Raw genomic sequence first — 72,089 nt, 5'->3', positions numbered from 1 at the left:
AAAATCAAGTTGCATTGCTTCATATCCACACGCTCTTGTGAAAGCTCTAAATATGGCTTAAAAGCAGTTATTTCTGAGTGCGGAAAGCATCCTTTACCAGTCAGGTTTTGCATCTCTGGTTGTATTCTGCTCTGGCTCTGTTAATGAAACAGCAGGAGGTGTTCTACATACAGTTCATGCTGAGATGAGGCAGTAAGAGGAAAAGGAAATTGCAGGAGGTTTTGCAGATCGTATGGATATCCCAGCAGTGGAAATCCAGCCCAGCAGTAGTCTTACTCTCATCCCCAAATATGATTTTTCAGAACTGTGCAGAGTCACAAATGAATTGGAGCAGCAGGAAGTTGACAGTGATCTGCCCTGGGACAGAGTTATGGCTGTGGTCATTGCCAGCTTCATACTGTGGTTGTTATAGTGATGAAGTATCTCTCTCTCAGGAGAGCTGTATAATGTATGTGGTGCTACAAATTTTTGTTTTGTTGCTCTTTGTGTTACATGTATTATGCACCAGGCAACCTTAGCCTAGATCTACTGTGATGTTTTTGCATAGGAAGCAATCCAGAGACCTAATATTTTGATTGTGTGATGACCCGTTTACACAAATTGACTGGGTAATGAGCTCTAATCTGCATTTCAGGAATACCCAAGACACAGGAATATCTGACCGATACACTGAAAACCTATCACAGAGAATACTTTTTTTTTCACAGACACAGAACTCTATGAATTCAAATAGGAATCTGGCATTAATATAGGCTTTTAAAAGAATAGTTTATATATGACTCCATTGCTTCGGGGCACAAAGTAATCACTAACTGATATAGAATGGGCTTCCCATTATGCATTATTATTATGCATTATTTCTCAGCTTTCCTTAAACTATCTGATCACTGCAGTACACAGGGTAAATGCTGTGAACCAAAAAGATTACTCAAAAAAGCTAGTTTCTTTCTCTATTTTATTATTATTATTCTCCTCCTGAGTAATGCGTATATATCTCACTCTACATGGTAAAAGTCATAACATCCCTCACTAGGAAGAATCAGCCTTCCTACTTGCTTTTCCTATTTATAGCTGTAGAGCTTCTTTGATGCTAACCCAGCATCCACATCCAGGCTTAAGAATTAAACCTGTTTCAAGTCAGTTGGGTAACATTATTGACTTCAGTGTAATTACTCTTGCTGGGAGGAAGAAGTAAAACCCCAGACAAATTAACGTTCCTTAGTTTTGCCTTTGACATGGGATACCAGTGGTCAGACAGTTCAGCTGGTGGTTTTTCCTCACCTTTAAAAATGTTAAATATCCACTTATTTAAAAATTTACTCTTTTTTTGAATCTGAAGATTTCCTCAGACTAACTGTTAGAGTGAATTTTCTTTCAATTGCAAGGAGTGAAACAACTGAACAAGGGTCTGAATTTCAGGCCACTTGTCAGAAAGCATTAAACAAAACTCCCACCGGAGACCAGATCCAGCAACTGTCCAAGACAGCTGCAGAAGACTGAAGAAGCAACTGAATTTTGCAGGCCAGGTTGTGCTCTCCACGTCAGCAACATAAATCCCCAAAACTGTTTCAACTGGTAATATTTAGCGGTTTCGTAAGCTCTATGCCTTCCAGAAGTGCTGAGTCCTTTTAGCACGTACTCCACAGGCCAGCAAAGCGCATGAGGCACTGGCTTCTCTTCTGGTTGCAGCAGTACTACTTATGTAACTAAAGATTTGTGATCAAAAGCTCTTGACTGTGCAGATAGGAACCTAGATGTGCTTTGTTAAGTAAATCAAAATAGAAGTGATGAGTGCTATTGCATGCCACTTTTACTCTCAGTCAGCTCCATCAGTTTCATGGAGTGAGTGTGGATAAAAATAGCATTCAGCACTGTGCAAAAATTAGGTAATAGGATATGTGATTTTTTCTTAATTCTCTTTGATTAACAGTGTACCAAATATTCTGCAGCATCAATTTCTTTATGTCAATTCAATTTTAAAAATCTCTGTTAGAAAAATTGGCTAAATAATTTCTCACAATTAGAGAAGACTCTAATTTCTCTGCAATTTACATGTGGCTGGATATCATTAGCTTGGCTTGTGCTTATGTGCGCCTCAAGAGTCTTATGGGAAAACTCATTGCTGGGTACTTTTCACCTGTTCTGTTCCATCTCTATATCAGACTGACTGCACTGCAAGTGTGGGATTTTATCTGTGAGTTCAAAAAAGGTGCTTCTCCCTTTTTTTGCGCGTTTTGGACCTTTTCAAACCAGAAAAGAACATTAGAAAATACCTCTTGTAAACAAGAAGTAGTTAAGTATTTTGCCTGGAGACAGAGTTCCTACGTCTTTGGAAACAATGTTACTTGAAACGTTTGTTATCACTTCCTCTTTTAAACAGTTAAATAAAGAGAACTTAAACCAAAGGGTCACAGTGATATTAGCAAAAGGTTAAGATAATATTTTTAGATTATTTTTTTCATCAATGATTTCAAAGGGGAAAAGCAGCATAATTTAATTTTAATTGCTGGTCCCTTTTCCACAGAATGGTGTGTATTGATAAAACAGATGTAATCACACCCTTTCTCAACACTCTCACACACCATAGTGGTGGACGGGGTAAATGAACCAGAACAGAATAGGAGGAAGTATGGGTTACATGAAAACACTACAAAATGGTGTGTAAATACTTTATCAGGAACGTGCTTTTGCACAATGCTGTTTGAATCATTTGGAGGTGAATTCTCCAGAGACTAATTTCAGTCACTCCCAGTCCCTCACAGTTGCAGTGAGACAGCGCTTCAGGTGTGCTGGAGCTTTGCAAGGAAGTGACAAGCTCAGCTGCATCAGCATACTCTCTCCATCTTCTCTCACCGAGGCCTGGAGTGGAGGCACCCTGAAGGATCTTGCAGGGCTTCAAGGTTATTTCCAGTTGCAACGGCCCCCTCGTGCCATTTCTTAGGCAGGGACTGCTAGAGTATAGCAAAGCTTTGGCCACCCTCTTTCTGCCGTGATACATGTCTTACCTGGGAATGCAGCCCCATCTCAGCGCTGAGCAGGCCTCCTGCAATGGTGTCTGCAATCAGCTGCAATGTTCTCTTGGCATTCAGAAAAGACTGGGGTTTTGCTTTGTCTTTCAAAAAATGATTTGTATCTGTGGCTTTAACAGCATAAAGAAAAGGTTATAAAGGATGGAAAAAAGAAGAAGTGAAGATGAAAGAGTAAGAGAGTATTAGGGGAAGTCTGGAAGGCACTGGTGAGGAAAAAAGATAAAAGATCCAAGCCAAGTAATCCATGCAGCCAAATAAACTATAATCCTGGTACAAAGCGTAAAGTAATGTACCGAGCTACATTTTTATAGTACTGGAGGTTCCTGAATAATTTCTAGTGAAAGGACTTGATTTTTTCCCCCAGAAAAAAATGGGAACATCTCAAGATATTTAATGAAAGAATGGGATTAAATAATACTGTAATATACAGACCAGCTCATGCTCTTGTTTTATTAGTGGTTATTTAAATAAACTGAAAACTCAAGAGAGAGAGCAGCTGATTCAGACTGAACTGAAATGAAAACAGGGGTTTTTTCCCCAGCAAAAGATCAAAATCAAAAACTCCAACATGTTTCAGGTTATCCTGAAATGTACTGGTTAACACAAGATTAAATGTTTCATTTGCTGGTTAGTTTATTCATTTTTTCCCCACTTTTCAGTTGGAAAGTGTTTGGTCCAGCTGCATAGCTGATACAGGCATTTGACCTACAAGGTGAGCAGTACATTTAGAAATAAATCCAAGAAAAAAGCCAGGAAAAATGCTGAGTTACTTTCTGTCCCTTCCATTTGTGCTCCCCTCAGATAACAAACCCAAAGCTTTAGGAATTCTACCTAGAAATTCAAAGAGAAAGCTATCTAGTCCAAAGAACTAACCTCACATCTTTTTCAGTATTTCAAATCACTGCTAAAGCAAGTGTGAAAAAGAAAAGCAAGTATTTGAAAGTGCATTTAAAAATGGCATAGTGGATCTATTCTCACAAATGAATGAATTAGGACATAGAACTGGTCTGAAAAATTCCTTACGGATTTACAAGTTGGCGAGTAAACTCTGGGGAGTTAGATTTTGAGCTATAAACCTGTCCAAAGTACACAGATCTATGCAGTATAGACAACGTTTGGGAACTGACAACTTTCCACAACAGAGATGCCTCTGATACTGGAAACCAGGTCTCTCTGGCTTTCTATCTCCTGTGTTAAATCACTCTTAGTATAGGCTTAAATGTAAGTTAATAATGATAATGTTAGGGAGAAGGAGAATTCCAGATAATAGTACAAAACTAAAAATAAGTGGAGTTGTTCTCAATTTAACAAACTCAGGAGGGTTTCTTCCTTGTTTCCTTTGATTTGGAAACTCCTGTAGAAATGATTTAATGTTCATTAGTATTTAAGATGTATTTTTCAAAAATATTTATCCTTCCCTTTCCTTGTCCTTTTCCTCTGTTTATTTCAGTGCCAAATGAAAAATAATGGCTCCAACTTGTACTACCATTCAGAATTGTTATTGTGAAATGGGCATAGGGCAGCGTTCCTGATCACTAGCACAGTGCATGGGTGTATACTGGCTAGCATCAGGCCAACAGAGCAGGTAAATGCTGAACCCACCTTTGATTTTTTCCATCAGTAGAGACCTTCAGCTGTGTCATCTCTTGCTCACTCTCTCTCGAGTTCTCTCCTATTTAGTCCTTCATTTGCATGAAATTTCTGGGCCCGAGTATCTTTCAGCCCCCTCCACCCCTCTGTCAAATGTTACTGAAATTAGCCAGCTGATTCAAAACTTGCCACAGATGAATAAAATGTTGGAGTGCAATAATCCCATTCCTTTAGCAAACCACGCAAATACTGGAGAGGGCATAATGAGGCCCTTATTACAGAAATCCTTCCTTTAAGTTTTGCCTTGCTACAGAATCCTCGGTTGAAGCTTTGAGTGTTTTTCGGCAGAAAATGCCTGATGAGGGTAATCCTATCTAATATATTTACCTTGCCTCTAAGTAATTTGTGTTGCATGTTTGGAAACAAGTTGTTCAAAACAAAAAGGGCTATCTTTCATGCAGAAAATGCTGGGTTTTTTTTTAAAGACTAACAGAAAACAAAATTATCAGTTCAAGATGATGTAACAGTCCTTCAAGGGTTTTGAAGTAGAGTATTGTGAGCAGGGCTGGCCAGACTTCTTTCTCTCATGATGCTCAATTTTTCCCTCTGTAAAGCACAATGTGCAGTTTATAAACCCTAGGAAAATCTTTCAGATGCCATCTAGTCTGAGAGGCTAATATTGAGAAGAAAATATTATAAGGTAGCATCATAACATACATGAAAATCTCCAGCTAAAACTGTTGAGACTACTTCAAACTAAAGTAATGTTTTTCAGGTATTTAGTAAAATACTTTATTTCTCCTCACAAAATAGGTTCTTTTCAAACAACATTTAGCCAATATTTTTCCACTGAAAAATAGTACTGATGAACATTTTTCAATCCACACCATTTACAAAGCTTTTCTTATGTGGTCACCAAATTAGGAGGATGAATGGCGACAAATAGGAAGTATATTAAGGATTTTAATAACTTGGAATAGGCCTTGGAAAGATGCTTTTCATTCCGATAACATTACATGCAAGTGTTTGTGAGAAGTCTTACATGGGTGTTATATCTCAGTATATCTTAATATAATCTTATATCTCAATACATGTGGTATATGCTATATCACATGTGTTATATCTTACATGTAGTATATCCATATACCATGGTGGTACAGTTGAGATAATTCTATTGAGTTTATGTTGGCAGATCATATCTTGAATAATTTATAAAGCTTTTCCTTCATTCCAAGAGCTTTATTTTCCCTGCCTGAATACTACAAACCCTAAAGTGGGTTATGAAAAGGATAGTCATGGAAGAGAAAAGAAAAAAGAGCCATCACTTCCATTAAAAAATTTTGCTTCTCAACTACTAATTTTCTCTGCAAACAGTGAAGATTGCAGATCTACACAGGAGGCATGATTCGTAGGCCAGAGAAAAGCGTTTAACCCTGAGCCTTTGTAAATGACACACAGATGCACAACCTAGCTTTCCTTCCACTATACAGTTAATGCATGTTTTTAGTGTTTCCAATTATATGGTATAAGCTAACAGAAGACAACGTGTTGAGCATAAGAATGCATTGATACAATCTGACTAGGTTTATTAAGTCAGTTAATGCAGTATTTAGCTGGTATAGCATTACCCCCTTGATTTTGACACTAATCTCGATAGCGAACTGTTGGCCCTGTTAGCAAAGTGAGGCTTTCTGCCTCCCAGCTACGAAACCAACCTTTCCTGGGAAGCTTGAATTAATCCAGTTAGCTCTGCAACCACAAGGGAGCCTAAGCAACATGTGAAACCTGCTGCACTGCAGCAGTGTAAATGTAAAGTAAACGTGTGGGCATGTAAATTTACCATAGCTGCAGAACTGAGAGGTGATGTTTTGAGTGAACGCCCTGCTTCAAATTGCTTTTTGAGTACAGGAATTAGTCAGATAATGACTTCAAGTTCATTACCTCTGCAACAGGGTTCATAGGCTTTGGAACTGCAGGGTATAATTATAGCAGTACACAACAGCATCAAGGAAAAGAATTAGGATCATTCTTGACTTTTTGATGAAAGTTGCACATGGCTTTCTCTACCAGTATTTAATTTGGGTAAAAAAAAATCATGTCTCTGTTTTCTTTTTTTCCAATATTTCAAACTTTCCTATACAGTTTCCTTGCTGTTTCCATATGATTCCTCTTATGGAACTGATGTGCACTTGCAAAACAACTAGTGAAAAGAAACTGGTTACCAGTAACAGGAGACAATAGTCAAATTTTTAGGGTGGGGAAGGAAGAGGGTTGATGAAGAGGGTTTGGGGACTGACTTTTTTTTTGCACTTCTATTTTCCAAATGACTAGTGATTTTGGATGCCTTATTTGTAGGTGGGCCTGCTTGAGCCAATCTACAGCAGGTCAGATTTTCTGAGAGCAAGGTTTTATCACTTCCCAAAGTCAAATTGCTTCAAAGTATTCCAAATTAGGCACCCGTGAACTGAGAGGTTTAAAATCACCAGTCTTTTCAAAGTCTTGACTGCAATATCTGGAAGTGTCTTAACCCAACAAGATCGTTTTAATGTAAGTTATGGGGATTGTCCCATAGCCAGGTTCGTATTTAGCCAAATCAACAGGAGAATGAAAAGGCTTTATCAGAAATCTAATCTGTCATGGGACGTATCCCACTACATTGAGTTTTAGTCAAAGAACTTACTCTATAAGGAAAATTGAGCTGGCGCTTGGTCAAAACATTAAACATTCTTTGAGAGGCAGCACTGTTCATCGTCAATGCTGTGCTGCACGTTAATGTTCGTGCAGGACTTCTTACTTTTGTGACGTCTTATGTAAGACGTCGTTATTATCAATGTTCACAGACTTTCTCCAACAACATACCTCTCACTGTCACCTGAACACAGGGCTACAGGTCTAAAGATAATATAGCCAGCTTCAAGTGTTCCAGACCTGGAAGAATAGCAAAAACTGTGCTGGTGTGACATATGTAAGGGGGGGACTTTGCCTCCTCCTGCTAAAATGGTACTATCCTGTTAACATTAGTCAGCCAAGTTAGACACATTATTAGGAGTCTGTGTTCTGCCAGAACATAACATTTGTTTGACAGACAATAAACTCTCTTTTCAACAGGTGGTCTATACATGGTTGAAGGCTGCAATATTACAGTGATGTGGATTTCAGTCATTCTTCCAGGCTGGGAGAGGTAAGCAGTGAGAGTTCAGAGAGAAGCCAGCTATTTCTACAAAAATATGTTGAAAATGTTCTAAAGAAAGTTGTGTTACCTTTTATGAAAAAAAAAAAAAGACACTGTGGAATTCACTGATAGGTGGCATAAGGAATGTCCTCTGGAGGAATGCAGTTGATTTGTGATTATTTTTATCACCGCTGTGAGCCAGAAATAAAATCAAGGCCCTATAGTATGAGGCACTTTCTTCCCAGATAACAGTCTAAGCATCTGATGGGACAGAGAAGGAGAGAAGCATAGAGGTGCAGTGACACAAGAGCAGGTCAAGGACAAAACAATGGAAGCAGCACTCCTCAGCACAGCCTGCAGCACCCATAGGAAAGGCCCCCCGCGCCAGAGGTTGGTTGCCTCAGGCTGCAGGGGTGGCTGAGGCTTCTTCTCCGGGGCTGGATAATCCAGGTGGACTCTTTAAAAAAAGACCAAAAAAAGTTTTTAAAAAACTTTAAAGAAAGCAGTTAGGAAAACTGGCTGGCAAGTAGAAGGAAAGGAGGTTAGGTATGGAGTAGAGACACTAGAGAGGACTGTGGAGGAAAAAAATGACCTCAAAGTGAAAACAAATGATGAAAGGAGGGACTGTGGAAAGGACTGACAATGTAAAGGGGTGAAATAAAGCACGTTCTCTTGTACAGACGTTCATGATTATGAAAGGTTATTTCTCCTTCATTTTTATTTCCTTGGCAGAGAAAGGGGAGCTGTAGGGAGGAGGAAATTAAGTGTTTGGTGCTGGTGCTGATGGAAATTTTGTTTCAGCTGCAACTCTGGCAGAGGAAGAATTTCAGACTGGTCAGGCCCAGGTGAAGGGTTAGAGAGCAGTGGTGTCTGCGTTGGAGGCAGGAGTCCTTAATATCTATCTTAATTTGTCAGGCTCTGACTAAGGAAAGCAAAGTTAATGAGGCCTTAACATACTTGCCACTGCTATGTGACAGGTATCTACAAATATTTAAGGAATGATGGGATCACTTCACTCTTTCTTTGTTTCAACCTCAGCTCCCATCCCAAAGTGAACTGGAAAATTTTTTATAGACCTTGGCTTGTCTCAGTTAAATTAAGCCCCCGCCCCCCTTTCTATACCTCCTTTCCCGTCTCCTCTTTCTGAATCACTCTCTAGAGCTGTGTCCAGGCTGCTTTCAGCTCTGGCGTTGAGCTGGAGCTTGTCACTAAAGGCATCCTGGCATGTACATTAAAGGGATTTGGAGATGAAAATGACCACCAGTTAAATCACCTCATTCTCCCTCTAGTCAGTGCGGGTTTGTTCCTGCAGCACACTCCCAAGGGCTTTGGGTTTTAACGCCTTGAGCAACAGAAATTCAACCCCCACCCCCTTTGGGAGGGGTGTCTGAGAGCTAACAGATCACACTCTTACACAATTTTTCCTGATTCGTAGCCTACATTTTCCTTTGTTTGATGTCTTTACTCTGTTATTCCTATTTATAACTAGTGCTGGGTGAATCCCAGGTGGTACTGAGGCTTACTTCTGTTTAAGTAGGCCTGCAAAAAGGCAGGGACTAGTCCACATTCATTAAGCCTTCTGGTGCCTTCCTGACAGGCTCCATTATTTCTTCCTTAAAACTGCCCAAGTCCCAGTAGAAAGTCTTGTTTCCCTCTATCCTAGGAGGGTAGGAGGTTGGATACTGGCCAGTTCTCTGCTCTGGCAAATCTCTTCTGAGAACAGAGACCAAAGTGCTGATCTCCTCTGTCTATAATATACCTTTTTCTAATCATTACCCAGTAGCCTAATTCCTCCAGCTTAATTTCCTGTACTCATCAGGCTGTTGCCATGTTTTTTGTTCTCCCTGAACTAGTTGAGGAGGTTTCTTAATACCTTTTCACTGAACCTGTTCCTTTGATGCCCAAGGAATACACAGGTACTTCTTAAGCTGTTATTCCAGTTGATATCCCATAAAACACTATGGTAATCAAATGGGAGCAAGTGGGATCCTCTCCCCTCTTATCCCGAAGAGATTTTGCATCAAAGGATTCAGTCAGGGGCTGTGAACATTTCCTTTTGGCTTTCAAGGAGAAATGTACTGCAGAAGATTCCCAATAAAATCCACACTCTAAGGCTGTCCAAGCAATAGTTCAACATAATTGTTTCTTACTGGCAATCTTTCCTTTTAAGCAGAGGCATATTATACACCTATGCGAGTTCAACAGCGGGCAGTGCTGTTGGGGCTCTGCCTCTCTAGCTGATTCTTCATTGCGAGACTAACTTTCTCTTTCTTCAGGTTTCACAGCCATTAGTCCATTCCTGGGTTCAGGCATCTAATTTGGCCGGGACATGTAAATCACACTGAGGGGGACTGTTCTCACTGATGTCCTTTTAATTAGTAATACCTACCACAGTTTTAAGAAGCCTCAGATCAGATCTTTCTTCTGCTTGATTTGAACAGCAGTTTAAGTCCAGAAATCCACATTCCTGGCAGAAAGGCCCCTGAGCTATGGCATATAGTCTGTCTTCTCACTCTTTCCCTTTGAAGGCTAAATAATAAAGAAATGTTCTGCTGCAGAAAGAGAAATAAGAAGTGAGACATCCCTGCTGTGGTCTGGTAGTCTAGGCATATGTTTAGGTTATGGGAAAATTATTTTAAAATGCTTTCACTGAGGCATTTTCATTTTTTTATGCAACAGTATATGAGTTCAGCAAGACACTAGTTCACAAATAGCATTCATGTTTAGGGCATTTCCTTAGGAAGCAGAAGAACTGGTGTCCTGTCCCTGAACCAAGTCCAGTAGAAGAGGAAACTGACACTGGTTTTCCCTAGTCATGCCACTACTAATCTAACACTAGGCAACAGGCAGGAGGAAGAGGGACCAGCACAGCTTCTGTCATATGTTTTGCATGGTCTAGATGTGCTGTTAGTGTACTAGATTCCAGAAGGGCAATGCAGAAATAACCAGCTGTGAAGCCTGTTGGCTCATAGAAAATGCAGTAGCATTAGATCTTTGGTGGTTCACAGAGCAAGTGCTATGAATAGAGCAGGCTGAGGAAAGTGGCTGCTTTGGTACTATGGGAATGTAGGTGGGAGAAGAATAGGGCTTCCAAGGATGTGAGTTTCCTATGTCTTCTTGTAAATCTAGCAGCTGAGCCTGGACACACACATTCCCCATTGTGACAGTTTTCACCATCAGCCGGTACCTAAACATAGACATTTTATATATATATATATATATAAATGTATGAAAAAAATAAAATTTGAAAGCAGACGCATATTGTGTAAATTGAATGGCAGTGTCAAGAAGCAGTGGAAAATGGTAATAAAGCAGTATACAGCTAGAACAAATAGCTGTAGTGGACAGCATAATTAACTTATAGAAAGGGAAATGTAAAATATTTTTTTCTGAGACAGATGACTGAAGGCCATCAAATCAGCCCTAAAATGACTCAGGAAAATTTACCAAAAGTAGCATATATACACAGGGAGACCCTTTTGGCATTACAGGCTGTAAGTTACAGTTATTCCTAGGAGGTAACAAAAGAAGTTCTGTCAGCTGTACAATTACTTTTTATTGGCAGTGCTCTTTCAAGTCAAGAAAACATTGGCTGAAGTTCAAGACCAAGATTTGGCTCAACTGCCACTATAATTTTTGAGAAATGTGATGAATATTCCTCAAGAAATAGTTTCCTCAGAAAGCCACAAAAATCCATCCAGCCAGGTTACAGGATATCTACAATGATATCCAGAAGTTGCTTCCCTTGAAGGTCAATTACCATAGCTAATTTCACCAAGTGAAATTTTTACTTGGCAGACTGGCTGATATGCTCTGACAAAAAGATTCTTAACACATAGGAGTGAACTGTTGCATAAATAGTGATGTATGTATATGCACATGCAATTTATCACACAACTCTCAATCAAGCGTTCATTTTGAAGGATAAGCTATTAAAAAGATAAAAAAAGAAACTATAGCAGTTGAAGAGTCTTTCTAGTATAGAGGTGATTACATGTTGGGCATTCAGTAACAGCCTGAGGGTTATACACTGAACATAAATTTGGTGAATAGTCTTTCTTGCTATAAATTCAGTCAGTAATGTCTCATGCCACACTCCCAAGCCTGAGTGAAAATCGGATGTCATTGAAGACAAGCAGTTTTTTTTCATTGCCATCAATGAAGGCAAGATGTCAAAAGTTCAGTTTCTGCTGTCATCCCTGACAATGTATCCCTGGAATATAACAGCAGTAAAGCATGCGTGGTCACTAATCTCAGTTCTAGCAAACTGTATTAGTAAATATTAATAAACTAATCTTTAGTTTACCCTAACTAGGGTCTTAAATTGTTAGAAGAGACTGCAGATGAGTCATGTAAAATGTGCACTTTTAAAGGGATCACTGAAGATCTTTGCAGCAGTTATTGGGAACACAAAACCATACTTCCAAAATTTTTTCACAGTTCTTCATAAAGAAACGTTGGAAAATCCCTAGGTAGTTCCAGAGAATTCCTGTTTATAATGAGATAAAGATATATGACCACTAAAAAAAACAACAAACAAACAAAACCAGGAGAAATAGTAATTTGTGTCTATACAATGTCCATACAATTAGAAGTGCATCTCTGAGGCTGCAGACTTAAAATTATCTATCAGGAATGTTAAGCAAATTTAGGAAAGGTAATCTTTTTGCATCTTATGGTTTGATCAGCTGTACAAACTGGCAATATTAATTTACTTGCTGGTAATATGGAGTTAATTAATTTAGTGACATATCTGGAAACTTAACCAATGAAAGGGACTGCAGCTAGAAAAGTAGTTCAACCCTCTGAAAACTGAATGGGCCTCTGCAAGGTTGTATTTCTACCCTTTGCTTTATCCTTCCCTTGGCTGCAGAGAGATTTTAGGTTGGTAGATAAATCAGAAGATGTTTCCGTCTCTGCATCAACTCTCTAGTGAATTCTTAGTACTTTTAGTTTTGATATAAGTCTGATCAGATATTTCTTCCTCATACTCATTTCCAAGTTATTTTAGATTTTAAAGGCCTGGCATACTCTCAAGCACAATTCTTAAATTTGGCAACATCGCTATAACAGACACATGCCTAAAGAAAGCAGAAGGCTAGACAAAACAGGATAATAAAGACTGTATTTAAAAGAGCAGGAAAGAAACAGAATGAATTGTCCCAAATTTGATAAGATTGTTGCAAAGAAATGAACTTGTAGGTTGGTAAAATGTGTGAGTTTTGCATCTATACAGCCTGTAAGAATTAATGCTTACTAGTTAAGGTTCCAGTGTATTTAAATAACTCTGTTCCTATTTAATTGTATTTCTGGAGGACTCTGAATAAACATAAAAATATTCTAAGTGTGTTTATACTGAATAACACCTTTCTCAGACCCTGAAACATTAGGTTAAGTTGATTCTGATTTAATTAATTGCTAGTCATATTTACAATCAGGGTGTTATATGGTGTCTTAGATCCAGATGAATCCTCCTGTTATTAACTCTTTGCAATCTGGTAGTACCCTCTATACAAAACATACATCACAGACCAAGAATACAGTGAACAGGTGACAAAAGACACGAGGAAAACGGGAGATATCAGATTCCTATTTCTTTAATGGGAACATTTTGTTACAATTTGGGTATGTGATATTCTTGCCTTTTTAAAATGTTTAAAAGAAAATGCACATAACAATAAGTCAAAGGACACCAATGAATGTAGATATTTTAAATGACCAAGTCATAAAGGAAATAAAATATATTACACAAATAAACAAAGGTTATATCCACAGTCATGAATACTCACGCTCCTCTACACAAAAACAACAATAAATAAAATCACATTATATGCAGATAGTTCTACTTACATCAGTACAATATACTGTGCAGCTTTTCATTTGTTTCTACTAGACGGATACTAGGTTTTTCTGCTGTCCAGTATTTTTACATTAATAATGGACAGTATCACCCAAAAAAGGGGACAAAGTTAACGTCCACAGTGTCTATCCTGAGTCCTTTTAGTTTTGTGATAATTACAGCCTATGCACAAGAAACACAGCAAATTCCAGCCCTTGCCTTCATTCTGCCACTGTACCCAAGTGTCCTCAGCACTTTTAGATCTGCGCAGTCAAGGAGACATTGTTACTAGATAATACCACAACCTAGGGTCTAGCACACCCTGGCCAGGTTCTATGCACCACTTAAATCCCATTTAAACTTTATGTAAGGGGACTATGTGGGATTTAAAAGGTGAACTGGCTTTGTGCCGAGCCTTTAAGAAATTAGGTATGGAACAATAAAGACAGTGTACTGTACAGAAAGAGTTTGATCCCAGCCTCACCAGAGTCAACAGTATCTTCATGGGAGTATAATCAGTCCCTGAGTATTTTCCCTCTTCCTTTTCCCTAGCTCAACTGCACAGATACTTTCCCCATATTTTCAACAGATCTTTTCCTTTCTTGCATCCTTTGCTGCAGAAGTCATTGCAACATCTGCCACAAAGCTACAATGGGGAGGGTACTAAATATGGGAAGAAACATTGATCAACTCACATTGCACCAAAATAACTGTCCACAGATTAGTAACTGTGATATTGGCTTTTCAGTGGTGCCTCGCTCCTATGTCACCCTGCATATGCAGTTCACAGAGAAAGAAACATCCAGACCATCAGCTGGTATGAATCAGCATAGCTGTGCTGATTACATCAGCTGAAGGTTTAGTATAACATTAGCGAAACCTCTGATCAGAGTTTAGGGAGAGAATTGTATATTCCTTGTGCATACCAGTTAAAATTACAAAAGAAACCTTAAAATGATTATTTTTATAAAACTTTTTGGTACATTTCCTTTGCTTGCTCAAGTGTCTTCTAGAAACGTTCACATGACAAAAACACCAAGCAACAGTTCACAGAGTGGATTTTTAACCTTTCAAAGATTTAACACCTAACGAATCCACATAAGATTTCTGAACTATAGCTTAACATACAAACTTTAACAGTATCAGATTATTTAGAGTGTTTTGGCTTTGATGTAGAATATTAACTTAGTGGTTAGTGAGAGACTTTGAATGAACTCTAAGCCCTCTCCTTTTGAAAAAGCCAGTTTCATATGCTGTAAAGCTGGTGTACGTCAGTTAAGAGGCACTCTGAAACGTAAATTCTGGAAGAAGTAATAACATAATAAAAAAAATCTATGTAATGATATACTGGACATAATTAAACATTAGTCCAAGAACACCTCAAAGCCATGGCAGCATTATCTTCTTGATCAAAACAAGCAATAGCCTCCTAAAAACAGCAGCCATAACCACCCTTTCTTCTTCTATGGGGGCAAACCAAAGTGCTTAGGCTTCCTATCATTCTCTAGAGGAGAAAAGACACTATCAAAGTCTACTGCATAGCTTGCTGACCCTGTAGACAGCCAGGTCTGAGGTCTCTCACAAGTAGCTATTTGTTTTAATTTCAACAACCATTTTCCATCAGTCTCAGAGTTACAATGTTAAAAGGCATCTGAGAATGGAAAAAATACAGGCCTTTTGCCATGTGAACTCATTTCTGCCTCTAAGCACGGATATGCACAGTGCAAACACTTCCATTCTTCCATTTGAAAGGTTTCACACACCCACAAATCTTCGTGTGCTTTCAACAGCAAGAAAGTAAGAGGGAGGGACTGGGGACACATGCAGCACATACCTGAAGGCAAAACTTTTTCCAGCATTTCTTTAAAAGTATATTCCAAAAAGTAACTTTTATATATCTTTGTTTCTGAAAAGGACTAAAATTGCCTCCTACAATACATGCACCTTGCTGAAATTTGTCCCTTTGTTGTTCAGTGCTGTGACACAAGTTACTAGGACATATCCCTGGCCAGCAGAATAAGTAATACACCATTAGAACTTACCTATTTGTTCCTATCTGTCCTGCTTTGAGAGTCACTACATTTGGTGACATTATATAGCATCAACAATTAGGGCAAAAACAAAAGACATCAGCTGACATCACCACACAAACAGACATCGTCAGCCAAATATGACTGAACTACAACCCAGTCCTGCAGCCCAGCGATGCCCAGTAATCAGGCTGGCTTTAATGGGACTGCTACAATAATCAAAATATGCAGTACTAGCCTTGGGTGTTCTTAAAAGCAAAGGAGACCAGCTGCAAATTTCAAATTAAACTTCAGAAAGTTTTTGGTCAAGCCAATTTTTCAACTTGGTCAGTTACAAAGACAGGTAACATCTGACAGCTCTGGGTCTAGATCTCAGATAATGGCTGGCACGGAAGAGGGTCAACGCAAGCTGTGCTGGCAGCTCCACAGCATGGCAGTCACAAGCAAGGCTGAAACTACATAAAAGCCATATCTCAGTGAAGAGGAAGCATTTCTGAATAAATGATGGAAAATGACTATCTCGCTTCAGAGTACTTCTGAAGCTAGAGAAAAAAGCAGGAAAAACCAGGGGATTCAACAGCGTTCATTCTACCCTGGGAGAAAATGAGAAAAATATCTCATCTGCTTTATTTAAAGAATGGCTACAAGGCTACTCTGAAGCGTAAAGGAGGGTAGCGAAGGATGTGGAACTCTCTTGAGCTCCGAAAAAGGTGGACTGAATTGCCAAAGAAATTTATGACCAGGACTATTGGCTTCCTGTCTTTGATGTCTATTCTTGGCTTTCCAGGAGCATTATGGCATTCATGAGGTGAAAATCGCTCTAGAGCCAAGGTCAGCTAAGGCTGATGCAGCCTGTTCTACTGCAAAGCTGAGAAATTCACTCTGAACTGCTTCAAGATGCTGAATTTAAAGCCTGCAGACACTTCATTAAGGGCCTGTGCTTGCTTCCATTGAGTCGATGAGAGTTTTTTTCATCAGCTTAATAGGAGTAGGATTGAATCTCCAAGTCAAAAAATTAATCAGAGATCAACCTCTCAATAAAACACCCTGTCAGGCAACACACTCTTATTTTGTTCTGCACAACTCTCATCCTCCCAGGATTTTCAAAGCATTAGCCACATCTTAATAATTCCCAATTAAAAAATAACAAAAGACTTTCAAAAATGCAAGACAGCATTTCTTAAAAAACAATCTGAAAATAGATCATTAAAATTTCTTTTATTTTCAGAAGTGAATGAATATACCTCTTTAATTCTGGACACAATCTTGCAAGGTGCACAGCACCCTCAATCCTAATTTTTAGCAATGGCTCAGTGTTCTCAGAACTTAGCTGGGTTTGGTCTTCAGTGAAGCACATCAGAGAAGGAACTGCTTATAAACTGCTGAGACAACTCAGGACAGACAAACCGTTCATAAGCAAAACTTCCAGAAGTACCTGCGGCCCAGACTAAGGCATCTAGACATCTGACTCTAAAGCTGCGGGTTTCAGCATACCAAATCAGAGGTACTTTTGAAAGTTTTGCTTCATCTTTGTCTTTGGAGAGTAGTCTGCAATAGCCAACTTGCAGTGAAAGCCTGTAATACGTTGAAGATAAGGGAGTGAAAGTCAGATAACTTGTCCCTAGAATCCTCAAGAAAAGACTCTATTAAATTACTTAATATTGTTCAGCTTAAAGAAATGCTAAATTAGCTGAAGATCTCACTTTGACAAACAAAAAAAAAAAGCAAAGCCACAAGTGCAGTTTCAAGTTAACAACCACAACTGTAAGACTTAATAAACATCAAGACTACGGGGCCAACCTTTCTCTGATTCAAGTACATGGAGAGATTCCTCTTGGTTCAACCAGAACAAGGATCATACCCTTTGGTCCTGAGTGAGCATAGCACTTAGAAGCTGAAGTCAAGCATATTTTAAGTGTGTTCTAAAGTGCTGGGCTGAGTCAAGGCCCTCCTTGTGCTGCTCTGTAATACAGACGTATGTTTGTAATACGGGCAATTTGTTGCAGCCAAAAATGTAGGTTTTGAAAATTCTTTTGAGAATCCATTATTATTATTTTGATTAGACATTCCCTTACAGAGGTTGAAGCTTAAACATTGTGGCATTGAGCTAATGCAGATGAGCAAGAAAGGAAAAGTGTATTAGATGGTAAAGAATCTCTCTGCTGAATAATCTAAACTCAAAGCAGTTTGTGATCTATGGTCCTTGGAAGATCTGAGAACTATTAGCGAGAGCCCTGTGAAAGGCAGTTAAGAAGAGTAAGTTTGTTTATGCTATACAGGAATCTACTCATGTGAAATGTCTGACATGATCTCTACACCTCCATGGCAAAATTGTACAGGTGTGCCCAAATTTAGAAAGATTACAACCCATTGATCTAAAACATTCTAATGTGCAAGAATCGTTCACCTTTTGAAAGATGGTTGGAGATGCTGGGACGTAAAGTTGTGACCAGACCTCCATGAGCATCCCACCAGCAGAAATCTCAAACACCTCAAAACACTTCCTGAGGCCATGATTAAAAATGTTTCATATAATTGGGGATCAAAATTATTACATTTTTAATTTAAGACTGACCTTTAATTATACTTTTTCTTTTTTTTCTTTTTTTTATTTAGTTATAGTAAAATGGCACAATAAAAATATTGTCCTAACAATTTGTTGTCCTAGCCAGATCGCTTCTGGCCCAAACCTTCAGGTTTGACCTAACAGTGCTTGGCACAGGAAAAATACAGATCTACACTACTGCAATGCTCCCTAACTAGGGACCAGAGGATGTGAGCTCAGACTGCACGGCAAGTCAGAGCAAACATTTCTAAAAAAGTTTATCCTTGAAATCATACTCTTTTTTTTTTTTTTTTTTTTTAATTTCCTTCCCTTTTTCAATGGCAAAGTAGTCAAACAGATAAAAGAAAGTAAGAATAGTGAAAGGTGTAATTTCAAAACAAAACATAAAACTCCCTTTGAAATCAGTTAAAAAAAAAAGTAATCACACCCCTCCCCCCCAAGGTAAATAAAGTCAACTGCTTGAAAAAAAAATTCCAAAAAACAATTAGAAAGTATTTTTTTCCACCTCAACACTACAGCAGTATGACTGCTGCTCTAATCAACGTCCTTCTGTTGCCCATGGTCTAAGGGGGCCACTCCAGGAAACAGCATCCATCGGCCTACGTGTTACTTTGGCCAAGGCACCTCTGTAGAAGTCATACACTGTAGGTCAACATTGGGAAATGAGATGATGTGAATCTACCACATGAATGACAGCTCTGCTACAGCGAGGCCTAAAGCCACCACATCTACGCGCTCTACAGCCATCACCTATTCTAAAGCAGCCCTGAAATTCGAGAAACCCTGCCTTGGGACATTAGACTATTTCAAAAGGGCAGGCAATGAACCACTACATATGTTAAGAGACAGTGCAATGTAAGAAATAGTGAAACCAGTCCAAGGAAATACCCTATGGGATCTATGCACTTAACATTAACAGAAAAAAGACAGTTGAAGGAAGATAAAGCCAACTTTTGCTCTTCACTCACTCCCAGCTACCCCAAAACAGTTTCTCTGAATTTGCACTCTGGCTTCTCAGAATATAAAAGCTTTGTAGAACATGGGCTTCAGTGCCAGTTTTGAGGCTAACATTCATGTAAAGAATAATTATGGGACCAAAAAGTTCTGCTTATGAAATCAGAATAGGATAAACCAAAAGATTTCATGCATTAGAATCATAGCCACAGTTGGCAGTTGGATTTTCTCAAACAATATTTGTATGGGTCTTATTTGTCACATTTATAATATGTACTGTTTGCTTCCATTTGTTGACTAGAAAGCAGAGCTCTCCTCTGTCTAACGTAAAACAACCTGTTAGTAGCTAATTCATCACAGATTCAGTCTTGCTCCCAATAAAGTTAATGGCAAAATTCCCAACACTACTGATGGCAGCAAGATTAAAGTTAGCCCTACAGTAGTGTTTTACCACCCCAGTCGCGAAGGTAGTTCTTTGTGTGTTTAATTGTGCATACATGAATGATTAGTCTCACTGACTAATGTGAGACTCTCCAACATAGGAAAAGTTAATTATTTTCAGGATCAGGGCCATCATATAGGCAATTGTATAAGCACATTTATACTAGTTAAATAACTATTTGCATGTTGCACATGCCTGGAGAACAGAGTGGAGCAAAAAGCTTGTTATTATCCATGAACTCCCTTCTCCTCCCCAAATACTGATTTTTAAAATGTATTTACATCTATTGACTTTCTCTGCATGTTACTCCTATCATAAAAAATATGTCTTCAAAACATTCACTCCCCTTGATTTTAACCCTACCGAAGCAAAAAATAGATATTTCAATAGAAAAATACAAGATAAAAAATATCCTAAAAATAAAATGTTAGCATGGAATGTTGTTTTTACACAAAAAGACCCTCTTGTGAATTGCCTCTGCTATACAAACACTTCTGTATCTTTTATATTTACATATTTTGGATGTAATCCTGTACTCACTGAAGTTAATGGGACTTTGCCATTGACTTCACTTGGAACAGGAGCAGGCTCTACATAGACTATATTTGCTCCTCTGAAAGGTGACAGCAGTGGAGAGAAAAGAGCATGATAAAACACATATAAGACTGAATAATTAGCCAGTCCTCTCTGGAAGCCTGATTGTCTTCTCCCATGCTATTTTAAACCAGTGAAACTCCACGTCCTTCACTGGAGCTGTTCCTGACTCCCTGTGTATACGAGGGAGAATCAGTGCTTTTGACTTCGATACTGTACACACAAGGAAGGGAGGACTTGTGTGTTTCCACCTGCCTCACTTTCTCAGTGGAGTTAATTACACTCAAGTGCCAGTTCCCTTCCAGGACTGAACTCCATATATCCAATCCTGCATCCCCTGTAATCAATTGCAATCATTCAGCAATGCAGGATCATACCCCAGATTAACCCCTTTTTTCATTCTGACAGCAAAGCAGCACCTCCACAGACACCTTTGTGCCTGTGAAACCACATTTGATACCCACAAGTGAGATGCCATTAAGGAAAGAGGCAGTAGGAGCCAAAAAGAAGGGAACAGAAAGAGGCATCCCCATCAACTAAGCCCAAATCTGCTGCCCTTAGTATATGCCTTAAGAAATATTGTCTTTACACATTAGGTACATCTGACAAGATCAAACTGTGTCATTTTCTTTTTTCATGAGATGAAAGGCCATGTGGCATAATGTGATTAGTAAATCATTCCTGAGCTTCTGAAAGAAATTAAGATAAAATTACTGCTCAAAAGAGTGAGTTCTTCGAGAGCCTCTTCTTTTTACACTGATGTCTTTGGTTGTGTCCGTTTCCCTAATCTCTTTTTCCAGGAAGAATGGGATTATTTTTCTTCTTTATGCAGCAGAAAAATGAGATCTAATGGAGTCTTCACGTAACTGCCGATGTTTCCCCATGTTACAATCCTCCTGTCGAGTTCGTCTTTCAATAGTTATTCTGTATTTCTTTCTGCATGAAAGGAGAAGAACAGAGTGAGAAATCGTTCTCCAGCTATAGGATAACAGGACTTCCCTTATAAAGAATGCCTGTAGGGGACAGCTGGATGCCAGTTGAAAAATGAAATGTGACAGAATGTGAAACTCTGGTCAAAGATTAAAGTAGTTTGCCTTGAAACATTTTACCCAAGCTCAGGAATGCCTGTTAATTTCTCCACAGCAGTCTCAAAGCACCAAGACACAGACATTTGTTTCTTTGAAAATTTCTGATCTAAGTGATTAGGAAGTTTTTGTGAAGTGGCATGTGAACTGTGTCACATCACTGCTTTATACTGATCAAAGCCAAATTTCTTTCCTGTATACAGAGGCACTTTCTGCAGAGTTCAAACAACGGAGCTGACCCTTTATTCAGCTGCATTTCTCACTGAAACTATATATTAACTAACTAGCCCTCCCATCTCCCTCTGAGGAAAGTTACTATGTTTATAATGTCAGTGGAGGTAGTAAGATGAATTAAGAAGTGGGAAGTAGACGACAGATAAGGAGTAAATACAACTGCTCACGCATCAGACAGTTTTTCCTGTGCATCTTCCTCCAGGTCCTTTTGAAGGATTCTGTTAATGCTACTTCGTGTGTCAAACAGAAGCCTTCAGATTGCTTTTCTGTTCCTCGTCAGTATCCAGATCGCCAAAAAAAAATATAAATGTGGGGAGTCTAATGATTTTATGCATTTTTGCATCTACTGAGTTTCAGGACCAATTTTTCAAAAGGGTGTTAGTCCAGCTGCTCTGCATACAGTACTGCTTGTTCAGGCGCATGACAAAATATTTGTATGCCAAGGATATCTCTGTTCCATCTGCACGCGTAGCAGGAGTCAGAGCCAGACATATAGCGATGAAAGAAGGATTTTCAGAACACCACGATTTTTAAAAAGGTCGTCTAGCTGGATAAGGTGGTTCAATAGAAAGTGGGTACCTCTGCATCTTGAAAAACTCCCCTAGACATCTGTATCTGTAGGCTCCAAAAAAACTTTAAAAACCTGTATCCTTCACTTATGCATTTTTAAGTCAGTCCTTTCACAGGTCAGACAATGCACAGTAGTAGTTCATGCACAAGGACAGACTCACGTTTTAGAAATGCAGCTCTTCACCTTTAAATCCTTACAAAGCTACATATCAGAACTACAACACAGATTCTTCAACACAGTTCATATGCACACTCAAAACAGTATCTGCATGTCCTTTTGTGGTGATTATAGATCCAAATTATCAGAGAGATGCACTCAGAAGGTGCATATGCAGGTCAAATGCTGTAGAAGCTGCAGGTACAAATTGCTTCCAGGCACACAGGTCCCAGACCTGCATTTTCTGAAAATCTGAGCCATACATCCTGATATGCCATGTTTCATATGCTTATTCTAAAGGAGCAATTGGGGGCTTGATTGTATTCCTCCTTTCAATGAGTGCAATCACATCTCCAGGGTGAAATTCACCTGCGTGCTTTTAGATGTCTCCAATATGCAGGTCCATCTGAGATACCTGCGGCTTCCTTAATAGTCAATAGAGAGTAATGGACCTTTCTAGGAAGCATCCTTCTGACCTATTTTACATGAGGGGACATGAACTGCACTAAAAAAAAAGCCTGTGCCTCCCCTTTTAACATAAATAAGACGACTAGGTGCTGAGCTCAAGTGTGGATATCTGCTTTTACAGACACTCAGCTTTGCTCACACAAATTTCCACCCCAAATCTTAGTGTCAGATGCTTGAGAGTTTAAGAGATTTCTTACTCTACATTGAATGCTTTGTATAGTTTTATACCAGCTAAGGATGAGTCTTTTGCCACATTTCCTGTCCCCACCCACGAACTCCCTCTCAGCTATGCTAAAAAATAAAAACACCTAAAAGTTATCATCTCAGATTGGGAAGGTATAAAAAAATGCAAGAGCCTATGATGACATACAATGTAGACACATTTACATTTTCTCTTTGGTTTGGCTTTTCAAAGACAAAAAAAAAAAAAAAAATCAGTCCCAGCTACCTTGCCTTGTCTTAGACCCAAACAATATATTACATAAGCACTAAACACATGCAAGCAAATTTTTTTTCTTTAGCCATAGGGAAAGTTTTCTCTTATAACATGGACAGCAAAGGTCCTCTCCTCTCATAACGATGCATTAACTGGCCATGCAGCTAGCATCAGTCACTCTATGGAATTTCAGTTACAATTACTTGATGAATAACCCTGGACTCTGGGATATTTTGCAACTCTAGATGCGGGCTGGTGAGCCACAGTAGGTTTTGCTTGCTTCATTTTGTTAATGTGTTCTATAGGTAATTATTTTCATTGAAGAAAATGATTTGACTGTTATACGCAGAGGTTACTTCTGTTCTCCTGTTTGCCTTTTCCATGCCATAAGAGGATAAATCACACCAAAAATAGGATGCTGAACAGGTGTTATAATAATTTGGTCTGTCAGTGCACTTTAGATTTGCTGACTAACAGTATAAGCATCATTTTTCTTAAACAGGCACAAAACATCAATCACCCAGCACCGACCCCAGTTTACTAAGTTAAAGATACAGATTTGAAACCCAAATATTCTCTTAAACCAAAACAGAAATCTCCTTCTAGCTTCCAGTGGAATTGTGCTCAATAATCAAAACTAAGCATGATACCAGGCAAGTGATATAAATCTCTTGCATGATCACAGACTGCACAATTATGCTGGCAAGGAATACCAAACAAAGGCAGCTTTCAAGGCCAGGACATTTTGTCAAGGGAGTCATGAATGAATGGAACACACTGGAGTTATTTCCTCGAGTAAAGCTACTCTGACATGTAAGTGTTTACAGGATGAGGCCCTGAATCCATAAAATGATTTGGATATGCACAGAAGATAAGGACAGTCAAAGTGTGTTCACAGTCTTTGGTGGGAATTTTACCACAAATGATTATGGTGCCTCCTGCCTCACATCTTCCTCACATCAAGGATGTGCTGCCAAGACCAGAGAGGTTTAGATAAAGAGTAAAAAGTTTAAGAAACTTTCAGTTAATTGGACTGACCTGAAAAAGTAAAAAGCCATTAGCAATCCTGCTCCGAGCAAAGCACCCACAACTATTCCTGTAACAGCTGATTCTCCTAGACCACCTGCTTGAAAAAGGGAAAAATAAACCATCAGGGTTCACATTGAGAACTATTTGCATTCACATATTTGAAAATACACAGGACTAGGAAATGAATGACCAGCATCAGACAATAACAAAAGCCATTTAGAGTTCAGGACTCCATGGGAACCTTTTCTTCAGTTCCTGCATGTGTATTTTTTGTCCCTGCTTTCCTTGAGATTAAACAAGCCCCCAAGGTCAGTGCCAAAAGAAGTCACAATCGTAAAGATGTGACATGCAGGAATGTTGTTAAGAAACTGGTCTGAATCATAATACCTGTACTGTGATTATAACAAGTCATGTAATAGGAATCAGCACTGAATATCACCTAAGCTGGTGTTACAGAAACAATCCCATTTCATCTGGTTTAGCATCATAACCACCTATCAGCCAGGTTTACTGAAATGACCGTATGATTATTCAGTGGCTCCACAGGCTCTTTCTGAACCTATGCTGTTTCAACTTAAAGCCACGTGAGCTTTGCCTTGCCCTAAGTCTGAACAGGGACACAGCCCCTAGCAGGGACTGTGACTCTGGGAAATGCAGGGCAGCTGAGCAACAATGGCATTTTCAGGTGGGTACATCCTGCTCCCTTTCCATGCCTAAACCTGGGTTCACGGGAAGGAACGAGAAGAAACAAAGAAATGAAGCAGCTTCCTCCTCTTCATTTATCCTTGACCCTTTGACGGGATTGTCTCTGTATATCAACGTGTGTGGAAGGAAACAAGGTGCATAGCTACACTGTGTACCTGCACTGAGTGCGTGTAGTTACACTGTGTATCTGTGCTGAGCATGGAGGGCACGGCCTGGAAGCAGTCTCTATGTACACAGGGCTTTTCAGGGATTGATGAATTAACAAGCTGCAAATACCTCTTCACTGCAAGGCTAGGAATTTGTTTCCTGCAAAGACCTAAGACCACACTTTGCCGCTCAAGCATCCCCATCCTCCTGCCCTCATCTCCTTGCAGTGCCCTGCTCAGTACGACATGGTCTGGAGACTCGGTATGATGGAAAACAAGGGCACCTGCTCTGTGGAGGGTAGTCACAGCCTTCTGGATTCCCAGTGGTTAGCCTACTCAACCTTCTTCACTTCTCACCTTACCAGACTCCTCAGAGTGCCTCTTCTCAGCACTGAAATATCATTCTGCACTGGGAGAATAAACTCTGCTCCTGTCAGACGGGGCTCCCGAACTGATAATTATCAATATGATTATTCTCTACTAGGGGGGTTCAGCTATATCCTTTGTTTGCTTCTTTTTGACTAAAAGAGATTTTACCTTTAAGCCCCCCCGAAGGTCCCAGAACCTCCAGGGCACTGGGCCAGTGCCTTATGATTACTATCATATTTAAGTACAGAAGAGTGATTCAGACCACGTACCATCCAGGGCTGCCAGACTCTAGCTTCCCAAACGGTCAGCAGAGAGACATAGCCACGGAGTCTCAGTTGGACAACTGTGCTAAGCAATCCAATACAAACTATTTTGCTGCATCACCACATGGATTCCTCTCTCTGACAGCCTGGATGGAGGCATTATGTCACTACACTTACATGATTTACAAGGTGTATTGTTTGTATGCTCTGAAACACGGCTTTCATCTAGTCTCAGCCTGCCGTGACTCCAAGGATATTTCACATTTGATCGAATTTCAAAACGCCCCTGCTTTCCGTAGTAGTCCCCGATCACCTATGCAAAAAAGAAAGGAAAGAAAAGAAAAGATTTTCCTATTGACTATGGAAAACAAACAGGAGGGGTGCATCACTTGAACGCTTGTGGCAGGATGTTGAATGAGGGAAAATAGGGCTGAAAGGGTCTTTGGGAGGTCATGTAGTCCATGCCCTGCCCCAAGGCAGGATCAGCTGAAGGAGAGCATTCCTGGCAGATGCTTATCTAACCTGCTCTTGCAAGCCTCCAGAGACAGAGTCTTGACAAGCCCTGTAGGCAATTATTCTGGAGCTTAGCTATCTTTGTTGTTAGTGGTTTCCCCTAACATGTAACCTAGATCTCCCTTGTTGTAATTATCCATCACTACTTATTCTATTGCCAGTGGACACAGAGGCTTTTCCTTTCTGAAACATCAGTTTACATATTCATAGCCTGCTATCAGCTCTCCCCTCAGCCTTCTCTTGTATATAAACCCAACTCACACACATTTTTTAGCCCTCTGAATATTCCTGCTGCTCTCTCTCCCTGGACTTTCTTCAATTGCTGCACCATGGGTTGAGTCTTCAGGAATGGTTGTACTGCAGTGGAGGTCTGCAGGACATTGGGCTAACCAAAAGTGCTGACGTTCCTGACTGCACATTTCTAGCTGGACATTTCTTTTTTGTATGGACCTGGAGGCGCCTGAGGTTCAGCTAAAACCTTCACATCTTCTGCAGAATTACTACAGAGTCAGTTATTCTCTACCTTGTAATTCTGCATTTGTTTATATTTACATAGAAAAGGCATTTGGGGTTTACCATTCTGGTAGCATGTGCTATTATTTCAGACCAATTCATCAAGATACTTTAGAATTTCTGTCCTGTCCTCAAGAGTAAATCCAGGCTTTATTCAAGATAAGATCCACTGGATCTACTGCAAAGTTGCAGGTCTAAATTGTGCTAACAGTAGTAGGTCACTCATCTGAAAGTAGTTCCCAAAAATCTATACACTCTAATAAGGGTAAAAGGCCAGATAGGATGCACAAACACTGAATGAATCAGCAGGGATGGAGGAGCACATCAAAAGGCATAAGTGACCAACTACGGATACGATCTATCTATAAATACACTGTGTTTAGATATTAGAGTAATGCTTCTTTTACTCAGGCTACTGATAGCCTGTTCAAATCTTACACCTGAACTCCCTTTTGAAGAGAAAGATTTAGAAGGCGTATAACATTTGCCCTGATTAAGTACACAAAGGTAGATTTCACATTAAATAAAGGAGCAGATTTCTCTCCCAGTATTGCAACTGGGAGTTAAGATCTTAGAAGAAAGTCCTTTTTATATTAGTTCAAAAATACAGGCAAATTCAGTAAACTGGAAAAAGCATATAAAAAAAAAAAAAAAACCTCAGAGACCACTTGCAGGCAGCAGGCAATTCACTGAGAGACTGTTTCATTTATCAAAAAGGAATAGGAGAGGTGTCTTTATTACAGTGTAACCCTCCTCTACCAAGAGGACTTAGTAAACGTGAAAGGATGCAGGAAGGCTTGACAAGAACAGATAGGTAGTAGCAACCAAACTGATTCAGATGAGAAACAGGACAAATGTTTTAAAAGAGCAAGAGCGGTTAAACACTGGAACAAACACTGAGGGACCAAGTGAGAGAGTCCCTGTTTTTCAGTGTCTTCAAATGAAAAATGAATGCCTCTTAGAGGGTGAGCTTTAGTCACATGTAAACTGTCGAGCTCCGTAAAGGGTAAAGGATTGTGCCTGCCTGTGATGCAGCAGAGGTCAGACTTAAGTAATCCGATGTCTTCTTCTAGCTTGAAACTCTATGAATGGATTTAGAAAACCGTTCTGGCCAAACACAGGTTCATCTGGCTCAGTTCCACTGAGAAACAAACATTTTCACGTTGACATGGAAGAAATTGGCAGAATGAATAAAACAAAGGCATCAAAGAAACCATGTTATTAGTCAGATTAAAGTACAAGGGCAGAATTGAATGTAGTGGACGCTAGTAATAAATAATTGCATATTGAATATGTTACTTGCATGTATATTTTTATGTATCATCAAAAACAAAGCACAGAGAAATTAAGATGAGAAGTATGCTAAAGGGGAAGAGGAATGCAACATCAAAGAAATAAAAGATAGCCTGAACTGGAAGGGAAGGAAAGCGAAGGAAGGAAGCCTGGAAGAATTAGACTAAACTGATAAACATGATAAAAAGCTAACACATTAAGCGAAAAGAAGAGATGCACACTGTTCCTGTCAAACTTATCCCAATCAATTTGTCCTACTAACTTTAAGTAATGATGATTACTCCTCCTACAGACACTCCTGGAAGTGTCTGTAATTCACTGCTGAAGTTTTTCAGTCATTTTTACCTACCAAAATGCCCTAGCAATCACAGACATTTAAAAAGGCTTTCTGAGTTTGTATTTACTGCAGCATTGACATGAACAATAACTTGAGAGTTTCCTTCATTAGATTCAAATCCACACATAAAAATGTCCAGCTCAGGTTTACTGCCACTTTGCATTTGAGCTTACTGGCCTCTGACGAAATGAGGAAGGCCAGCAAAGTTTAGGTTGATGCTGACATTGCAACTAACAGCGCAATGGTAAAGTACCTGTTTGCTTCAGCTGGAGTTAGGGTAATATATATATTAACAAACTCAGCAATACCATTTTAATGTATTTATTTAATAAACAGATGCCCATTAACTAAACAGATGATACGATGTTACATCAACCCGGGTAACTCATCAGTGGCTAACTGAAATAGTGTTTGTTTCCTTACCTCTTGTGTGCCTGCTTCTGGGTCCGTCATTGCAATCACAGAGAAATCCCCATATCTGTCTCCATTGGCATCAATGGACACCTGCCCTGCAATGCCTAAAGAATGGCATGTGAGGAATTAGAAAATTAATTAGTTAAAATATCAAGCCTTTCCAAGGAAAACAAGAAAACAGTGGACAGGTTTTACAGACCGATATGACAGGAAATCTCATCAGTCTCCCAGCATTTTTGTTGACATTCCAAAAGAAATTGTAATTTCATCTTGGTGTCTGCATTCCTGAATTCTTAACATTTCTCCTTTTTAAATATCAAATGTGTGAGACTAGGGAATATGTGAGAAAAATCTTATCCAGAAAGCCAGTGGGCCAGAAAAAAACAAAAATACTTTTAATGCAAATTATTTACAGAGAGCTCAGCCCCAAAGCAGCTAATGATGCCTCAGCAAAGGGAGTCCAGCTCACATGCTGCAGAGACCTTCAGGGCACAGCCAGAAGCCCCACAACCTGATGTGGCTTGGGGCACCGATACAGCTAATCCAGCATTGTATCCCATCTGATGGGATATTGGAGGTGCGAGAGAAAAGAGGAACCATGTGCATTAAATTCTGCATTCATTTACATATGATTAACTGCCTAATATGGTGCTGTTCATTTTCTAATTTTGACCCCAACTCACTTCCTTCCTTTACACATTTGAGGGTAGGATCTCACATTCCCTTAGGCCAGCTGCCACTCTTATTTCACATACTTTAACAAAATTTAGACTCCCGAAGACCGTTCTTATTGACAGATCGTGGCTTCATCTTAGCAGCCCTTCATATGATGAAGTCACATTAAAAATTCTATACATGAAATCACGTAAGATTCCTGATGATTTCAATATTTGTTTTTAATAATGAGGAATAAATTAAATGTCTGGTGGATATTGTGCATGTGTTAGATACCATCTCTACTTGTAACTACTACTAATATTCTAGGAAACGCTGGGCAAACTTATTTAAGTGGGAAGGGATTTCAGGACTCCAGTCCAACTTCCTGCTCAAACAGGGTCAGCTAGGAGGTCAGAATAGGCTGCTCAGAGATGTATATGGTCTTGAAAACCTCAAAGCTGGGAGACTGCACGATCTGTTTCAATGCTTAACTGTCCTCACACTGGGAGGCTGCTGAAATGTGATCCTGCACTGCCTGACACCAAATGCAGCAATTTACACCTGTGCAAAGCCAGTGCAAGTCAAACAGGCATCACTTCATATCCATGTTACACAGGTTATGTGACTACCCCAGGCACAAAGCAGTAGAGAATCAGGCTCCCATTGACCGAAAATCAGAAAAGAGAGGTCAGCTATTCAGCTAGAGTGCAAATTCCCCTCAACATACCTAAGAATAGTAAGCCTTCAACAGATTGACACACCTACATTTATCTGCTCTGTTTCCACTTTAACAGAGTGATATCAGGAACGTTTAAGCCTATTGTGATTTTCAGCATATGCACTGTTAATTAAAAGATTTACTGTCAAACATCTAGTTTCAAGTATAACAGTACAGTAACCAAACAACTGCAATTTGATTATTGCAGGAGGACAGAATGGGCGTTCCGTAGTTCGCTATGAAAGCGGTGAAAGACGCCACTATAAAGAGCTGCAATGTCCTTGCCTACAGGTTGCTGGATCTGACAGGAGGCTGTATACAGAACAGTCACCTTCCTGGCCTAAGAAAGCCAAAACTGAATTATTGCAGGTAGGTACTAGAACTTGCTGAAAAGCAGATTTCCTATGGAATTTTTTTTAATGGGAAACACTAATTTTTTGACTTGCGATATGAAGCAAAACAAAGTGTTGAAATTTCAACATTTCCTAAAACGTTGTTCCCGAAGAAGCATATTTAGGAAATTTTATAATAACCTCAAAGTAGTACGACATTTGGATGAATCTAGAAGGATTTTATCTGGACCATCTTTTTGTTATATTATGTTAGATACTTACATACTGAAAATGTTGCTACAGTTTCAGAGGAAATCTTAATGAAATCAAAATATCGCTCACAAAATGTTCACTTCAGTCATATCAAGGTGTCTCTAACAACCCAGAAATTTTGGTATTTCTGCTATTTGGTATAACCCAATAAATATTTTGATCATTTCAGCCTTCTTTTCTTAAGTACTTGTTGCTGTCTGTGCAGTTGTGGCTGGCAGTTGGGACTGTGAATGCTGCATGAAATGGCATCCACATTCAGTTTGGTTTCTGATAGGTCACCTACTCAGAGCCAGCTGTAAGATGACGTGCACAGGCAATTAGAGATCTATATGTCAGCAATTACAAATTAATGGCAACAATTATATTTCTGATGATCAAGGCCTGAAAAAGTTTAAGTGAATTATAAAGCCTCAGTCCTGCAACAGACCTGGTAAGCGTACAGATGGACTGTATGCTGTGATGCTGCATTCATTTTAGAGAGGGGCTTACAAACAGGATAAAGGGATATGATTTTCCTGAAAGGACCGGATCGCAAAAAGCCAGGTGGAAGGCTTCTTAAATCAGGCCTATCCTTGTAAAATCAAGACCAGCAAAGTACTGCCACAGGTTGGAGATGGCATATAACTTGCACGGCATTTTGACCTTGCAAACTATGCCCTCACAACTCAACTTGGCAGTTGTGTTTTCAGAATAGCTGTGACAGGTCACCCAGCAACAATAAACTGGTTTTCACAGGTGAGGAAAGAGAACATTGTTTTCCTCCTGGCTGGTTTTACAAGTAAGGTGCGAGAACCTATCGTGTAACCTGTGCTCTCCTCTGCATGGAGCACATGGTGCTATAAAAGATGTGCATAGGCACTTCATCTGGGGGCTTTCTGGAGCAGAAAATTAGGCAAGAAAACACAGACAGCCTGTGCTGGAGCATCTGTTCATACACAGGATGGGCAAACAGTAAGGCAAATCCTTAGACATCAGATTACCTCTGTTAAAGGAGCGTGTTTTGGGAAGCCATGGATGAGACAGGAGATAATGTAGCTTTCAGCACAATCTCCAATTGGTGCAGGGGTCCTTATGGGATGACTGCAGCCAGCATCATTTAAAGCAATCCCAAGGTTGTCTAAAGCCACACTGTGGGCTGTTTTGCTTTCTGTTCAGCCGTAATTTCAGAACATAAGAGGTTTTCAGCCACTGTCCTTCTTGCCTTCCTCCACTATGTCCAGTGTGTGTTCTTAGAGCAGAGAATCTGGCCACGGAGTTTTTCTAACATGTTTAAATTCATCATTGGCTTCTTATCTAGGGAGAACGTTTCTTGCTCTTAGGCATTTCCATTGGAAATCTCATCAATTGTACTCCAAAAGACTGGAATATTATAAGAGATGACAGATGAATCCAACAATGCCAGAACTCAGTTATTCCTGCCTGGCAAAAGCTCTCACATAGCTTTACATCAGTAGGGTGACATCCATGTGCCAGTTGCACTGTGGAATCACAGCCTACAGGATTAGGCACAGAAAGTCACAGTACTACTCAGCTGCTGCCTCTGAGATAACATGTAAAGGTCCTGAAAGAGGCTGGGAGGAAATCCTTCCAGGGCCCAAAACAGCCTTGTCAAGGAATAAAAAATTGGCACCTGCTTGCTTCGATCCATTCCCAGCCTTTTAAGATAAAAAAGTCAAATGGAAAGAATGAGGCAATCTGAGAGCTAATAGATGCACTTGAGTAAAGTGAGCAGCTGTAATCTTTTCAAAAACAAAGGAGCCTGAGAAAATTATTGGTATTCTTTACATCATCAGTGAGGGTCATTAAACGGTAAGTTCTTTGAGCCGAATAACACTTCAAGGGATGGTGCAAAAAAAGTTTAGATTGTTATGTGAGGCAGCCTTAAAGATGTGTATGGTTTCATATGGATTTTTGCTTCTCATTTAAGAGTTGCATAGACACTGGTCCTTATTCTGCACATAGTAAAGACCTGAATTTTTTTTTGTCTCTGAAAGCTGGAATTCCACGTTAACTCTTACCTTCATATGTTCTGTTCCGTGTTTGCTGAACAATTTTTTCCCCATCTTTCTTACTGAAACCATACTTCAGGACTTCCTGTAAAGCTAGAGCATAAAGAAGAATAGCATCATGGAATCCTTCCACAAACATGTTCACCTAAAAAGGAGAAAAAAAAAAAAAAAGCAATGGCAATTGTCACATGAAAAACATCTGTCTTCCCTATGGAACTGATTAACTGGAGAGAATCTCCAGATTAATCAAAATGACCAATTTGAAGGGTTATTTTCTCAACTGCTGGAACACAAAGGAATGTATCTCAAAAAAAAAAGCAAGAAGAAAAGTGTAACTTTTGACCCACTTTTAAAAATAGTCAAAAAAAGTTAACAGTTATACTATCTGCTATTCTGAACATTCAAATCGCGCTTCAATGTTGTGTCTGAATATTTCTGCAGATAGGGGAGAAATCTGCTGATCACAGTTCCCATGCCAAGCTGCACAAATTCTGCTGCTGATCGCATGGGGTTCTGAAAGGTGCTGAGCACCTCATCCCACAGCACTGAGAACGTCCTCCTCCCTCTGCACAAAGGACTTAGCACCTGTCAGGATTGGGAAATATGCTTTGCCATGATTTTTTTTGGAGAGCATAAGTTTTTCTGACTGGTGGATTTGCTTGTTTAATGATTACCACTTCTATTTCTGGCCCCTGCTCAGCTGAGCATCTCTCCACTAGCAAACGAGCAATGGAGGAAACTGCTTACCCTCTGCAGTAATGTGTTCTCTGGGGCTGCCAGGAGAACAGTTTCCTATCTTCTATCATTTTTTTCAGTAAATGACATGAACTAAATGAAATGTTGCTTTCTAACACTAATATAAGGAGACTGCTGCAAACCGGTGACGTCTTCCATGAGTCAACACAGACAGCCTGCGGCTTTTGTCCTGCACCACTCTGAATATCAACAGCAGTTAAAGTAGAGTGCTGCACAAACATTATGGGTTTGTTTGCCCGAGCCAGGTGCACCTCAGTGATGAAGCACTGAACCGCAGTAGGAGCTGAGTTCAGATCTAGACCCATCACCAAGAAGCAGATACGCAAGCGGCTTGAACAGCACAGCTATTCCCCTCCTCTAAGCAACAACTCACATCTCCGTCCTGCAACACATCCTGGCTCGATGCACAATAATTCAGAATTAATTATCTTTTCAACTGAAAGAAGGATGTTCCCATTTGCTCATAGTTTAGTTACACTGGAAAAGTGCCTCGTGTGCTGAAGCTAGCAAAGGTGCAAGCAAAGGTTGTAGCACATTATGGGGCCTCTTACTGCCATTTCCACTGAACAACACCCTTCTATAAATATGCTCCCGGTTAGAAACAATATTTAGCTTATCTTCAATTTCAGTGTATCTAAACAACTAAAAAATGTTGGTAAACAAAGCACTGCTCAAACTCCCACAGTTTTAGCTGGACATTAAAAAAGCTGAAAGATGTAGCCAGTTAAGTAAATAACTGCTCCACAGATAAAAAGTATTACATAGTTGATTGGCCAAGCAGAACTAACCAAGCTCCTGGTTATGTAATTACATACAAGACATTCTTTCACTCTTCAACTGGTTGCCAACAGTAAGGAGAATGAAACCTGTTCACCGATAATATGGAAGTTTAAATTTCTCTGACATTTAAAAGTGGATGTTTACATTACTTTGATCTATGTTTCATTAAGAAAATGCAACACAAATTTAGGGAAAAAGCCGCCAGTGTAATGGAAGGCGCAGCACAGCTCAGTTTGGTAAGACAGCCAAAGATTAAAAAGGTAGCTGAAGTTATTTTGACCTAAAGAGAAAGCACAAAAGAGAAGGTGAAAGTCAACCTTTTGGTGGAATAGTAAGAGCTGATGGAGAGAGTGCACACTAAACAGGCTTTGCCAGTGGGGGATTAATTTTTTAAGACAAAAACCAAACAAACAAAAAAGCAACTCACAAAGCCGGACAACTGCTTTATGTGCCAGCCTTTGAGTCCAAGTGGCCTGTGGAGGATCAAACATGGGCTTTCATGATGTGACACTCATTCTCTCAGGAGGAGAAAGAACGAGTCTCTCTGGTTGCTTTACCTCCCTGCTGACTGATTTACAGCTTGTGGTTGGCATGAGTTTCAAGGAAAGCTATTTGTTGCTTCCTTTGTCCATGGCAAAGACCTCTCAGTGTAACACAGCAACCGTCAAAACCTGTTTGGTCAGCTAACTTGCTCAATCTGAAATCTATCCATGCAACCCTGAAAACCCTCCAGTAGATGCTACAGAAGATTAGCCAAATGAGCCTTGGCAAAACTCGCCTGGCAGTTTGGGAGGGTATTGCTGCAGTCCCCTGCCTTGCCCCTTGGCCAGAAGTCCTGAAATCGCATAGGCAAATCATCAGAAAATCATCTGCACCACCTTGCAGTTCCTCCAGTACAAGAACCAACACTTTCCCTTACACTGTCAAGGAAGGTGAAACTACTGGTAATTTACACCATTTCAAATCTTTTAGGAAAAGAGTAATATTTTACTAATTGCAGCTGGAAAACACTCTCCAGCCAAGCAAATGTTGGGCACACTGGCTGCTTTTCAGATTTCACCAGTAACGTTTTCAAGCATCAGTTTTTGAAAGGGGACATAGGATACTGTGAACAGCATAAAGTTTTCCTGCCTATCATCTTGCTGGGTCATTCAGAAGTTGTATGGTCCTGCACAGAGGATGGGTTGCATGATGTGTAATCAACAGAGTTCAGGACTGCTCTAAGCTAGAAAGGAGAGAACATTTGAGACGGGAGGAATATTCAAGTATTACATAGCTATTTAACAACTTGAAGGGATTGCTGTTTCTGTGTTCCATTTTCTATTTGCTCATTCAGATTCATTTTGCAGGCCTGTTGCTGTGACTAAGATTGCCTACAACAAACCTGCTGAATAAAATGAGTGCAACATTTGTGCCAGATGGTGTATCTGATACCACTCCTGATGCACTAGAACAGTGTCCCAGGACTTCTCTTTTGGATAACATTAGTTCTGAGTGTTGTTGTACCTCATGTATCTTGTTGGTAAAAAGGCTTTTCTTCATTTTTATCCCCCCCTCCTTTTTTTTTAAAAAAAAAAAAAAAACACAAACAACATTGCTTATGTTCTACAGTCAGTCCAAAATATTTTTGTGCCAGTTTTCAGCCTACGTATACTTGAGAAGTTTCATATAATTTGTAACTAACATTATTTAGGAATCTAAACATTAAATTTGTACGTGTGTGTGCTGAAGAAAAATAAAAAAAAAAAACTCAGCAGTATTTTCAAAAGAAACTTGAGACTGAGTGTGCTGCCTGAACTAACTTAAAGAGACACCTGAATTGCAGACGGTGACATCACTCTATCGGGTCACCAAAGCTTCTCAAGATGCATATCCCAAAACTGAAGTATCTAAACCATCAATATCTTTAGAAAATCTTGACCACTTATCAAAAATGACCAAACAGATTGATATCAAACTTTTCCCCACAATTTTTACATTTTTTGAGGCTGTGTTTCTTTGGGTTTTAGAATATCTGTCACTAAAAGCAGTTATAAAAAATAGTGTTTTCTTCCCTTGCTGCAAGAAGTATACTACTGCGGGAACGAAAGGTTTAAAGCACTAGAAGAAGCAGATGTTCCATGAATGTGTCAAGTGGGGACCAGAATAATTGTGAAGGTGTCTTCACAGGTGGCTCGATGGTCTCCATGGTAGCTAATAACGTGTGGTTTAACCTCAGATAGCCCTCAGGAAGACACTACACCACTTAAGATTTTGAAGATCCCCTAATCTTGTAGATAACCAATAATTCTTTTAGTTGAGCTCCAATTAAAGGAGACATTTTTGATGGTAGTATTTTCCAGTTTGTTTTATGTTGATTTTTTAAATTACAAGGGGGAGGTTAACTCAAAATGCTATGACTACTGTCAATAAGTCAGGTCTATTAAAATCTTGCTGACTCCCCAGCACAGCCACCCTACCAAAATGGGTCACGAGCAATGTGACTGGCAGCAGAAAAGCTGCCACTTTGCTGAACCTCTTTGGAGGCTGCAATACAAGTATGTGGAACTCCCCGTCCTGCGATACCTTCCATATCACATTCACATCCCAATCAAGGTACAGGATAATTAAAAGCAGATAAGGTAGCTGCTGGAAAACTGAATGAGATAAACATACATTTTTTTCTTTTTATTTTCCTACCTTTCTACTCTAGTTAACCATCATCCATTAGAGAAAAACCCTCTCTATGGAAATCACATGAATAAATTTTACACAGTTCAAAGTTATAGTTCCCCAAGCAGCTATAGTGTGACCACACTATTCATATATACCAAGGTGTTAACAGCATACACAGCAATGCAAAATACTACCGACATGGAAGACAGCCAAGCTTCAGCTACACAGGACCCATAATTTTCTGTATCCTCCCCACAGACTGTTAAGTAACATTACTCTCTTCCATCTGGAACTGCCCAGGTCTGAAGCACAGCAATTACAGCAATTCATACCACTTCAGTGCTAGGTGGGCGGGCGGGGGATCATTACTTTTTTTTTCCCCCTACTGCAAAGTCAAACAGCTAACATCCCCTACAGTGTCTGTCTGAATGTATATTCCAGTACGTCCACACTGCTTTTCAAGTCCTGTCAAACTACAGTCCCAGCCAAAATCATTGAGGACTCCGGGGGCTGCATGGGATGTACCCAGATTTTTGCAAACATCTTACTAACTTACTAATTACTAATTGACAGGGATATAACAATGTGAGCTAACGCTCAGTATCTTTTGGATTAGTCCATGGGGATGAAACTTTAAAAACAATCAAGTTTAGAAGTTTGACACTATAATCACATCTTCAGAACTATGAATGCTGTAAATGAACTCTCTGAATTTTAACAATATTGTGTCATGCTATACAACTATAATATGACTCAGCAAAAATAATAGCAACATAGTTCAAATATAGCAACTATATTTCAGTTATACATATATCATACTTCAAACTAGTCTCCTGCCAAACTGGTTCTTCCATTGTGTTTGACCATGGATTTCTGCAGCATGGCAACACATCCAATGTTTTAGGGTGAAGTTTTTTCTACTACCTTATTCTGTTTCAGTGTATCTCAATGGAATAGTCTTTTTGTAAGCAGCTGTAATTTAACTCTCAGGTATCTCTTCTTAATCCTTCTTCAACAAGCCAATTATACTTATTGTCCTTCCTTTATGAGCTTTTGCAAGAAACTCATGCAGTAAATTTTTTCATCCATTTCTGGACGCACATCTTGGGTTGTTTACTGTTGAATGACACATTACCTAGCAATATACTCCTCATTTTATCTTTGGCACCATTCACTGACATCACACATTCCCATTCGGCACATTGCTGCTGCTGCTGCTGCTGCTGTCATTGAGCCAAGCGCTCCTTCTGTTTCTGGGATGCTCAGGGGCCCTCAGCAGCTCCTTGATCAGTTGCTGTACTCTTGCTTTGAGCTGCCCAAATCCAGAACAAAAGTGCTCATGATCTCCATACAGCAGACCACTGCCAGATGTAACTGATTAGGTTTTAATAATTATTTTTTTTTAAGATAAAATATAGCTGTTTCAAAATAATTTTACATTAAATTTGTGGTTTGTATAAACTTAACAAGAAACTCTAGATGAGGCAGCATGCAGACTGAGACTTGGAAGCTGAGGGAAGAATACTCTTACATCTGAGTATTACCCGCAAGTACGTGAAGTGCGTTTCAAAGCTGCAATGCCACGTCCATTTCATTTTTGGAGCAACATGTTAGTCCTACCACCACTAACCCTGTCATATATTGTTCTGCCTGCCTGCCTCATTAACTCACTGTCCAGCTCCCCACAGGATTTCTTAATGCTGCTATGCAGCAGACAGAGTTCCTAACCTGATCTACAGATAACAGCTCTATGCATCTGGAGTGGCATTTCAAGGACTCCCAAAGGTAGTAAAGGCAAAGCCATAGGGCTCACCTATCCAGCTGTCATAAATAATGTCTTGCAGGGTGGTAGCCACTGACATGGACACACAACCAGGTATCTGACCTGCTCCCACAGGGATCACATCACTGAAACCAACCCCACACTGGAAAGGGAGATAAAGCTACAAAACAGTTAATCAGAGCTGTACATTTAAATTCTTACATGCTAAAAATAGAGCCTTCTCCTGGTTAACCACACTGCTTCCCTAATGGAGTTGAACATTAGAGGTTCAAAGAAACAGGAAGGAAAAGAGGAAAAATAACAGAAAAACTTGTCTTGTCCAGAGAAGGCCATTTCCTCAGTATTTAATTCACCACTGAAAAAGAATATACAGCATTATGCCACATTCAGGGCAATGCAGATGTTACCAAGGACAGCCTCTCACCCACTGTATTCCCTGATACCAGCTTTGTATAAATACGTAAATTAACTGATGTCTGCTCAAGAAAACATTAGGCCCGAGCTCAACACTTTGTTTTCTAAAGGACAGGCAACTGTCCCAAGTCTCATTTGTTTTCTGGGTCTGGATCCTGCATCATTCCTTAGACAAAGAGGAGTAATATTCATTAGGGTGAACATTTAGCTAGAAACAGACTGCAGGAATGGAAATGAGAAGGGAGATGTTACATAACAGTAAAAGATTATACATAATTTAGAAAGATTTATTCAAATACTGTTGCACTTTTCAGCACGCAACATCAGTTGGGGGTGGCTTGTCACACCACGGGTATCTGGTGCTCCCAGGCAGGCTGCGAGGTTGGGCACAGTGGTTATGCCTCCTTCCCTGCGGCTGCCGGCAGCAGTGGTGAGTGGTGTAAAGTAGAGAAAGCCAGTTGCGCTGCAGGCTCTTGGCTGTAGGAGCTCCTTTGCAATGGGGTTTACCAATGACCCCTTGCTCTGCTGGAGCACGCGAAGCTCCCCAGAAGTCAGCAGCACTAACTATGGGAGGCTCGTGGCCAGGAGATCCAAGAGAGCTCCTCTCGTGGCACTGCTTTCTGTGCAGTTTGGACACAAAGATTCTCTTCTGTGGCTAAGCCCTTCTCCTTCAGGAAGCAACTGTGCCTTTGCCTGCCTGCCCTGTTCACCAGCACATCTGACTCAGCTGGTACACGGCTGACGCGTACTCCCGGGCACACGAAGCCACTGCTAACCTTGTTACACCTAGGCAAAAGAATGCTTAATCCAATAGGACTAAAATACCGCCGACGACAAATACCGTAACAAACTCCTTATCTGCTTTAAGGTCAGAAGCTGGCCCTTTGTTCCACAAAAAGTTATGCTGAAATAAAAAGAAATGAACAACAAACGTCTGGAATTTATTTTTAAAAAGCTGTCAGGAGGTCAGGAATTTTGTCAGTGAAGGTTACTTTCTCATTAGGGAAAGAAAACCAAATGTAAAGCCTGCCCTCCCACTCTTGTATCTCCTACCTATTCTTTGTGCTCTCTTCTTTGTTTTTCTTAATACCTAGGTCTTGAAAAACTGGTAGATTTACTCAGTGTCATCCAGCTGAGGCAGCCACAAGTTGCTCTTTTGTCTCAGCTGTGAATTGAAGTCCAAACCTATTCAGTCCTAGCTTGCAGGGGAGCTGCACCGTAAAATGCCAGCTAAAACAGTACAGCAACCACCGACACACATGCCCATGGAAGAATCACTCCACGGCAGTACTGGTGAGTGCCCCCCATTGCTTATTAATTTACTGCTTGCAATCCTCTTGTGTGACTATCCAGCAAACAGCCTTAAATCCCTAGAGTCTGCTGTCAATAGGCCATGCAGAAAGCCTTCTAGATATAGCCAGAACCCATTCCTTGCAATAAACACAGAAATGGGAATCTCAAGCTCAGCAGGTTTACAGCATAAACCACAGTCACCTCACATCAAGGGGCTCTTATTGCTGCTAACTTGCACAAACTTTGGACCAAACTCATGGCTTGACATCACTGGGCCTCGAACCCCCCTCGGACCTCCAACAACGTGCCCAAAGCACAGGGAGCTGAAAACTGCCCCATTCCAGGGACTGGGAACTTCGCTGGAACTGGATTTCCCTCCTGCAAACCTGTATGGGTTTTATTCCTAGCTCTGTCAAATCTTGTACAAGTTGATACAGGACATTTTACCCTTCCGTGCTTTGGTTTCTGTATTGTAACACTGGTCTCAAAGGACTGCAATCAATGCAGCTAATGAGTAGCACTGTTTTGTATCAGAACTGAACTACCCACATAATAATCATTTAGGGGATGCATACGTTTCCTGTATGCTTACTTTACATATGCAATATTCATATATTTAATTCAGCTGTAAGGACCCTAGGCCAGATATCAAGGAAAAAGAATCAGAGAATGCATCAATACATTCCGGCAGCTAAGGTGAAATATGCTTCACCGTATGTATAATAAATCTCTAACTCTAGATAAGTGACCAAGGCAAAGGGTCTCCAGCACAAGGTATTACAGCATCATGGCTTGGCCACTGAAGGGATTTTAATCCTAAAAGGTACAGCTGTCATTCTTTTCAGCTGAACAGACAGAAAAAATTAAGAAAAATCTATTTAGAATAGAAGTACTAAGGACCCCACTGGTAGTCTGATGATAACCTATTCTACAGTTGGAACAAATACTCCCATTTTAAGTTAGCATTACGCAACAGTTGGAACATTTTAATTGCAGATTAATATCTTGTAACCAAAACCAGTACTTTCATTAAATATTAAGTTTAAAATGTCAGCGAGCAAGTTTGTTTTGCAATAGGAACATATTTCATTTTTTTAGGATGACAGAGTCACTCATCTGAAAAAATCAGTTCCACTTGCTAAAATAAGCTAACTGCTTTAAATAAATGCAGAGCTAGGACAAACAGGAAGGGCATTCATGCGTGATTGTTTTGGACTCTGGGTTTCTAACTTTATCACCGCACAACAAAAATCATGGAAATACTTTACTTTCTACACTGAAAACTCTCAGGATCACACCAGTTCTAATGAAAAACTCAGAAAAATTACTGTTGTGGAAACTCGTGCATTCAAACTGAATTTAACTATGCTCTGCTAGCTTCTGAATAAATCCTATGAGTGCAGGCTAGTGAAACCTTCAATAGGTAGGATAAAAAGCCACACAGGTTTATTATGAGCATCTGCTCGCAGCATTGTGAAAGGACCATAGTATTTCTGTGTTGTAACAGGTTAGCAAAGGCTATCCAGCAGAGCATTTGCTTTAAACACCGTCTTAAGGACTGGATAAACACAGATGATTTAGGCACAGCCAAACGTGGTGCTTAGCTCTGAAGTACCCTTGGAGCCGAGATTAGTCATCTAAGCTTCTTATTCAACAGGGAGAGAAATTAAGACACACAAAAACAGGATTCAAAAGCACCAACATGTTGCCTCACCCTTGCCAGCAGAGAAGGTGGAAAATGAGGGACTGATTTTCTCCTGTTACTCACACACTCGCGTGATGAACTCTGTTGCTGGATGGAGACACATTCAGGGGGTTTTGTTTTGTTTTTCTTTTTTGGTACAAAAACCCAGAAAGAGCCAATCTTTTCAAATCCCCTGAAAGAAAGCACCACTAACTGCCCCCTTTCATCTTAAAAGCCCCAGGGCTGATACTGCTGTGCCAGCATGAAAGAAATTCAGGATGAAATCTCTTCTTGGAGGGAACGTGAACTCCACCCTTCCCCTGCCTGACATCAACCATCTGGCTGCAGGGCCTCCCAGGGCGTGCATGCCCTGGAGTGGAAACCTAGGTGCTTGGGGAGCAGGAGGATTTGTGAACACTTGCAGTACCTCACTGCTAGAAGTAAATCATTTGCCAGAAGAACCCACCTGAAGCTGAGGTTGCTATGACAAATGATCCTTTTATTAAATACCAGGGTAAATGGGCATATGAACTTGTAAACCTTAATGGCATGGAACTAACGCAAACCCTCAGGCTGCTGTTAATCATGTTTCCATTCCAAATACTTTAAAAATTGATGACTTGTTTTTGTTATTTTCTTTCAGGTAGTGTGATGGAAGATGTTCAGCTGGCTGATTAACCATCCCTCTGCTGCAAGGAATTCCCTAGCATGCCAAAGGAAAGGTACAGCAGCTACCTCAAAAGATGTTCATGTGTACTGGTCAGTGGGCAGTGATGTTCCAGCTACGCACATGGAACACGTCCTCCCAACCTCCAGCAGCAAGATGTTTGCTTGCATTCTTGTGCTAGGCATTCTTGTTTCTCTATTAACTGCACAATCCTTGAGCTCCCCACTAGATTTTACTTTCTAAGGTATCCTGCGGTCTGGAGTCTGGTGGGCTAACTGGTTACATTTTGAAAACACATACCCCACCAAATGCAAATATCCTGCCTACTGAATGTCTCCTTGTTCTTGTATTCTGAGCAAAGGGCAGCCAGAGGTTCCCACCTACCCTCCTCCCATTGTCCCGCATGCCTTTCTCATGCCCCCTCTTATCCATTTGCTCTGGGACATAGACAATTCTTGTCTTTCCAATCTGCCTTGATATATTAGTTCTTCTGGGAATGGATTAAACCTTTTGATTTTGTTTCAGGCTTCTCTTCCTAATGAAAAAAATTCTATGGAAGAGAGAAGGAAAGTTGGGAGTATCCTTGAGTGGATTCCTATGGCTCCTTCTGTGCACAAGGACACCACCGCCTTTATTCAAAGGGTCCATCCTCAAGTATTAACCCCTCCACATTGGAGGATTTGCTAGATATCCACTGGAAAGGAAAAAAAAATTGGAGCTGTATGCTGCTCTTATTTCACATCCCAGGCTGACAAGGTCCAAGTTCTGCTGCCTGTCTTTTCTCTGCAAAGTCATACACCTAGGTAACTTCACTCACACAAACACAGGGCCTGATGTGTCCTCGTATTTGATTGCAACTTTCTCAGTGATATATTAACCTCCTGGCGCTCAGCAGTAAGAAATGAATGTGCCACTGCACGAGAAGATCACAGACTGTATTACTGTTTTCCACCTGTATGGTGGAAGTCCAAAAGACTTTTCAGGAACCCTATCACCTGAATGTCACAAAGTCAGACCTTCTCCTGCTGTCATGCAGGATAGCCTTCACCAAAGTTACAGCTAAAACGAGTACAGAAAAGCTTTCCCGAACAAGTTCCATGTGAGATCTAGCTGGAATGCCTCTGTGGAGGAGACTTCAGAACTCATGGGCAGAAAACATAACGACGTACATGCAGTTCTGGCCTTGAAGTATCACCTGCACCTTCATCTGTGTCCTTAAAGGAAACAAATGAGAATCCTCTCTTCTCATGCCTGTCACCCTCCTGACCAAACTCTGACTAAATTGTTTGGCTCCGGCAAATTTCAAATACTGAAATCTTAATGCAGTCTATTTTACTACAGCTTTAGCTACCAATTGAGGTAATCCTCTGCAGTGACCAAAATGCTGAGGCTGGAGCAGCCAATCTACCATCCAAGCAAGAACAAGGCTGTCACAAGAAAAGTGCTTCCAGCTGCTGGCCTAGGACCCTGCTTGTGCTTGTGCCTGCTTGTGCTGCTCGCTACCAACAGCCTCTTGACACAGGCCAGTCTCACCCAAACCTTCTACTTTATGCCTTGCTTAGTTTAGAATCTTTTTCAATTAAAAAAAGAAACTTTCAACTGAGTGCCATTTCCACAAGTTACAGGGAATAAGGCTTGTAGAGAAAGGTATTAGCTGCTGGAAAGTCAGTTTGCAAATTTCTTCCATTTTTAAAATTTCATTTTGTGCAAAATTAGGTACATAGTCTTTTCTTGCCTTCATTCAAACACCACAGAGCCAAACCTGAGGACCATTTAAAATCCACAGCAAAATTCCTATGAATGTAAATAAAAACAAGACCTCAAATGGACACATCAGCTTTTTGCTCGTTAGCTTAGCAATGCAAATAGCATTGAGGACACTGCAAACAAAAACAGATTATGAGCTGTACTGGAAGACATTTTTCACATTTTATTAGTGGAAAATAAGGTGCATTTCTAGCAAGAACTTCAAAGGGACACTACCTTGCCCATAAATGTCTGTATCTGTTTAGTAAAGTGGAATGTGAATATTTGTGAAACCAAAGTAAAAACACAGAGCTATGGAAAATATACAACATACATACGAAGATCAATTCTAAACTTCTACATTCCCAAAGAGTTCAAATGTTACTATTTTCAGATATACCTACAGTTTTATATTATCTCATTCATGGTTTAAGACATCTTCAAAAATATGCTTAGACAGGGTAGGAAAAACTAACTGGAAGCGAGAAGAACAATATCTTTCTTTTCCTGTCTTCTATGATATCTGTTAACTGCAAATAAGATTCTATTACTCCATATTTTTGCCTAAGACACCAAAGTGGAAGACACTACGGTCTTTCATATCACTGAGAAAGCATTAACTTTAGCAAAGAAATAAACGTCTGCTATATTCACCAAATTCAGCAGTCCAGAGTTCAACTTTGCCCTTACAGAAACTAATGAAACTCTCATTAATGCCAGAGGGTGAAGAGCTGGGCTCAAAAATTTTAAATGTGTTTTACTAATAGAATTTACCTTATAAGTAAGCTGGCATGTGAACCCATTTTTTCCTGCTGCTGAAAGCAGCTTGTGGTTTGCTTTTATTCTTTCGAACACAATTAGCAAAGCACTCCAGCAGCTGAATAGATCTATTCATTTGAACAAATTATTCCCTGGCAAAGTTTTTTTAAAAAAGAAATCCCATTCTGGTGTAGTCAGAAGAGACACAAAAGCCTGACTGTCATTAATCTTGCCTGGCTGTGCCTGAAAAAGACAAGTGGGACATACACTGCTGAATGTGTTACACTTCTACCATCTCTCTCAGTGACATTATTGAATTGCTTGCTTCTCCCAGTCCTTATCTTAGCTGGTGTACAATCCTAATTAAAAGGCTGACGTAAGGAATACACACAGGGAAGAGTCTGGCACGGATGTTATGGATGAGCTGATAAACTTTATGAGTACAGCTACCTCCCACATAGCTTTTGTAGTTAACTGTTGGAGCACGAACAGTTGCTCTTACGCTGGCCATTTCTCATTTAGGAGGGCTGAAAATGTTAAAAGTCACAGATTTGCCCTTTTTAATAGGTAATGGCATCTTGCTAACTAATTAATCTATGTAGCTCAGGCTCTGCATAGGCTCTGACATTCTTTCACTGATAAAACTTCATAGGCAAATCAGACTCCAGTTCCCTTTTCCTCCTGTTCATTTTCAGTGTTGCGAAAAGGGCTGTGGATAGGATAAAACCCACGCGTCTATCTAGCAAACAATGATACCATGTAGCTAGCACAGCAGAGATATGTATTTAATTAGTTAATTTTCAGCTTTTAAATGAGAAGAGAAAAAACAAGCCATGGGTGGTCTGTAACCTCAGAAGAGCAAATATCCTGGGCTGTAAAATCATCCCCGCTCAGAATACTGGGTCAGACGTAAAAAAAGCATTTATTGAATTCTAGACCTGAGTAAGGAACAGAAGGTGCATTAAGAACTTTCAAACTGCAGCTTACCACCAATTCATCTAGTGTTCAGCATTATTTAATAAAAATGGGTTATGCATATACTTTAACTGAAACACTATTTATTCATAAACATTTTAACTAGAGCATCTGTTGGGACCTATTCACACACCAACTCAGAGATAGTTTCACGTTCTTCCTTCAAATAAATGCATGTAATTCCCACTGCTGTCTGCCTGACCTATGCTAAAGATCTGTGAGCAGAGTTTGTCCCATATGTTGCTATTAAACTGAGGATCTCAATTGCTTTATAAATTCCAAGACAATGGAATGTAATTGGCAATATATTAACATTACAGAGGTGAGAAAAATGCTATAGTTTCTGTAACAAAATTAAAGTGATTCTAGTGTCCCTATACCTGAATATCCAATCTAAAGGGATTTCTGGAAAGAATTGCACCTCTGGCTATTTTAATCAAAGAGGACAGCCTCCAGGAAGGTACAAAAAAATGGCCAGACCTTCTAGAGAACTACATGATGTTTACTGAAAAAGTAATCAGGTCATTGTTAAATGCTGAAGTGAGAGCTGAGCAGATCTGATGTTTCAGCCCAGTTCTTTGGCTTACATTAACATGACAGTAACTGCTTTCAAATTCAGAAAGTGATAATAAAGAAAATAATAATATTTACTAACAGGCACTGCTGACTGTCAGGCAGCTGTTGCAATGGGACGTTGCAGGCAGGGAATATCATCCTTTTTAGCCCTATCCATGCAGTTACTACCTACCCAAATACTTTTAAGATGCTTTGCCAGAACTTCTCGGAACCCCTTGACACTCTTATTTTCAGTGGGGGTTAGTTAAAAGGTGTTTAAGGAAGTTTATTGCTTCAGAACAGAGACTCCTCGAGAAGTCAGAGAAATTGCCTCCCCAACGCTTTCTACCCACTCACAAACAGCAGGTTCTTCTACCTTCCCCATCACCATAACATAACATCCCTACTGAAACCGCAATTTCTGACCTGGGAAAGAAGTATCCAGAACACGTTCCCTGAATTTCACTCCTTTCTGTGTAATTTCACAGCTGGAAATGAAGATAGCCAACACTGTTTGACCTGCTATTTCTCCAAGGGCCATATGTGCTCTTCAGTCCAGCAATTTGACAACTGCTGTTTTAGGACTTTGCCCTTTCTATCTTTTTTATCTTTCCTTCTGTCATCTGGTTATTTTCCATTTTTATGATATTCTTTTTTGGTAGATAATAATGCCTTTAGGATTAATGCTGGCAAGAGGGCAGGACAAAATGGCAGCACTAACTGCTTTTGTTTTAGTTAAGGTCACTGTGAGATAATTTAGGCCATATATCCAGGGCTTCATTTTCCAGCAACACTGGAAAAATCCACATAGAGTAGCAGAACTGAATGCTTCAAATCCAAATTTTTCTGAATCTGTCCTCCAGGGACATGGCTTGCAGAAAAAGATGAGGATTGTTTCAACACTCGCAGACAGGATTTGAGATAGACTGTACCAAAGACAAAGACCTGCCTTCTCTCACAGGTTTTGATTTTAAGAGCAGAATCCAGCAGAGAAAAGTCAGTCTCTCTCACTTTGCAGCCCACTCAGCTGAGCAACCTCTACTTAACAAGCTTCTCCTGGAGAAAACAGCCATGGTCAGCATGCCATGAGGCAAATATTGCCACTTTCTCTCCATGCTACTAAAAGAAGTACTGTTAATGAGATGCTCACTACGCACACATCTTTCAGAGAGGAAGGTACTGGACCTCAGTTTGGCTTTTTATTTCTCCTCATTAGCTTAAGCCTCAAGACATCCCAGAAACATTTCTCTTCTGAACGTGGCAGCAAGACAATCAGTTAAGGGAATTTGCTCCATCTCTTTCTCATTGTCCAAACTGAGGAAATGCAAAATCATCATAAATGTGAAAAACAGACCAGATTATTAAAATTCACACATTGTAAATGAAGTAATAGAGCTATTTTGCTGTATTCAATCCAAGAATATCCCTTCAAAAAAGGTTTTGTATTCCCCATTGTTTTAGGGAGCTATGAGAGAGCAGATATGGGAGGGTCTGCTGAGATCTATACATGTTAAGCATCAGTGCAATACCAGGAAATTCTGCATTTGAAAGCAAATCTCTTTTCCCAGCAGCTGAGATCCATAGTTCCTAAACGGGGAGCCCCAAATCCCTGAGGTCTCCACGAGGAGATATGCAAGATCTCTTGAGCCAAGAACTACCACTTCAAATGGTAGGAAACTACAGTAGGCACAGATATATCACAAGTTCTCTCTCTGCCCCAAGGCAATGAGAAGAGACTGGGAAGGGTACAGAAAGCTAGGTGGGAAAGGAAGAGCAGGGAGAGGCATAAAAGTCAGCAGCGATGCCAGCAGGAATCCAGCGCCACTGCGTGGCCCTAGGAAGGGTGGACATTTCGGGGGAAGGCAGTGCTTGGAACAAGGTGAACAGCTCTGGACCAAGAAAGGGTGCCCAGCCAGGTAGAAGGGCAGATGGGAGGAGGCAGCCCGCAGAGCTACGCAGGAAAAGGACGAGGCATCTGCAGCCAGGGAAGAAGGGAAGGCAGCAGGGATCCAGGCACCCATGCAGCCGCACTGGGACAGCCAGGAGTGCTGCCAGCGCACAGGTCTGATTGCACAAGCAGGCATGGACTGAAGAAAAGAGAAGAGAGGACTTCTGGCAGCAGGTGCACAGACTTGCAAGGAATCTCCCCAGCAAACACATTAGCCAGCAAAACCTTCTCCTTGCCAGCACTGGGGGATTTGATCTCTCGCAGATCCAATTCTGCTTGAAGGTAACAGGGCTCGTACTTATCCAGTGAAACCACTGCATCTCAGCATGCACCAATGCTGAATTGGCTCATGGTTTGATGTGGGTCTGCATCCTACCGAAGCATCCCTCCTCCTTGCTTCAAATTACCCTCTCTAACATCGACCATCACCTGTGACCTTTGCGCACAAGATCCCCAGCCCTCGGCCGGATTAACAGTGCTCCTCATATGGGAAAATTTCACGCTGCCCGAACCAGAAATGCTACAAAACTCTACAGCTGGAAGTCTTTGGGGGTGACTGGATCTTTAATATACAAAATTACATTTCTCAACAACCACAACCAAGAGCAGGTTTTCAAGGTAGATGTCCTGCCAAGTAACATCTGCAAAAGGGCACACAAGAGGGAAAAGGGAAAACAGCACAAAGCACAGTCCTGTGCCTTGTTCAAAACTCATTTAGCAGGTTCTTCAGAGAGCAGCACCTTGAGCTTATCAGCTGGGGTTTCTCTATTAGCCTGTGGCAAAGAATGCCAACAAAAGATTGTTTCTGCCTGCTTAGAGTCTGGAAACTTTACAGTAAAAATGCAAGCCACTGATGTGATTCAACATTACATTTTAAATAAAATACATCAAAGTTCTAACTAGTGCAGGTTTTCTGAATACAGTTGAGGTTATGCAACAAACTGCAGGAGGGATAATTTATTAACACAACCTTCAAGTTCATCAGGTTTTGCTTTTAATCAAGGATGATGCCTCCACCTGGGGGTACACAATGCTTAAAGCAAAGAGCTGAGGTAAGTGCCTAAGTGGAAGCTGGCAAATGAGGGGTTCAGGTTGCTTTCTTCAGTTTAGGACCTAAATTCTCCCCACATCTCATTTTAAGTGTTAACACACGTGCTCTGGATGCCTCAGTTCTTGTCCTCTCACTCAAGAGCCTGCTTTCAAGCAAATCTACCCTTGCTGCAGCATCTTAATTCACAGAATACCTTTCAGAGCAACATTTGAACTAGCTTGAAAAAAACAACATAATATATTACCTTATACTATGAAGCCAAAATGTCTTCTGTCTTTACCAGCTCATTGTTTCCTCTATTGGTAAGCACATATGACAGTGAAAGAAGTTTTGTGCCAGGCTTAACTGCAACAAATTAAAGCTTTTCCCCTGACAGTCATTTTTCCCTATTGAATTGTTTGTATTACAGCTCTCATTTCCTACAGCTAAGTAGTGACGAAACCCTTTTCAAGGCTGGCTTCTTTAAGCACATTTGGAAAGTTTACTCTCTATTATGGGGAAGGCTGACTATCAGGGAAGTACTTGTATCAGCATGCAAAAATTCCTATAGGTATGTGCTATAAATTCTTGCTTCCACCAAAGACTTTTCTATGAATATGCTTAAAGAACTAGCTTTGCTGTAGCTCAAAGGAAATTTTCAGAGGAATCTTCCTCCTGCATTTGGAGAGAAAAAAGAATAACAACGTACACTTTCCTCTACCCATCTCTAGAAGATGCTGGAACTCCCCTAGGTTTAAGAGGGCTTGCAAGGACTATAGTGATATTTTAGACCGTTTAAAATAAACAACAATAACAATTTTAAAGAGCTTACTAGGGAAACAAGACGGTATTTCTCACTAGCCTCAAGAAAAATTTCATCATTCTATGCAATACACTGAGTGTAATTTTCCAAGATCTGCTTTTACTGAAGAAAAGTATTGGGAGAAGACAAAAAAAAAAGTTGTCCTGAACACAGGACAACTGGTCATGGATGATTGCGCATAGGTCTATTCTAGCTGATATTTACTTTACCCACAAAAAAAACAAAACCAAAAAATGCCCACCACATATTGCCAAGGAAAGAAAAAGGAGATTACATGGGCAACAGTGAGTTTTCACAACTGAAACAAGGTATTTCTGACCTGAGAAGGGCTCAGTGCTGCTTTTGCTTTAATTAGGAGAGTGTTTTTAAAGATGCTAAAACCTGAAGCCTGTAAACAAGTACTTACATAATCATCCTCATGCAGCCCTTGCTTCTGAACAGAACTTTTCACCTCCAAGGAAAACTTCTCAAACTCAGGTTTCACTGTTCTTAGCAGAGTGACAGTCTGGAGGTATGAGTATGCTTTCTTGGCTTCAAGGTCATGTTTGTCTCCTCTTTTCCAAGAGCCATTTCCTAGGAGGAAAACAAACATATCTCCAACACCAAATTGGGCACCATTAAAGGATCATCTTCCTTTTTCCATCAGAAAGACCCCTCTCCTTTCCCTAGGGGAGACAGCGAAGTATGAGGAAGAACTGAACCCACTCGAGGAAGTGCAGGAAGCAGGGCAAAGAGCAACGGCTGATGTGACAGCTGTGAAGTAAACATGCAAACAGAAAGACAACTTTACTCCCATGCTGCACTTGCTTATTTTTAAAGGGTGGACTCAAGTCTAAGCATGAGAAGACATCTCCCAGCAAAAAACATGCCAGATCTCAAACACAGAGATATTTAACTTGGAACAAGCAAAGGAGGGTCTGATCACAAAGCTTTTGTGCCATATCACCCCAGTGACGCTCTTTTCAGTCTTGGGCAGTCAGAAAGACGCCAGAAAATATAATAGCATAATCATCAGCCTGCACGAGAGCCAGATCGTATAGTTACTTCTCCCATAGCAGTCAAGGAGAAAGCCACGTGCACAATGGCTGCCAGACGAAGCCTGCTCCTAATGGAGGAGAAATACTTACAAATAAATGGGATTTTGCCTATGCTGTATTTACATGTGTTCTGCATCACAGCAGGGAAATGATTCAACTCAGACCACCAATAGAGTAATCAGATTTTTAAAAGTAGAACAGCTGACTGGTTGTTAATTAACAAAAGCAGCCCTTCTGCCTCATGGGGCCTGACCCTAACAGATCCGGAGACTCTGATCCAAAGCTTCATGAGATCAGTGGAAAGATTCACATTGACCTGGATCAGGTTTTGTGCTATTCTACATAAATGATAACTAGAGGGGCCTAGCGCAGGTCTAGAAGAGTAGTAGTCCTAAACAGTGTGCCTTTAAATACTTACAAGCAAAAGCTAGACAATCATTTTATTTTTGGAACAATAACAACAAAAACTCATGGCTAAATGTGCAAAAGTGAAGACTGTGCAACATGCTAAGTTCTGAAGGGTAACCTGCAGGACCATGAGATGAGGGAGGATGTGGCTATCCTGCTTGGTTAAAGGACCTTAATCATGGTGCTGTTTGGACCAAGAGAAGTGAACGCTTTAGGAGAGAAGATGCTAATAGAGACAGAGCCCAGGCACCAAACCTTCAGTGCTCCTTGCACTGCACTCCAGGCTGCACTGAGCATCTGTGGGGGCGGGACTTCATGGACAGACCCCCAAGTCCTCCCAAAGCAGGTGATTACAGAGCCTGTGTTTCACCCTCTCTGGTACCCAGACACTGCTGTTAGGACTTTTTTTTTTTTTTTGGACACTGAAGACAATTCGGGAATTGCTCTCCTTCCTCAGAGAGCACAGGGAAAATAAAGAAGGAACTGTGCTCTTCAAGAGAGCAACTCTTTCCTCATGCTGCTTTTGCCTCTACGGCAGCTCCCGTCACTCCCAGCAAGGGAGGCAAGGCACAGTTCCAGTTAAGCCCTAAGAATGATTCACGTTAAATGGAAACTCCCTTTAGTTCTCTTCAACCCCAGGAAATCCTTATTTACCACAGGTCAGTACTGGCAAGGATTGCCATATTTACAAAATTCATATATGACCTTCTTTGCTTGTTTATTTATTTGCCAGCTATTTTTTGGAGCTCTTCTGCTCTCTTATGAATAAATTCTAGACACTTCTGCCTTGGTCTAAGCATTTTTTTCCTCAATTCAAAGATAAACTGGTCAAGATTATTTATGCCAGGACTCCATTCATCAGACCTGACACTGGACAGCAACGAACATCCCGCAGTTGAACATGCTACTAACATGATCACAGTCAGTGGTAGCACTCTTCCTTTTAACATGCGCACTCTGTCCTTGTTCCTGCTTTCCAAAAGACAGACATGCACGTCCAGCAAGAGAAACCTAGCTCAACGGACAAAGCTAACACCTGAAGAGCTCAGTCCATATGTGGAAAAAGAAGGTAGGCACCTGAGCCACCAGCGTAACTATGGGTGGCTTCCTTTTGAGAGGGCACAAGCCTTGCCAGAGCACTGAAGCTCAGAAACTTCTCCCCCAGCCAGTTACTTGCATTTCAGAGGTACAGCACTTCAGTAGGATACCCTAAAGATTATAATATGGTGGGCTTTGCTATGACTCTGCATTTACCAATGGATATGGCTGAAAAGGGTGGAGTTACATACAAAACACTGGTAGCGCCGGTAGAACGTGAATAAATTTCTGTCCTGTACACTATACCTACTTATTTTTAAACAAACTGACAGTGGGAATAGGGAGGCTAAACTTGCATAACAGAGCTCCTAGAATAATTTACATATTTAAATTCCTTCATGGATAATTTTATGGGATGTAGTCTTGCTCCAGTACTTAACTGCAATTGTTGCAGCCTTGACATTTAATAAGTCTGCTCTTCTGGAATATTAAAAATATTCACAACAGAGGGCAATAACAAAATACAGTCACATGAACTTGGTTTGAGGAAATGTTGATTTGTCAGTCACAGACTTAGCTTATGTATCTTTTGTAATTCCACTATCTCAAGACACTGGGAAGATGCAAGTTAGGGGGAATTTCTCCACATTTCTCTGTTTGTTTGCTTTTTGCATGTGATGACCATCTGCATAAAGTCATTTTGCTCCTCATGGGAAACACAATCACAAAAAAGGAGAAAAACTTTTTCTGAAGAATTCTGTCAGTGTTAGGAAATGCCACAATTTAACAATACTATATCAGAAGGTAGACAGTTGTAACTATTTACTTTGAAAAACTACAAGTAGACTGGACTTCCTACGACCCAAGGAGGACAATGCTGAGGTCCTCACACAACCATGGGCCATACGTGGCCCCCAGCACAGCACCTTGTGGAGGTCCCCCACCAGAACAGCACAGCGCTGCCCAGTAATTGGCTGAACAAGTGCTGTCTACCAGTGGCTGCATCACTGCAGACACCCATCCCAGTGCAACACTGCCTCCTGCAACCACCTAGCAAATACTGTCATGGAACACGAACTGATTGCAAAATGCAGTGTCCCAACTCCTGTAGCTGCTGCACTCATTGGTCTCCGTTCTCAAAGAGGACTTTGGGTAGCATTTGTCCAGCCAGCTTTGGTGCTTCCCTGGTAGACCTCCAGAGCTGAGCTAGTCACCCTAGGATCTGCTTACAGCCAAGGCAAAGAAATAGTGAGCTTTAGGGAATGATTAATCTGAGCCATTTCAGACATCTAAGGTTGAGGTGAATCACTGTGCAGGAGTGCCTGTTTCTCTCCTGTGACCCTAAGGGGAACCTAGCTCAGAGGCAGACTTGTATCTGAGGTCAGATGAATCACATCTGACATTCATTCTGTGAGATGAAATATAGCAGCTCAGCTGTAACGAGACAGTACCAGAAGCTGGAGCAGTTACTGATCAGCAGTGTCTAGGCACAGGTGGTTTTTTTTTTTTAAAAAAAAAGAAAAAAGAAAAAAAAGGTCTGCCAAACTCCTAGGGTCTACAGAAGAGCTGAAACTTCAGGGTTCTGTGACTGATGATATGGGTAAAACCTCCAGCTTTTTACCCTGGTCCTGATTAGGGCCAAATGGTTTCACTTATGTCACAAGGAATGAAATCACTGCAAATTTAGATCAGCAAACACATAACCTGGATTTGAACTATTGGTTTGGATCTGGTTCTGTAATTTTACTTTTTAGTTATTTCAGTAATTTTCTTATTAGCTGGTGGAATTTGGCACTGCTTTAGCTAACCTAAGAGATACGTAGCTATATCTGTACTTCTGTAAGTATCTATAACTCTGAATTCAAACAACCACATATGCTTATCATAGAGCTTTTTGACAAAGAGGGCTAGTTATTGTAAAGTGATCTCAGAGATCCTAGACGTATAATCAAAAGTTTATTTAAAAGATTTTCACTTAAGAATAACTTACCTATTAAACAAAACACATCATCCTTTTGCATATTCACTTGCTTATGTTCATAAGCTTTTTAGAGCCTTAAAAGAAGAAAATAAGTTTTCCTTCTTTTTCAACTCCTACTTGGTCTTCAATTTTAAACGAATTTGTTATCGTACTGGATTAGTTAAGGCAGCCTGCAGGGGGGAAATTATTTTCTCTGCACCTGCAAAAGAGACGGCTCTTTCAAAAGCCAGCACTTTGGCACTTCAATAAAGTCTAGTTCTCAGGCAGGTACTTCCCTCAGCTTCAGCAATCCGAAGTTGTTTAAAACTGTGAGCACGCACGTTGCTCAAGTACTAACTTTAATTTAACTGAGACAGCTGTTAACAGCTGACAGCAGGTTTGGTCTCTACCATGCACTACCATAAAATCAAATGTAACTGAATGTGGGTATAGTTCAAAAAGCAAATGAATTTAATTTACATTTTTGAAGTCTTGTTCTAACTTCACAAATCTGATCATTTTTCCTTAAAAAATAAGGGGTGAAGTCATCACTTTTATCCATCCTACTTTAGTATATCTGGACTGCTTGTGTCCCGTCCATCATCTCCCCTTCAATGCAACACTGCTGAATATTTTTGCAGAATCCGTTTGCGATCTAAAGCTGAAACAAATGAGACGCATGGATCCCTGGCAGAGACAAGAGGTGGAAACCCAGGTCCTGCAGCTCATCTGTGGAGCTCCTGCATGACAACTCTGCCCACGGCCTGGCCATCATTGGTGCCTCTTCTCAGCCAGCCGCGTGGACCACAGCCCACCAGGGAGCCCCAAGTCCTCCTGGCCTAAAATTTGCAATCACAGGGCTTAGCACAACTAACCTAGAACTGAGCACACACAACGCAATGCGAGGTGCAGACAACTGGCTGCTATGACCAACCTCTCTGCTTGATGCTGCTTCCCCTAAAACTAACTAAATAAATAATCCCCATACTAGAGTCATGCTACATCTTGTGATCCACCCAGTGGTAACTATAGCTAAATAAAAAATTAATGTCTATTTTCTTTCCTGCAATATCATAGCCCAAGTAGAAGGTAATTACAATAAAAGGGAGAGACAGTATTGTATTCTGAGATTCAGTAGGGCATATTTTGAGGCTAACAAATCTAAAAACATTACCAGATTTACAGAAAACCTTGCAACATACTTGAAGAACAAAAACATTACCATATGACGAGCTGTTGAAGAGTTCAATATTGAAGAAAGCATAGTCCCCATTGGTCATTCCTTGCCGGTGAGCAGCTAACATGATGTTCCTGATTGTGTCACCGCTGGCACACATGATTACAACTAGTGGAGAAAAATGGAAAATACAGATAAGATGCAGTTCAAGAACTTTCGAGAACAGTCTGTTAAGTATGTACGCTGCCAGAGACAATGACCCAAACTGTTCTCCTAATGTTGCAACAAACAGGACAGCTCAGCTAGCAAATAAAGCTGATTTCCCAGAGTCCAAAGACGACAGGTACCAAACACAGAGCAACTTTATACTCCCTTATCTCCTCTGATAAGGGATTCAAAAAAAAAAATCTATGACATAATATTTTACTCCTGCAACATGCAATGAAGAGCTGGCTTTGAATTTGTTCAACTGTATATATTCATAAAGTTAATTGCAACAATAAGCCACTGGCAGCTTCACAGGGAAGATAAGACAATCTGAAGATGAGGAACAAAGATGATGCAGTAATATTACCATTTTAGTTTCCAGTCCATTGACCAGTTTGATGTTGATTCATCTCACCTACACCTCAGCTGCCTCAAGCGTAGACATCTAGTCTAAAATTTCTTGACCAGGGGTCCCGCACAGTCAATGGAGAGCAATATCTCTGCAGCTGATTTATTCCATCCTAAGGCAATTTTCTAGGGTCAATGATATGAATCTCTCCAGCAGATGACTTTCTCTCCGACAATACAATGAGCTTAGGCAACTACCTTTGACTGGATGCTTAAATGTTGGCTACAAATGGGGGGGGGGGGGGAGAGAGTGCCACCTGTTGTGCATGGAGACAAAAGGCGATTACAAGACGAAATGCCACAAGGCCTTGTTTGTCACGGACCAAAGGCTTAACAGGGGCTTATGTCTTGCAAAGGAATCTACAAGCCGGCAGACGCGCTCCATGGAGAAGTGTGATCCATATAATGACAACTCAAAGCTCAGGTAACAAAGCCTCCAGGTACCCTCCCAGCAACCTCCACGTCACTGCAGATCTCTAGCACAGCAGCCCAGCTCACTTTCTGCCTGGCAGGGGAGAGGAGACCATGCAGGCACAGCCCTATTGTTACCAAGTGCCCAAACAGCTGCCAGTGATTCTCAAGGGTGAAAAGAGCTTCAGACAACCCAACTAAAAGCCTGCCTGGCACCGGAGCCATCAATCTCAAGCATGCAAGACAAATTCACCATGTCCCATCCTGAAAGATGCTGCAGCAGGGGCTCGGGAGGTCAGGGTGGTCTGCTCTCTGCCATGTGACAGCTGCAGGCTCTGCGCAGCCCAGCGTCCTGCCGCTGCCCTACCACATCAACTCTAGCGAGCTGGTCTGTGCAAGACCCCTCCACGAGGCAGCAGACCCCCAGTGCATTGTTCCATGTTCATCTAAGGATGTTTGAGAGGTCACTTCCCCAACAAGAGGCAAACTACCTCTTGTTCCCCCTTCCCTCTGCAAGGAAAAGGGATAATCTCAAGCTTGACCTTCAACAGTGGGTAGATACCTCCCACATTGAGCACTCTACATCACCAACTTTTATATGCATTCACAGGACTATGGGTATGAAGCTATAACATCAGATGGTGCCGTGAAGTATTGTATCAATGCACGTTTCGTGGCTATATGCTATAGCAGAGTCATAAGAGAACTTGTCAGAACAATGATTCAAAACCAACTGCACACACATTTCCAGGAATGCTGTCACGCATGGCAGGACTTAAACTACAATAATGTACGCAAATATTTTCACCCAAACAATAAAACTGAATCAGAACCACATTCAGCTTCTCTGGTTAGAAGTGTTCGTTATTGTTAAAAAAAATGAAAAGGCCAAATAGGCCAAATCTTTTCTCACACAATGAATCTTCTCCCATCACTTTTCTGGTTTTATGCCATCACAGGCATAAAGTTCCAGATGCGGCCCTGGTATAAATCACATTCTGTTAAATCCACACACTTCAGGAAAGTTATACCATGCATACCTCTGTCCAGCTGATTATTGCAGAGTAATAATAATAATTTCCAGAGTCACAGAGCAAGACGTATTTCATGACTATTATGAGGTATCAACATGAAGGAAAAGAAAAAGAAACAATTCTTGTAATAAAATTTGGATCAAATTTTTTCCAGACTTACAGCAGGAATGGATTTGTCTCCCTGTTCCTAATTTCAGTATAGGTGAGAGATTTCCTTCTGAAATGTTTCCTTGCTGTCCTCCCAAATCTCCCTTGACTTGCCTTTATAATTCATACCTATCATAAAATTATAATCTGTAGATGGAAATCAAAGCAATTCCCCTAACATCAGTAAAAGATCTTGGGAAAAAAAGAAATAAAGAAAAATGGAGGGAAAAAAATCTACTTTAAAATACATTAAGTCACGTTTTGTAAGCCTCTGAAGGAACGTAAGGAAACTATTAACTATTTGGATGTGGTTTTTAACCCAGCAGGAGAGCAAAGATTACATATTTCAAGATTTTGGGGCAAATTAGCTATGGTCAGATCTCTTGCAATCTTCCAAAAATGTAAATTATGCTTACTTAATCTGCATCTGTACATTACTGCTGTATACATACAAATGTACACATGCACACACACAGTGCTTTCCCTCTGGTATTAAATACACATAAAGTAATTCTAATACTAATACTTTGAATTTATTGACAAAGATTATTGACTCATTCTGCAAACACTTAGTGTAAAAATTCCAGTAAGAAGAGAGCCTTAAAGGAGTAAGTGTCCCCTTTGCTACGCACTTGCCTCCTTACGCAAAAGGTGTGTTTAAGCACAGCGTGGGGTTCATGACCACCGCAGCGAAAATGAGCCTTCAAAAGTGAGGTTCAGTGATTAATGACATTCATTAAAGACAGGTGGTTAACTTCTATCACCATATTTTTCATCATGATTTTGTTGCGGCTCCAAGGCTTGAGGCTTTTGAAATGGCTCCAGGGCCTGGACAAGCATTTCTGGCAAACACTTCGTGCAGCCAAGCGCATCCCTGGCTCCTGACCCCAGGGCCCAGGCTCCAGCCCTGACAGCTCTGCGCAAACCCCATCCGTTGGGGATTTAACCCCCTGGGCCAGCCCGGGACACTCGCAGGCCTGGCAGCTCCAGCCAGGGGTGATGGCAGGTCACATAGAGCAGGTAACACACCTTAAGACTCCTCCAGTCAGAGTCGCTAGAAGATGGCTAGCAAAGCGCAAGATTCGTATCCGATGGGGCAACTTCTTTCTGAGCCAGAAGACAGTTTCTAGCAGGCATCCCATATCTGTTTTAAAGTCTGCTCCTATACCTTGTTGCTAAGGGAAGTGCCACCGTCCAGGTGGCATCACCACCAGCAGGGATACGAGATGATGTCTTGCCTGTACATTTGTGCAGGCAAGGGAGAGGGTGTAGAGTCAGAGCATGGGACAATGTCACCATAGGTGTGACACCGTAGGCCCTAAAAACCGCTCAAAAGAAGTAGAGAGGAAGTAATTTGGATAGCACCACACAAACACCTTGCCCACGAGCCACACTACCCCATCAGGTGACCTTCAAGGAGTCCCAAGGAGAAATGAAGATCTAAGCTGGTAAGCTAAGGTGCATGGTGGATCCTTGTCACGATAAATGACTTATAAGATATTTTGATGGCCTTAGCGTTGTGGGCAGCAGGACCACCACTTAGGCCAAAAGGGATGCGCAAGGCAAGGCAAGGCAGGCCATAGAGTCAGGACTGCACAAACAGAGGTGGAAGGGTCTCACTTACTGCATTTAGCAGTAGCAGCATGAACCAAAGGACATATGAAAACAGGTGAGACGGAGGGGGAGGACCACCCCATGCACAAAGGGAGAAAGTAGTAACACAGAGGGCTGCTTTAACCCAGTTATTAGCAAATTAAAGAATGATATTGAAAAGCAAGACCAAGCTCAAATGTTTTGTTGAGCTGGGACGTTGTTAAGTGTAGTAGAAAGCAAACCTCTCTGCCCTGGCTCTTGACACAGGGATAGAGAGCAGAGCTTGCCTTTAGCCATCACTCATGATCCAACAGCACAGCCAGAGCTCCCTTTGGCTAAGTATTAAAACTTATGTTTTCTTGCCATAATCTTATTTTTATGCTCTTAGCATCAGGAAAGGCAAACATGCACATAACTTAGGTTGATTTAAAAAAAAAAAAAAATCTTTCCATACTTGGTTTCCTCTAGCACTTACAAGTTTCTTTCTCTTCATTCACTACATTGTCCCAAACAGTACTTACAGGAAAGGTACATTTCAAGCACCTGCTTAAGTATTTTCACAAAGAGGATTAAAGATCCATCTGTTATTAGACAAATATGGTCCTGTGCATATTAAGGAATTTCACATCAACATGACATCACTAGTGCAAAGCTGGACTGTTAAAGCACTGCAGCCTACAGCATGGTGACATGAGTTCTGTCAGCCATACAGAGCACGATTTATATCTGCTCAGTTTTTACACTATTTTAAGATTCTACAACTAGGGATGTAAGAAGAGTATAAAATATTTTTAACATCTATGTCTCTACTGAAACACAGCTAAGGACTTTCTCTAACTTGATCTCTAAGATTCCGCTGCTGAAATACACCCTTTTTGCCACAAGTTATTAAAGAAATCTATAGCTGGTAAAGCCTCTAACAGAAAATACCTTTTTTTGATGAGCCCCCATATCTGTGCATCACTTGGCAAGACCTCATTTCAAATTTGTAATTAAATGTATTTTAAACGCTCCAAAGTACTTCAAGCATTTTATTACTTCATGCATCCAGCCCAGGGGTGATTTTCCAACAAGTTTTACAAGCCATTTATCTCCACAGTGTTTTGCTAACAGTTGGTGGCAATATTACTGCACGCACTCGACAGTTTAGAGTTCACACATTCCCTGACACGACCGCTTCCACAAAATGTATTTGTTATTCATGAAGCACTCAACAGGGCCCCTCATAGCAGCAGTGGGGAGAAAGATCGCCACGGCAAGACACAGCAGGGCAAGAAGAAAACATCTCCGCTCAGCCTTTGAACTCACACACAGTCACTTAAAACAATCTCACAGAACGAGCAACGGATTTGCTGCTCCGCATCTGTGGGTGGACGCACGTGATTTCAGTCTTGGTGTCACAGCTTACCCCGGGGAGAAAGCCAATTTCTTGTTACACCACCAAAGCATCCTAATAAAAACCACCAAGGGCGACTCCCTCCCCTCCCCGCAAGGGCAAGCATTAGCAGGCTGCGCTCATGGGCAGCTGGTCCCACTCTGGTGGCCACCTTCTCCCAACAGGTAGAGAAGCGACATCCCTTCTGGAAAGCCCTGCCTGCCCAGTGTCCCCGCATCGATCCTGAGCGGCGGCAGGGACGTTTTTGGGCATGAAGCCGAGCTTGGCGTGCCTTGAAGCCCTGGCCTCGCCCCAGGAGAGCGGTGGGCGGGAGGAGAGCAGAAGTGCAGCCAGCCTCACGTCAACGTGAAGCGAGACCGGAGGTGAGACCCCTCCGCCCCATCCCCACCTGCCCCGCGGACTCACCCCGCTCGCCAGCCTGCAGGGCGCGGACCACGTCGTCGAGGTCGAGGTGGCGGCTGCTCTCGTCGAAGCTGTGCACGGCCATGTGGAAGGCCTCCTCCTGGAAGACCACGTGGACGCCCTCCATGGCGAAGTAGCAGCTGCGCTCGGGGTTGCTGTCGCTGTAGAGCAGCGTGGCGCGGCTCCACTGGTGGTGGCGGAAGAGGGCCAGGAGCATCTCGCCCATCTTGGCGTAGGCGGGCGCCACGCGGGTCAGGTGCGAGTACTCGCCGCCCTTGGCGCCGAAGCCGGCGGCCAGGGCGCCCGCCGACAGCATGGGCACGTCCCAGTGGGCCGCCAGCCGCGCCACCGGCGCCGCCGCGTACTCGCACACGGGGCCGAGCAGCAGGTCGGGGCGGCGGCGCTGCAAGGCCACCATGTCGACCAGGCTGAAGAGGGCACGGTTGCCGCACGCCGAGTCCTCGTAGGTGAGCTGGAAGGCGTAGCCGGGCGGCAGGCTGGAGCCGTTCTCCCGCAGGCTCCGCACCGCGTACTCGATGGCCGGCCGCACCCGCCCCAGCGAGAAGAGGTAGGAGTCGTCCTGCGGCAGCAGCACCAGCACCCGGATCACCTTCTCCTCCTCCGCCGCCGACTCCGCGCCCGCGGAGCCGCCCAGCGCCGCCAGCACGCACCAGAGGCCGCCGAGCAGCCAAGGCGGCATCGCGGCCTCTCCTTCCCCCCCCCCCACCCCCCCACCGCCGCCGCTGGCCGCGAGCCCACGCGCCCACGGCCACGCGGGGCCGGCGCGGCGGGGGCCGAGCGCCGCCGGCTCGCTCGCTCGCTCGCTCCCTCCTTATTCCCCTCTCGAGTTGTTCGCTTCGTGCTTTTATTGCTCAGGTGCTTTGCAAAAAAATAAATAAAAATAAATAAATAAATTAACAACCTGCCCCCGCCGGCTGGCGCTACGGACGGAGCATCGCCCCCGCGCGCGCGCGCTCCGCCGCCCCCCGTGGGGTGCCCCGTGCCGCTCCGCGGCTCGCGCCCGGCGGTTTAAATAGGGTGGGAGCGCGGGCGCACACACGGCGCGGCGAGGCCGGGCTTGCGCCCGGGGAGGAGCCGCTCGCCGGCCCGCCTCCGCCCCCCGCGCACCCCCGCGCACCGCCGCGCAGGACGGACGGACGGACGGACGGACGGAGCGAGCCCCGGGCTTAGCTAGTATATGTACACGTCCTTGCGGACCTGCGCGTATACATTTATGTATTTATCCCTGCTAGGCTGCTGCCTTCCTGAGAAGCGGCTCCACACCGGCGATTAAGGAACCCACTGCGTTTCGTTTTAATTTTTTGTCTTCGTTGGGAAGGGGGGGGGGGGGGCGCGGTGCTGACGCCCCAGCCGGGGGGGCGCAAGCCGCGCTGGAGGCGGCGGAGCGGCGCGGAGCGGCCCCGGCGATGCCCCGCGGCTGCCGGGGCGGGGGGGAGAGGGGGCAGCGGCGGCGGCGGGGGGTTCCGCAGGGCTGGGGGGGGGCGGAGGGAAGGGGGCGATCGCAGCCCTCGGGGGGCGGCCCCGGTCCCCGCAGCCCGCCGGCCGCCGCCCGAGGGGCTCCGGGCGCCGCTTTGCGCCCCGCCGCCTGCCCGCTGGAGCCGCCGGGGCGCGACGTGATGCCGCGAGGGGCAGAGGCTTCCCCGGTGAAAGAGGGGAGACAAGGGCTGTCCCGAGATGCTTTTCTTGGGGGGGGGGGGGGGAGAAAAAAAAAAAGAAAAAGGAAAATAACTTTTGAAATTGTCCTGGCAAGGCTGCCCAACAGCAGCGTGTTAACTGCATCCCTGATCTGCTCTATTTACCAGTTGTAAAGCTACTATGCTTAAGATTTCGGTGTTATCCATTTAAAACAGACACCCGTTTTTTGGAATAAGGAACAATGCCAGCATGAAACACGCGGAATATTTTGTGAAAGAGGCTTTGGGATCTCCGATGTTTTTTGACAGTGAAATCCTAAGGCACGTCTCTCAGTGGATGTCTCTGTGTCCCATAATGGTCCGCACCCTCAAACCCGGGCAGGGCGGCACGGCGGCACGTTCTGTGCTTACTCAGAAAGTCCCAGGTTTGAATTAGTAAGGTGAGTGAACTGCTCCTTGCTTTACAGATAGGGTTTGTTTCGTTCAGCGCCAAGGTCGTTGTCAGGGCAGTTATGTGTAAACTCAGGTTTGTTGCTGCCTTCACCATTCAACCTCTGAACGGGAAACCTGGGCTCCCGGGGTGACCCGTCCACTCAGCTTTGCGATTTCTTGATTGAAAAGAAAAGAAAGCTGGGAAGTGCATCTGCAATTACAACTGTGAAGTGGAATGAAAACACCGGATAATACTCTGTACAAAAGTAATCATCAAAAAAAAAAAATCTTTTGGGGGGAATCATTTATCTAATACAGCTCAATAAAATAATAAAGCTCAGAAATTCATAGATGGCTAGCTTCTCTAAGAAATGTGCCTCTAAAGTACTTTTATTTGGTTACTGAATTGAACTTCAGAGCGTTCTTGAAGATCACATAAACATCCACCCTGGTGAAGCTCATTTTGTATGTTCCTGTACTGTAAGTTATGTCAGGCATTTTTTGTTGTAAATGACTACATATAACATAGTCGAGATTAAGCAGAATGTTACAATATACAACACTCCAGCCATCTTCACCACAGAGCTTGCAAAAACATTTTCTTAAGACACATTTTGAAATGCTGACCTTTGTAGTTACTGCTTTATGGTGACCCTACAGATGTGTTTACAACATTGAAATCTGGAAACATCTCTTTTGATTCCCTCCTTCCCCCACCAGAATATCTTTTCCATTTTACGTGTGAGCTCCATACTGTCCTAGCTGTCTTATTTGAGTGTAAGCTGTGTAAACACGAAGGCAGAGATAGTAAGCGTATAAATCACAGGGCTGCCATCCTTCACACTGGCTGCTCCTTGTGAGGTGAAGTACTGCGGGGACTGAATAAGAGTGGGAGAAGCAGGGCGCCAGCATGTGGGAAAAGGGCATAGAGCCAGTATTATTTAGCAGTAAAGGGTAAAGACCAGTTTTGATGCTTCTAGAAAAGGATTTGGCCCACGGTATGCGGTCCTTACTTGCATGAGCAATTGCATTCAACCTTACGGAAGTAACCATGCCTCTGCAGGCCCCGAAGCATCAAGAAATTCTTCACCTTAAAGACATTTTATAAAGAGTAACTCCAGCCTGTGATTCATTTATTTTTCTGAGCCAAAAAATTATGTATGAAAGTGGACTTTTAATCCCAGTTCAAAATATCTCTTAATCCAACCCATCATTAGTTCAGTTCCAGGATTTTCCGTAGCTATAAATCCAACATTTCTCCACAGACTTTTAAATCCAACATTTCTCCACAGACTTTTTTTTTTTTCCAGCTACATTAATGCTTTTTCATAGGAGCAAATCCTGCAGTGCTGAATCGGTAGCAGGCAGACTGTCCGTGCACTGCAGCAAGAGCAAAGATCTCAGACTGACCCTTTAGGGCTAAGGTCACTACAGACATAGGCTTTTTTCCCCTCCGAAATAACACGTGCACAAATCAAGAATCACTTGGCTCGCTCCAACTAGCATTAACAGCCTGAACTGCCTGCTGTAGATTAAGAAAATTCTTCACAGACAGGTTTGCTGAAAACATAGTCCCCCCTAGAGGTTGAAAAGGTGAAATATTTTAATGTCGCCTGTACTGCAAATACATCCTGCCATTCAGACTTTCAAAATCATCGTTTTTCTAGAAATGTATTTGTTTTTATTTCAGGAAATCTGTATTTTTCTGAAGCACGCATAATGGAGTTCTTATTGCACATGACGCATCTTGGTGTTTATTTTTGCATTTTGTGGTCTTATCTTTCTATACTTATGTTCCACTAAAATGCTGCACAGCTTTTAGGTGAAAACCTGGCAGCGTGAAAACTCAAGATGGGCAGAGCTGATTCTTAAAAAAGTGAATGAAAAGCGGTCCTATAGAATCTGTTTACTTCTGTTCTTTAATTGACACCAACTTCTGTGTACGCACGTTTCTAAGAACTAGAAAATGACAGATTAAAATTGCACACGGAAAACGTGAGCATACAGCAATAACACTTTGCTGATTCTAGAAAGTTTGCAGAACTTATTTTGCTTACTATCTTAGCAGCTGGAAATCCCCCAACCAGTCTAGTGGGTGTTCTCCCAGGGTGTGCTTATGTTTCTGAGGAGCATTTCAAGAGCACGCACTCTTCTATGGCATAAAAACTAGAGGGCTAAAAGTAAAAAATTGGTACTTGCCGTGTTTCCTCCCACCTACAGGGTAATATTGAATGTGAGGCAGTATGGTGAAAGACAACAAATCAGGAAATCTTTGCAGAGACATGACATTCAAGGCAAAATGCTGGAGAGCTGCCATGGCTTAGGGAAAAACCCTGCTCTCAGAATTGTCCTAGGAGGCCCCGCTCTGGGTTTAGAAGAATTATTACAGAGACGTGATTGTATATTTCTTATATGCATGTTGGGGACGTATCCAGATTTATCAAAATTAGATTATTGGCAACTAGTATGAGTTAAAGCAACTTCAACATGGTCCTGAATAATCCCTTGGGACTGACTTCGGGCATAAATCACAGCCCGCAAATGTGCCTTGTGACAGTCTCAGGTCTGTGCCCTGAGCAGTCCCAACACAGGAACTGGGTCTATGTCTTTATTTCCATCCGAAGACTTTGGAGACTCCCTGATGCACTGCGCTTCGCTGCATACAGGAACAGCTCTAATGACCTTAAACTAGAGATATCTCCTTAGCACTTTGATGAAACACTTCCAGTCGCCTCATTTCTTCTCCCCTTCCTTTTCCCATCAAACTATCTGACATTATGGCAGGGATAAGTCAGCCCTAACATATTTTATAGAAAAGAATTCTGAAGATATGCAATAGGTTGCTCGTGGATGCTGAAGTTACTGAAGCTACTAGTTATTTTACACAGGTAGACATCAATACATGTCTGAAGTATATTCTGTGTTGCCTTTCTAATCTCTACCCTAGTCTATGTCAACAATAAACTGCCTTAGTAATAAATGTATCTAAATATATGATAGATTGCCAAGGAATTGTAGGCCTAGCTCAGAAAGATTCATGTCGGTTTTAAAATACGGGGAAATAGTTTTTCATTTCTATGATGCTGCTAAAATTGCCAGGAATTGTATGTAGTATTTTTCAGTTTCTACTAACTCGTCACCTGTCTCAAGAAGGTCATCGTCTACTAAATGCAGGAAGAGATACTGAAAATTCAAAGAGGAATAGACGAAATCATCTTTTCAAGCGTTTTGAAATAAGACAGAACAATGTGCACAAAATTCTCTTTCTATTTGAAGTTAATTTCTCTTCTGTAGTACCAAATGGAAATAGGTGCTTTAGGGATTATTGCAAAGTATATTTTTCTTTTCCCTTCTATGACTAATATTCATGAGAAATATAATGACCTGTACTTCTGCAGTCAAGGCATGTCTGCAGCTGCCGCAGTAACTTTGCCACACCTATGCCTTTCATCTCCAAAATGAAGGAACATTAAGAAAGACGTTACTATAAAAAAGACCCGTAGTGTTCAGCAAATGCAGCAATAAGTATAACATACCTCAGCTATAATAGTGTTGTTAGCGCTACCTGTCAATCAGCCTGCCTGATATTGTTGATTATGTAATGGTATTATGTACGGTCATTATGCATAAAATGACACTGTTTTCAGTTGCTTATAATTTTAGCCCAATATTAACTGCTTGGGCTCAAGTTTCCATGATGTGGGTCTACCCTAGGCTGCTTTTTGTTCTTCTAAATTTAGGCAGAAAATCTTGGCCATTTCTCAAGAAGTTAAGGAAATAGTTATTGTCTTACCCCCATAACAAATCCTGGCAACTTCATTTTGAATTCAGCCCTTCAAATTTGGGGGGGGGGGGTGGGGTGGGTGATCGGTCACCTGTATGTGAGGGGCAGGGACATGAAAAACGTGCTTGCATTTAACCAGATGCAAATTCTGAGATCCGAAAGACTGATGTTCCTACAAGCAGAGCACAGGCCTGCAAAAGGGTAACAGCTTACAGCCAAGAAGATTTCATCTGCCCTATGTATGCACCATCCCCTTGCAACTTGCTTATCACCTTGTACCTGCACTGTCCACCCAGAGTGACCAAGCCTTCTTTCCACTCCAACCCTCTACCTTAGCTGTGACCCAGATGCACACACACAGCTTCACAGGGATGAAGGTATTTTCTTCAGTCTTTGGGGGGCTCCAGCTGCTCCAGACTGTGTTGGGTGAAGGCACCAGAAGTAACATTAGGAAGTCTGATCCTGTTGTTTTCTTTGTATAGCCCAGAGGAAAGCTTGACAGATTCTTCTGCATCCACCTGAGACATCGCCGCGCTGGCAGTTCTCCAAGACAAGCTCCAGAGTCAGCTGGGCATGGTGATTCTTGCCCATGCCCAACCATAGATTTCCAAAAAGCATTTCACATGCTTCACAGAAAAAACAGCCTGGGTAACAGGAACTAATCCTTACGTGTTATACTCAGCTTGGGCAACATTTAATTTGAACCAATTTTTTTAAAAGTTCTGATTAATAATAAGAAATTATGCTATACTTGCATGGTATTTAAATTATAAGACTGGGCTAGGGAGAATTCAGTCTTATTATTAGGTATAGATGTATATCTGTTGAGGTCAAATAATCTTAGTTCAGCATCCACAGACTCTGAAATTCTACTGACAACATGCAGCAGAGCAAGGAAAGGTGTAAGAATTCAGAGGCCAACTTGAAAACATAGACTCATTTGTTAGTACAGCCTTATTAAAAAGAACCAGTTGAGCTTCGGTTGTTAGCTTCGACTTTGGAGGTAATTAGCTGCCAATAAAAGCCAAGAACACCATTCAGACGTGACTCACTGAATTCTCACCACAAAATTTGGCATGTGGCTCTTGTGTGTCTGTGTTGCACTGCAGAAGAGATTGCACAGTGTCGAACCGGTGCCAACGGACAGCCAGACAACGTGGACAAACACTGAGGAACAGTTCAACGCTTGCACGCTTCACTCAAAGACAAAGAGGAAATTTGTAATAAATGACTGGCTGATCATAACCCACGTCACAAGTGGACAACCACACTATAAAAAGGGGACCCATATCCTAAACAGCTGCAAGAGGTGCCTCCAGTAAACAAACTGTAGCTCCACAGATGCAAGAGGTCAGATCGCCAGACTCCACTAACTTTACTTGGGCTCTACAAGTTTACTCCTTGGAAGCACTGGATTTTCACAGAGCAAAACTATCTTTCCTTTCTCTTCCATAAATAATGAAGATTAAACTTGCTGTGATGGCTGTTCAAGGAGTGCAAAGAATAATACCTCTTGTCCTCTGGCCTGCCATCCCAGACAACATATAATATGGGGTGAAATGCAACTTTAAACACAGCAGGTATTACTTACATTACTCGTTTTTCTTTTACAGCATATGTGTGGTTCCACTGAACTCTACCGCAAGAAGTACTGATCACAAGTTGACAGCAGGACTGCAGATATACCTTTTGTTTCTAAGAATAAAGACTTTTTGAATTTTTTCAATCCAAGCAAAGCATCCCAGCACTTCCTTTGATTTTCCAAGTACTTTCAGAGATGAGATAAATATTTAGAAAGCAAACTTTAAATTGCATTATTTGAAAAAGTATAATCTTATAAAGTACCCTTTACTTATGTTGTCCCTTCCCAAAACGAGAAAGAGAGGGGGATAGAGAGAGAGAGAGAGCAAGCAGGCGAGTGAGAGTCAGAGTCTTTTTTGAGAACACAGATTTGAAAAGGGTCTCCAAGCTCATCACATCTCTTTCTCCGCTATCAGCAGAAATCGTATGCCCTTACATGGAAAAAATGCATGTAATGAATGCTTTCATAGAAGGACACGGCTCTGTTTTAAAACTAGTTCTTGTCTTGACCACCCATTTCTTCTTTTGGAAGGGTGTTGTTTAGCACAGCACTCTGACTGCTAGGAATTGTCCTTAAATTGAGTTCAAAAGAAAGTGAAAAAGGAACCAGGTAACTTTTCACCCTGCAGCTGAAAAACACCGACTTAATTATTGGGTGTATTGGTACTGTATAATATTTGATCAGATATCAATCCAGATACAGTAAGAAGTCATTTCGCATACCTCTATGTGGGAAGAGGTAGTAGTTGTTTTGCCTGTTTTATGTAAAGTTTCAACAGATTAATGTGGGAACACCAAACTGAGTCCAGATAAGAAGAGCTGCATAGTGTCTACCACTGTTACTAGTAGCACAACTTAGTGAAGCATTCAGATTCTAGTTCCTAGCCAGGTTGGCAGCTTGAAGAGCTGAAGCTATACAGATAAGACTGTTCTTGTGCAATTTTCAGCCATGCTGTAAGACTCAGATGAAGGACTGATTTACAAGGTATCAAGATCTAGGTGCAAGAGAAAGCCAAGCAGTGGTCTACTGTATGGTCAGAGCATAGTTTGATGAACGGAAAATATTTGTAGTCTCTATGAAAGCATCTAAATCCTAATTCAGAAATTTGCACTCAAATAACAATAAAAACCGTATGTTTCCTATTTAAAGAATTTTCTCTAATTTAACTTACCATTTAATTTATTGCCTAGATAAACGACTAACTCAATTTTGAAGATTATAGCAGCAAATACACTCATTATAGCCACAGACATCATGAAGGACAATACAAATCTATGAAGATTTTTAATGTGGTGAGTTCCTGACTAAATTCTGTAAAAAAATCCCAAGTGACTGAAGTGTATGTATTTATTTTTCATCTTTTTTTCTTACTGCTTATTGACATTGTATTTATGTTTACATACATCTTCTTTCTTGCAAAAGGCATACAACTCAGAATTGACATCAGAGATGACTGTAAGTGGGGGGCTCTTTCAAGTTATCATTAGCCATCTACAGTTCAGAAGTGTTATGTAACTGTTTTAGCTAAGATCTAAACTGAATTCATACAGAAATAAAAACTAAAAATGGAATAGGCACCCAGATACTCTTCTGGATAGTGCAGGCTGGAGCTGAAGAAGGCCCTATCTACTGTAATTCAAGACAGTTTCAACAGTCCTTAGCAACTGGTCAGCTGTTACTTTCCTTGAGATGCTTCATTCATTTATCTCAGTCAAAAAGATTATTCTTACAGTAGGTCTGAATTTTACTGTTGCTGATTATCATTCCTTCCCCCTGCCTCTGAGGAAATCCCATAATTAATACCTCCTCTTCTGTGCTTTTCACACATCAAGTGTATTTCTAGATCATCATAGTTCTCTTTTGCAAATGCCTAACCAGCTGTCATCTAAGTCTTAGTCACTGATTAATGGCTTTATGTTTCTTTCCGCATCCCTCTCAGGAAGATCCATTCTGCTTTCTCTCTCTATTTCAACATCTCTCCTATGCATTCTTTACTTTTTTTCCTCTCACAGAGGTTCATATTTCCTTTGATTCCTCCAGTTCCTGAGGAAGGCTGCTTGGTATTCCTCTGCTTTCCTTTGGTCACCTCTTTCACTCAAGCAACGCTACCTTTTCTGCCACCACAGCTGCTGAAAATTATTCTGAAGTTTGGGTCCCGTTTATATCTGCTGTCCCAGAGGTGACAGCTAGCCAAATTTTTCACCAAGCTGCTGCAAGCCTTGGGCATGGATGGATGCCCCTTTTCTGGACAGCTCAGAGGAGTTCGGTTCACTCATGGAAATCCCATTGTGTTGTCAGAGCTTCGCTGCTTTACTGATATCCCAGATCAGTCACAGGTCCTATCATAACTGAAGGAAGAGAACAACGTTAGCTCTGCTGCGAACTCACCTCAGCAGAGGAGGATGTGACAAAACAAAATGCAACTACTTTATTGTAAAGCTATTCATCTGCATGTTCCTGAATGGGAAGCTGGATGAAAAGGTTAGCCCACACTCCACTAACTGAGGACCACACTCATTGCAAGAAAAATGCAATCACAACTTCACTCAGCTGAAAACAGCAGACACAAGAGGAAACAGGAAAGGATTAGTTTAGATCATGCCAGAGGACACAATCACAATACAGTAACTATAGCTGCCAGGTTGTCATTAAAAAAAACTAGTATGGAAGCGTGCAGGAACAGGAACCTACAGTTACTTCTTACTCTCCAGACTGAAATACATCTTCTACTAACTTCAGTAGTATTTCACAGGTGCCAAGTTCTGTAGTCTTTACTCTGTTCTTTCCCCAGAGTCTGATATTGCAAAGGGATT

General features: G+C 41.5%; 1 protein-coding gene and 1 long non-coding RNA gene across 3 annotated transcripts; one reads left to right on the top strand and one right to left on the bottom strand.

Moving 5' to 3' along the window:
* Window positions 1-18,274: 18,274 nt before the first annotated feature.
* Window positions 18,275-62,524, bottom strand: LOC104147816 (atrial natriuretic peptide receptor 3). Of its 2 annotated transcripts, none has more exons than XM_068927585.1 (8): window positions 61,827-62,524; window positions 56,271-56,393; window positions 51,012-51,178; window positions 32,747-32,882; window positions 28,758-28,852; window positions 25,856-25,991; window positions 24,205-24,292; window positions 18,275-21,152 (listed from the first exon to the last, which is right to left on the bottom strand). In XM_068927585.1, the coding sequence occupies exons 1-8, from the start codon at window positions 62,521-62,523 to the stop codon at window positions 21,041-21,043; spliced, it is 1,554 nt and encodes a 517-aa protein (XP_068783686.1). In that variant the 5' UTR covers window position 62,524; the 3' UTR covers window positions 18,275-21,040. The 2 variants fall into 2 exon arrangements, with proteins under 2 accessions (XP_068783686.1, XP_068783687.1); XM_068927586.1 differs by having other exon boundaries at window positions 24,205-24,289.
* A 1,067-nt stretch (window positions 62,525-63,591) lies between these two features.
* Window positions 63,592-68,471, top strand: LOC138064732 (uncharacterized). The gene is made up of 3 exons (XR_011137978.1): window positions 63,592-63,918; window positions 67,834-68,071; window positions 68,177-68,471. It is a non-coding gene; the product is annotated as an uncharacterized lncRNA (long non-coding RNA).
* Window positions 68,472-72,089: the final 3,618 nt, after the last annotated feature.

This window comes from Struthio camelus, chromosome Z (genome assembly GCF_040807025.1).
Source record: "Struthio camelus isolate bStrCam1 chromosome Z, bStrCam1.hap1, whole genome shotgun sequence".
Taxonomy (NCBI): Eukaryota; Metazoa; Chordata; class Aves; order Struthioniformes; family Struthionidae; genus Struthio; species Struthio camelus.
Note: the sequence above shows the minus strand (reverse complement) of the source record. Positions and strands in the feature narration are given on the sequence as shown.

Excerpts from the sequence above, each read along its gene's own strand:
- LOC104147816 (XM_068927585.1), bottom strand. The coding sequence starts at position 62,523 with ATGCCGCCTTGGCTGCTCGGCGGCCTCTGGTGCGTGCTGGCGGCGCTG. Across the intron at positions 25,992-28,757 it reads CAGAAGCAGGCACACAAGAG|GTGATCGGGGACTACTACGG; the intron begins GTAAGGAAACAA and ends TTTTTTGCATAG. Across the intron at positions 21,153-24,204 it reads ATGGCTTTTTACTTTTTCAG|AAAGAAATACAGAATAACTA; the intron begins GTCAGTCCAATT and ends CCTTTCATGCAG.